At 43.2% G+C, this 72,089-nt stretch overlaps 2 protein-coding genes across 2 annotated transcripts in view; both read left to right on the forward strand.

The window, feature by feature from the left end:
* Positions 1-12,950: 12,950 nt before the first annotated feature.
* Positions 12,951-39,247, forward strand: Ropn1 (rhophilin associated tail protein 1). Its single transcript, XM_036203139.1, has 6 exons — positions 12,951-13,010; positions 24,771-24,898; positions 28,460-28,577; positions 29,872-30,033; positions 36,944-37,119; positions 39,063-39,247. Exons 2-6 carry the CDS (start codon positions 24,783-24,785, stop codon positions 39,127-39,129), a joined length of 639 nt encoding a protein of 212 aa, XP_036059032.1. The 5' UTR covers positions 12,951-13,010; positions 24,771-24,782; the 3' UTR covers positions 39,130-39,247.
* A 12,390-nt stretch (positions 39,248-51,637) lies between these two features.
* Ccdc14 (coiled-coil domain containing 14) overlaps positions 51,638-72,089 on the forward strand; it is a 27,417-nt gene continuing 6,965 nt past the window's right edge. The window contains exons 1-10 of the mRNA XM_036204094.1: positions 51,638-51,698; positions 51,841-51,911; positions 57,613-57,665; positions 58,722-58,794; positions 59,197-59,266; positions 59,357-59,476; positions 66,113-66,346; positions 66,463-66,557; positions 68,201-68,717; positions 69,996-70,137. Of these exons, the coding sequence (XP_036059987.1) occupies positions 51,882-51,911; positions 57,613-57,665; positions 58,722-58,794; positions 59,197-59,266; positions 59,357-59,476; positions 66,113-66,346; positions 66,463-66,557; positions 68,201-68,717; positions 69,996-70,137 (1,334 nt within the window). The 5' untranslated portion in view covers positions 51,638-51,698; positions 51,841-51,881. The remainder of the gene's footprint in view (positions 51,699-51,840; positions 51,912-57,612; positions 57,666-58,721; positions 58,795-59,196; positions 59,267-59,356; positions 59,477-66,112; positions 66,347-66,462; positions 66,558-68,200; positions 68,718-69,995; positions 70,138-72,089) is intronic.

A 72,089-nucleotide genomic window follows, 5' to 3' on the forward strand; every position in this document is an offset into this window, starting at 1 on the left:
CACCTCTTATGAGACAGGACCTCTCTCTGGCTCAGAACTCACCAAATAAATCAGGCTGGCTGGACAGCAAGCCCCAGGGACCTGTCTATCTCCACCTCTCCAGTGGTGGGATTACAAGGGCACTCCATCATCCCTGCCTCTTTTGTACAGGTTCTGGGGTTTGAACTCAAGTTTTTATGCTTGTAAAGCAAGCTCTTAACCGACTGGCCCATCTCCCCAGGCCTGGACCTGAGTTTTTAACTACTTCCCCTGACTAGTCTTTCTTTCAGGCCACATGCTATCACTATTTCACTACTCCATTTTAGCTTCCCCCCTGCTGGGGAAATCCTTGCCCTTTACCCTGGTTTCTCCTCCAACTCCTCTCACCTGCCTAGGGCTTCATCTGACACTGCCCCCCCCCCCCCCCCCACCCCCACCCCAGCTCTTCTCTCTTCACCACTTCCTAGCTCCTCCCTCCCTTCAGCTTCTCTCAGAACAGTGGCTCCTGGATTCTTATCTCCACCAAAACTGGGTGGCTTTTCACTCTCTCTCCTGAAGGAGGGTTGGGGGAGCTGTGAAAGCCCCAAATGCCATCTTTCATCTTATTTCCTATTTTCAGCATATTTCCTATTTATAATTCTGCCTCCTTCGTAGCAGATTGACAGAGCCCTCTGTGTGGCTCCCAGAATAAATGCAATTCAAGAATGAGAGGCAAGTCCAGCTCCAGGGACTCTCTGCAGCCAGGTGTTTGTTAGAATTCTTTCTGCCAGAATTCAGTGAGCATCTCTGTGGTACTCATACCTGTCTTCCAGGGTCTGGGAAACTCCTCCTGTGCAAGGTTGTCTTTCTTCCCAGGAGATTTCCTTTCCTGATCATGTCTGGATCAAGCTTATATTAAAGATGGTTTTTATTCCTCAGGCATGCATTGACTGCTCCATTAACAGATCTTCTTTTGCATATGTATATGTGTGGTATGCATGTATGTTTATTCATGTGTGCATGCATGCATGTGAGTACACAGTTGTGTGCAGGTCATTCACACATGTGTGCATGTACATGGATGTTGTTTGTTTTTGCTCTTTTGGGGGGGGGCGCCACCCAGCTCCCAAATAAATCGTACATGGAGGCTTATTCTTTGTTGAATGAACAGATGAATATCAAATACTGGAGTACTAAATATTAAGTCATGAACTGAGTTAGTGTGCCACTGTTGGGAATTATAGTTAATCCACAAAGGAGACCGCGTGTGCAAAGTCATATTTTTAAATTAAGAACCAAGTTCGCATGACACCAAAAATGTCTAATGTTTTTCTCACCAAATAATTTTACAATCTGAAAGGAAGACACAATGATGCAGAGTACCTTCCACTTTAAGAAACGTGCTTTGCCTCAATGATTCTATTCATTCCACAACCCGTGCAGCCAGTATGAGCATGCCTACTTCCTATGCATAAAACTGGGCCTAGAGCAAGTGAACAACTTCTCTTTATAATATGAGCAATAAGGGGTAAAAATGGACCCAGCTGAACTTTACCCAAAGTCAAAGCTCACTTCAAAAGCCGAAAGAGGGCTCAAAGCCTTTGAACAGTGTCAGAGGCAGTATGGGCCGTTAATATCTGTGGTGTCCTCTCTCCCTTGACTATTTCTTCTCTGTGTGACACAAAGAGGGTGATCAAACAGTTATTTGTTGAATTAAACTACTATATGAACCATCTTTTCACTGGGCATTATGAATATGAATTGTCCCCTATGGGTACATGTGTTACATGTTTGGTCCCAGCACTGTTGTGGAAGGTTCTAGAAACTGTAGACAGTAAGGCTTGGTTGGAGGAAGTTAAAAGGAGCCATGTCTTCAAAATATACAATCTTGCCTTGTCCTCTATTTCTTTTTGCTTCCTGTCCGCCATGAGGTCAATAGCCTCCTCATACACACACACACACACACACACACACACACACACACACACACTGCTGTGATTGATGTGATTGATGTTCAGCCTTACCAGATCCACATTACCATGGCTTACTCTTGGAAACCATGAACTAAAATAAACATTTCCCCCCAGTAAGTTCCTCTGTCTGATATTTTGTCAAGAGGTACAAAGCCTACTATACCTAGTAATATTCTAATATCCAAGGCTCGATGTCAACACTTTAGAAAAAAGTGTCAACCTGGGTTTCTGTAATATGATGCATCTGTCATTATGCCAACAACTATAAAACACAAGTTTTTATATTTTTAATGGCGGAGAAGCTCACAAATGCAAAAGTAGTTAGGACCCACAAAAACCATAATGTGGCCCTGGTCACTTAACCTGTATCAATTTCATAGAGTCATAGTTTCCAAGCCTTTCCATGAAACTGTGGAGATGAATTATGGACCAAAACATCTGTTTCCTCTTTCTGTTGCTGAGTAAACAGCAAGGCATTAGAATCTGAACCAGCTGCAGAAAAGCAGGCCACCCGGGTTCATCTGAGGAAGGCTATCTGATAGGAACACAGGAGCCAATGCCTCTGGTCTTCAAGGAAAGCAGACATGGGACAACACAGAGAGAACTAGGGGAAACACTGTAGTCTCTGGACCAGGCCCCCGAGGAAGACAGCATAATTTGTGTGCAGTTCCTGGTGTTTTGAGATGAACCAGACTCAGGTGGCTGTGGAGGCAGGCACCAGGAGCATCTCTTCTGCGTTTGGGCAAAAGTGAGAAGAGAGCATTTGCAGAAACTGCCTTGCTCGGTAGCATCCTCTCCCTGGTAATGTGAGTTGTCCCTTTGATTGCTCTCTGATGCGTAGCTTTAATTGTATCTTTGCTTTTATGTAGAGAATAGAATCGTGTTCCCAGGAGGATGACTGGGAAAACCCACTGCCAGTGTGGAATACAAATCAAGGCTTGCAGAAATCACTCTGAGTAGGCACAGGAAGAAATGAGCAAAGATGACCGTCTCCAAAGATCTGGAGTTTAGACATGGAGAGGTCACTGTCCCTCTTACCCTAAAGAAGATAAATAGGAGTGAGTGGCATTATTACTAGATAGATGAAGAAATTGCTATGGGGAGAGAGTTTGGATGTTGATCCTCCAAAAAAACATTCTCCCTCCCCACTCTGGAGCTTCTCCAGTTCTGAGACATCTAATACATAAGAACCTGATTCTTTTGTCCACACTAATGGACATTTCTACACAATTAAGACCACACTGTGTAGGCATTTTGTAACCTGCCCTTTTCAGTGAATGTTCCAGCTTAGCAGCCTTGTAGGGAGAGGAGGCATTGCAGTACAATGCAGGCATTTTCCAGCTGAGGAAGCCTCAGACAGGCGCCCTAGCAATTGGCACTCAGGCTCCCGGGAGTGGGAATTGTCCCAACCTATCTGGGCTAGGCTTCACCTGGGAAGCAGAAAGCAGCAGTTGGTTCCAGGAGGAAGGACTAAGGGGTGGGGGAGTGAGGATCTTGTTGAATCTCTTTAACTTTTTGTATTTTCCAAAACTGCACAACAAACCAGGATCACTTTCATCATCAGAAAAACTATTTTAATCATTGCTTTTTGCTGCTGCGTCTGAGTCAGCTGCAAAGACCAAGGCACCCATCTCTCACACTCCCCATGTGAGAGCGGGAGCAGCCACCGTGGAAGGTCATGTGTGTGCTAGCCCAGGACAGGTTACACAGTAAGCAGCGCACACCTGGCATGTTCTCAGAGAAAGAATGTTCATTCTTCTTGTTTGTGAGCATAGCCCCCTATTTCAGGAGTCACTGAGAACAGATTTGAGCCCAAGTCTTCCTGAATCATCTAAAGGGGCTAAGACACCTTTTCTTTCCATTCTGTTCACTTAGCGGCATTCATTAGGCACAGGAGGACCAGTACTTATAGAACGAAATGAATTTAGGGTCCACAAAAGTGTGTTTATACCCAATACTTATTTATTTGTCATGTCTACACAGTAGTAAAAGATGAGTTTTTATATTCGTAGTGGAAGGGAACCTATGAGGGTATAAGTGTCTGGAACCCACAACAATCATCATGTGGCCAGGTCACTTAGCCTATTTGTAGCTTCAGTGATTGCAAGCTCTTCTGTAAAATCATTCAGGTGGATTGCACGCCTTCCATCCCTCCCCTTCTCTCCTCTTTCCTCCCCTCCCCTCCCCTCCCTCATCACTCGGGCACACTGAAAACCTGAGTGAGAATTTTTTTTTTTGCCATGAAAATAACCAGAAGCAGGGCTGCACTCAGACCTCCACAGCACAAGCAGACAGATGGGCCTGTATTTAGCAACAGTCAGAAAGAATTGCCGTTTTAATTACCCCTACAAATAACCATTACCGCATCGGACGGATAGGAAGCAGTAACTCCAGACAGTGGCTTGGCATGTACCCCTTTTCCTAGGAATGATTTCCCCCTGGTTCCATAGGAGACTCTTTATGAAATGTGAGTGTCCCCTTTCAAAATCCCAGTCCCTTCTTTTCAAATTAGAGTTATAAATAAGTAAATACAATTTGCAAACCATTTGATTACATCCCTGTACTTTCCCAAGATTCCCGAAGGAGGCACTTATACCAATTTTACTTCATTAAATATTTAAATAAAAACTCACTGAAGTGAATCATGGGACAATGAGGCATTTATTAAGCACGGCTTGGGCACAGTGTGGCACTAGGTGTTAGATACAGGGACAAGTGGAACATTGGCTCCCTGCAGACCAGCAGCAGGATAATGAGGCAGAGTCCTGGAGGAAGGCGATATCGGTTTCCAGGGAGGGAGACAATCCAGAAACCATCCATTTTAATGAGAATTCCTTATTCAGCAGCGACACATAGACAGAACTTCAACGGAACTAAGCATCTGAACAGCAAAATTCACATCACAGGGTTCACGATTTGCTCGGTTCTGAACCACCAAAGAACCTTCTCTGAGTTCAGGTCCCCTCAAAAAAATTCTGGTACGAAAGAATTAATTTAAATTCACTTTGCTTAGGAAACTCACAGTTTTCATGGGTAAACATTTGCTGAGTGTGGAAAGCTGCCAAGAGAATGTAGAAACACAGAAAATAGACATAAAGAGATCACCACACTGTAGGGCATCCATCCACACTGAAATGGCAAAGGAGTGATCCCAACAGCCAGCTCTGAATTAGGAGCCCAGAGGAGACAGAATTTTCCTGTGGCAGTGGGGATCCAGCAAGGAGCATATGGTACACTCAAGAAAGCTCAGCTGGGCCGGAGAGATGGCTCAATGGTTAAGAGCACTGGCTGCTCTCCCAGAGGTCCTGGGTTCAATTCCCAGCACCCACTTGGCATGGGGCAGCAGTTATAATCACCTATAACTCCAGTTCCAGAAGATCTAATGCCTTTTTCTGGCCTCTGTGGGCACCAGGTACACATATAATACACTGGCATACATCCAGACAAAACATTTAAGTACATAAAAATAATGTAAACATTTTAAAAAATCTTTAAAAGTTTAGCTAAGAAAATATTTACTGAGGACTGGGCAGAGTTTACCAAACTGATCACAGTGGTAAACCCAAGGACAAGCAGTTGTGGGAAATTGTTGCTATCCCTAGACCTGGGAGGGCAAGCGGTAAATAAAACCAGTGAACTACAACCCCTGAGGAAACAGTACTTCTGGGACCCATCAGAATTGCATGTCAAGTCAGATATGGCAGAGCATGCCTTTAATCTCAGCACTTGGGAGGCAGAGGCAGCTGGAAACCTGAATTCAAGGCCAGCCTGGTCTTCAGAATGAGTTCCAGGACAGCCAAGGCTACACAGAGAAACCATGTCTCGAAAACTAAAAAGCAAATGAACAAAGAGAATTGCATGCTGCTTAGAGTGAAGATCCTTCCCTTGTAAACCCAGCACCCCAGAGACTGAGGATGGAGACTCATGAGTGTGAAGCCAGCCCAGTCTGCATGGTAAAAGGCCCTCTGAAAGTCAAAAAATCCACAAGCAAAGGTAAGTGAATGGTGAGGAAGAAGAGGTGCTAGATTGGAGTGGATGCTGGACATTCAAGGTAGGAGACTTGGGTTCAGAGCTAGGGAAAAACACCTACTATTTCCTCCCATAGGCCAAACTCACCAGACTCTGAAGGCCATCAGAGCCCAGAAGCTCCCATCCTATTACATAGGTTAAGAAAGAGATAACTCAAGAGTGGGCTTAAAGAGACAAAGAAGACCAACCCAACACACAGTGTGTCGATGCTGCTGTGTATGGGCTTTAAGAGAATGGAAAGATTTACTGGCATGAAAAGGAAAATGGAAGCTATCTTAGGCAGAGTTTGCTTTCGTGAGTATAGAAAACCGGGCTTTTCTTTTCTTTTTTTATAAAGAGAGAGGTAAGTATGTGCAGAATGCATTTCCTTAAGTAGAATCAGGCTGTAATATCAAGGGGTGTGGAGGAAGGGATGTAGACCATGGTTTCTCCATCTTGACACAGCTGATAAGTCTTTATTCGGAGGGCTAACCTGTGCTCTATAGGGTGGTTATCAGCATCCCTGGCCTCTGCTAACCATTTGCTAACAGCAGCTCTCAGCCAGTTGTGATAACCAGAAATGTGATCACACATCACCCAAAGGGACACAAAACTGCCCTCAGGCAAGAACCACTAGGAAGGGAAAAGGACCATGATCAGAAAACTGTTGCAGGTGACGTGAAATCTGAGTGCAGACAGGAGAAGCTAAAGGCTTGGATCAGCGTGGAGCAGAAGGACCAGCAGGAAAAGGACAGTGGTCCAGACTCATTATGGATAGGGAAGGATGTCAGGTTGACTTTTTAGTATGTCGTGGGTAACAAGGCGAATACATCTCCAGTAGCACACTGGAATTGTCTGGGGCTGGCCTGAGGAAAGACTAGGAATCTTCTGTGGACTTGGGAATCTGGGACACTAGACACAGGACTGAGATTCGAAGAGGGAGGTGGGACCAAGGTAGAGATTTGAATAATCTATACAGGGACAGCTAGAAAAACCTCTCTCCACATAAGAGTTCTTGCAGAAGGAAGGTAGAGAAGACTGAAGGGGGTGTTTCATTTTATTCTTTCTTTTCTTTTCCTGGGGTGGGGGAGGGAGTGTGGTGCATATTTAGAAGATGAATAATGTGAGATAGGAATAGAAAGTCTGGGGGCAGGAAAAGCAGGCAGTTTTCTGAGGGATGCTGGTGGCTGAAGTCCAGCGTCTGCCCCATTTGCTAAGCCATGTGCTGAGGGGCCGTGTCTGCCCTGGGACTACCTTGTCCCTTGTAAGTAAAGGTGCCATATAGGCCAGGGCAGTTCTTCAGAAAGTCAAACCAATTGAAAAAAATCACAAAGAGCCACATCCATATCCTGCATCCCACTGTGGTAGGTAGCAACACACACGCGCGCACGCACGCACGCACGCACGCACGCACGCGCGCACACACAGAGAGAGAGAGAGAGAGAGAGAGAGAGAGAGAGAGAGAGTTCAAGTCCTTAAGCAGATTCTGATTAGGTGGCTATTTTCATTTATGAGGATCACCCTGCTTTTCCTAAATAGTTCTAGAAGGATCTCAAGAAATGGCTGCCCGAAAGAAAGGAAGAAAGAAAGGAAGGAAGGAAGGAAGGAAGAAGAAAGAAAGAAAGAAAGAAAGAAAGAAAGAAAGAAAGAAAGAAAGAAAGAAAGAAAGAAAGAGGGGGAGAAAGAAAGAGGAGAGAGAGAGAGAGAGAGAAGGAGAGAGAGAGAGAGAGAAAGGGCTGCCCAAGGAGATATGAGGAGGGAAAGGCAATCAAGAACCACTCATGGTAGCTGTGTCTGCTGTCTTGAGGGTCCTGGGTCTCTGGAGAAAGATGATGGATCTCTTCTCATCACCCTACTGAGAGGCATGCTGTGACAGGTGGAATTCTAAGGTCCTGCCACAATTCTGTCTGCTATGGTACATGCTCAACTACATTGTCATCCATTTGAGTGTGGTGGCATCCATGAATTTAATGGAGCATCACTCCTATGACTAAGTTTATGTGCCAGAAGGGAATTTGCAAATGTGATGATGGTCCCCAACCAGTTGACTTCGAGTTATCCAAAAGAAGGATCATTCCAGTTGACCCGACTTCATTTTTAAAAAGGCAAGAAGAAATAGAAGATGCCTCTGATAGACTGGAAAACAACAGCAACAACCAGGCTGTGAGAAGAGTGTGTCGACTAAGATCTGAGGGTGGCTTCTGGAAATCAGTGGACTCTCTTGTCAATAGCTGAAAAGAAACTGGTCTAAAACCACAAGAAATGGAATTCTGCCAATAGTCATTGAACAGGAAGAGGCCTCCAGCCTCAAATTCAGATTGCAGTCACCTGAGTCTTGGATGGCAGCCTATAAAGACTCTTAGAGAACAGTTGCCTTTCCCCAGACTCCTGCACCTTTGGAACTGAGCTGATAAATCTGTGTTGTTTTAAACTGCTATGTTTTCAAAAGAACTGGAGTTAACACACACAGGGTGCATCGACTCCAAGGAGACAGATGAATGTACTCCACAGCCAAACCCCGGAAGTGGCCTAGACCTGAGCCAAGGTCTGGACTATGGTACAGCCACCGCCAGCTCCATCTCAGCCTCACTGTGACCCAAGGATCAGGTAGCACCATCTCTCTCGCATCTTCCTATGAAATAGTAACTGCAGGACCAGGAGAAAGTGAGCTGTGGGTGGACTGTGCAGGAGAGGGGACCTTTCTGAGCTCATGGCTAGTGTGGGTGGGTGGTAGTTATGATATAGCTGTGATGGTAGTGGTAAAGAGACCAGAGATCATTTCTAGCACAGGTAAAGTTTTAGTTCCTAAGACCAGTTAGTGATACCAACTGGGCAAACACTGGACTATCATTTTCCAGGACACCCTCTTGGAAGGAAGGAAGATGGAAGAAAATATAGGCAGAAGGGAAATAAGGGGGGAGCCTCATTAAGTCACTGAACATTAATGGGGCTTGTTTTGCATTCAGTCTTACTCTAGGGCCCTAAAATCCAACATGAATGAAATAAAGCTAAAAGGCCCCACATATTCCTGTAGCAGAATACTGAAAGTTAATCAAGTGAATTTTTGAAAATGTGTAACATTTGATGAGAGAGAGTAAAGTAAGGGAGAACTTGAAAGGGATGCTGTATTCCCCTTTAAATGGAGGGGTCAGAGACGCCCCCTTCTCAAGGTAGCTTTTAGATACAAGCTTGAGGAGCTGAGGGGCTAGCTGTGTGGAAATCTGAAGAAGTTGCAGTCCCAGCAGAGGCCACGCAAGTGTATTTCCAAGGCAGGGGTGAGTCTGGCCCTTCTGAGAGCCAGTGTGGCCAGGGTGGCTGGGGGAAAGTGAACAGAAAACACGGTAGGCTTGGGGCATCTGAAGGCCTGTGGATCCCTCTGACTTTTACTCTACGTAGGAGACACTGAAGGGTCTGAGGAGAGGACTGACGTGATCAGTCTTCAATGTCCAAAGGTGGTGCTGGAAACCACAGAAGAGCAAGAACAGAAGCAGGAGATTGGACTAGGAAGCCACTGCCGTAGTACAGATGAGCGTGGCTTACTCAGATGAGGGTACTGGAGGTGTTCAGGCGGTGGGTGACTTTTACAAACAGATGGAAAAGAATTTGCTCAGGTTGGGTATAAGCTATGAGAGAACAGCATTCAGGAATAAAGCCACAACCTCGAGCCTGGACCACTAGAAGAGCTTCACTTGCCATTGCTGGTGTGGGAAAGGCTGAAGGAGCTGGCTTGCAAAGGAATGTGGGGCATGAGGTTTAGACAGGTTAAGCTGGGGACGGGGAGTAGACATTAGTGATACACTCAGAAAGACAGCTGCAAGTTCTGATAAGGAGTTTACAGACTGATGAGAACAATCTGATGGGAGAGAGAAAAATAAAATGATGAGGAGGAAGGTACAGTCAACACTCAGGTCCACAGGAAAGCAGAGGGAGAGGGTGTAACCTATTTGACTGGTTTACTTTCAAAGATTGAATACGTAACACATCCAAAAGTCCGTGTGAATTCTGGAATATTATGAACACCCGTGAACCCACCACCCACTCCAAGGCTAGACCAGCAACCCCATTTCCTGTCCTACACCCCCCTCTCAAAGGAAAACAACATCCCTGAATTGTGTGATCACTGGGCCCTTGCCGGGTCCTCTTCACTGTGTTCTATTTCATGTATTGATTGACTGTGCTGCCTCTCTACCTCACCTCCTACAGACAGACACCAGACTGTTCCAGACACCATTGTGGGATTCCTCTCTTATATTTTCATCTGGCACACTAAAATTCAGGGTTTTTTTAATCATATTCCATCACCAGGTGGCCACTACTTTGTCTGATAAGCCCTTTCTGCATGAAAAGCATTGTTAGCTCCTGTCTGTTATTTATGCTGAAGGAAGAGACCAGCACATCTTCACATATGCATATATACACACCAGACCTCAGTGGCCAGAGCCCGGGGAGACATCAAATAGGCTTCCCCAGCTCCTTTCTTTTTGCTCCTAGAAAATAGACCTGCCGATCTCTCCCCGCCAATCCCTCCCATGCTGTTAGTGGGGGGACCTATACCACACCTGAATGCCCCCTCCACCAAGGCCTTGGGTAGGCAGTAGATAGCCAGTGATTAATTTCTTCCATCCCTAGATCTTGCCTGTGGGTGAGTGGCTCCCCAGATCATCCAGGTGTACAAGCACCTGCAAGATTTTGACAAATAACTGTAGGACAGGTCCTTTGCAAATGGATGGCAGCGGCCCATGAGAAGCCCTCTGCATACATAAACCAAAACCCCACTCGCTCACTGAGGCTTGAAATTGCTTTAAGGAGAGACAACGGCTTTCATCTCACAACTACAGAAACCTTTGAAGGCCCTGGGTGGAGGAACTCATTGATTCTAGCTAATGCACACCACTGCGTACACGGGCTGGAAGACTGGATGGTTGTGACCAGCCCCTTAGAAATGGATGTAAAGTAACAAAGGAGGTAGCAGACCACAGTGGGTCTTTGTTTGCCTCTAAAAGAAAAAAAAAATCATCTTCAAATCAAAAGACCCGGACTTGGGTTTGGGGCGACTGCCAGGGATCTAACCATCCACAAGTGACCCCAAGCTTTGAGTCTGATGTTATTCCCTACAGTAAAGGTACTCGGAGACTTCATTGCCTTTGTGTGTGTAAAAGTGCCCATCACATATGATCATACTCTGCGGGGAGAATACATAGTTCTTCTTGCTCTGTGTCCCCAAGCATTCTGAGCTAGCTCTTATACACCCTAGCTCCAGCCTTTTCTTAGTATGATAGAGTTTAGGAGGGAGGAATCTGGAACTAGCCTGGACCTTCCTCTACTTAAGTTGCTTAATGCCCAAGTTGTCTCAACTGAGAATGTGGAGGTAAAAGTGGCCAAAAGGATGAACTGAGTTAATGCCTGAATTGCATTCACAATATGCCCTGGCATGAACGAAACCTAGGGCCCACTGCTTCCCATCTGCCCAGGGTTCCTAATTTCCGCCCCCATCCTTTGCGTTCTCCACTGCCACCACCACCACCACCACCCCACCCCTGGCCTTTAGCATTCTCCTTCCTGCAAACTCTGAGTGCTGGGGAGTCTATGACGTCACACAGTGTTCCTGCTCCCTGGTGGGCAGGCAGAGGGTTGCCCAGCGAGGCACTCCGCTAACAAAGCCCTGAGTGGTGCTTGCGTCCGTCCGTCCGTGGTGATTCCGCTGCAAGGGTCCCAGTCACTCCCCACACCTCCCTCCTGAGACCAGGAGTCACTTGATGCCGGACAGCCCCTTTGGGAGCCAATCTGAGGTAGCCACCCCTGAGGAGAAGTTGGGGTGGGGAGCCCTGGCCTCGCCATGGCTGCGCGGAACCCACCCGGATTTCCAACCCTTCCTTGCCCACAGAACAGGGAAAGGGCACGCAGAGATCCTTAAGTGGGGGTGTATTGCTTTCTGGCCAAATTGTGTTTTGTTTTGGTTTTTTTTTTTTATCCAGAACTACTATTTTATTCTTTTATAACTGTGTACTGTGACTTGGAAACACAATGGAATCTGGGGAGCCCCGCCCCCCCATGCTTTTCCATTTGTAATACGAGTGTAAGAACACGTTTGGCGAGACAGTTGTGGGGACTAACAGGCATGACTGACACACTATAAACTGGTACCACTTGTTCATTTTTACCAATATCTACTGAACTCTGGGTTCCAGGCATTAGGCTAGACTAGAATTCTATAGTGAGCAAAAAGTGACCAAGCCTGCCCTGAGGTTTGCACTGTATGGAGAAAAATAATGTTAATCGAAGACTCACATAAATCATGTCAACTATGAGCTACAGGTCACTGAAAGGGTGTAATGGAACTGGTATCTCCATACCAGGGAAGAATTAAGCTGAGCTCTAAAGAAAAAAATTAGCCTGTGTAAAGTAGGAAGTGCATTACAAGCATACAGAGTAACTGTATGTCCCAAGCCCACCACTCCCTATTTCAAAGAAGAGCAGGGATGTACAGTGGCTTGATCCTGAGTTGCAAGAACTGTTCATAGAAAACAACTCAGATCCCAGTGTGTGGAGTCTTTCATTCCTGTAACTGGACAACTTAACTTCTATAACTGAACCTTCAGACCACACCAATAAAACCAAATGAAATTCCAGAAACAAGCCCATAGGTGATACTTGATAAACCTATATTCTTTAGCACTTAGCAAGTATGTGTTGGCTCAGTGTTCTCCTCCGGGAGGCGTGAAGGTTTCACTTAATCGGGCATTTATTGGGTTGTAAGAATTGGAGGTGAGCCCTGGAATGTATAATTGAAGGAAGCTTGCCTGAACCAAGAGCTCTAAGAATGGAAAAGAACTCTGCAAAATGTTGGGCTAGCTGATTAGTCAGATGGAATAGACCATTCCCCTACTTTAAGAAATGAATGTGAGTAAGTCGGTCATGATCCTCAAAGGCTGAGAAGTTGAGTCTGGATAACAAAGAACCTAAGATTCCAAAGCTTTGTGACCCAAGAGTGCACGGAACTCCTGAAAGTAAGTGACAGTCGAAGGGAATTTGCTCTGGACTTCTCCTGCTGTGTTGGACGTTTCTACAAAGGTAACACCACCTCCCCCCTTGTCATCCTGGCTTGAACGCTGGGACTTACTCCAGACTCTTCTCTCCTCCCCCTCCTTCCCGACCTCTCACTGAATCCTGTATATCCAGTCTCCCAAATGTCTGTTTCCTGTTCCTCCCTACTTTCTAAAGACTTGAAGCTATCATGCCCAAAGAACTGCCAGGCTCTCCTATCCGGCTTCCCTACCCAAAGCCCCACTCTACTCTCCTTAACTCATTCATGAAGCTACTGGCCAGTGTATTTCAGGGTCCAACAGAGAGAAATAGCACCAAGTAATTTTAACAAAGAAGGCTCATGACAAAAATAAAAAAAAATGTTAACACCAATGGGTTTGATGTGATGGAGGAACGGCTAAAAAGAGATAGGGAAGAATTGAAGTATGCAGGGGTCACAAATATAAGGAGAAGCCTTGAGCTGGACCACTCCAGGAAAAAAACTAATCCAGAGAGGGTTGTGGCCACAGTTCCCTGGAGGTCAGAGAAACTTCGGAGATGCCACCCAGACAGAACTGACTCTCGAGGATGTCAGAGACACAACTTATAAGATGGTGACTCACTGGCAGCACTCCGCTACAGAGCTTCCCAAGAAGGTGCCAGCATGTGTTAGCTTTCCATCACTATAACAAAATGCCTGAGGTAATTAACTTATAAAGAGACAAGACTTACTCTGGATCACAGTTCTGGTGGTTCCAATTCAAGATCAAGCGATCCCATTAATTTTGTCCTCTGGCAATAGCAACACATCATAAAGTAAGGATGGAGAACTGTGGCAGACCAAGCCTCTCATCTCCTGAGCCAGGAAGCAAAGAGAAATGGAAGAATCTAAGATCCCATTATCTGCTGGGGGCAAACTCGCAGTATACTAAGAGTCTACCATTAGACCCCACCTCTCAGAAGTTCAGGCTCCTATCAGGAGCATCCCCTGGGGACCAGATCTTTTAACACACAGACTCAGTTACTTACCAACCCATAGCACAACAGAAATGCCAGCTATGGGTACCACAGACATGCTCTGTAGCAGTAAGACACTCGAGAGATGGCACAGAGCAGGAATAGGATGCTAGAGACCCTGTGGGTCCAGAGCTGGAGATGCTGGAGACACTCAGATTGTTTCTGGAGTTCAGCAAGAGCACACCTGAACCTTTAAGAAAAATGGCTGCCTCCTCCCATGTCCCCCCCCCCCCCCGCCCAGTGCTCTGTATAGGCAAAGCTTACCATGATGACAGCTGGTAGAGGGATAACATTGAAAGGACCTACTCCCGTTTTTGCTGAGGTAGTGAAGGATGGCTCTGGAGGTGCGAGGCCATGATTTGATGGTCGGTGTATCAGCAAAATCTGACTGTGTGACCCCAGCCCATAAATCATCTCAAGACTATTGCCTTTGAGGTACAAAGCCTCAGAAGGGCTTTTATATTCAGACCTTGAGCTGTTAAGAGATCCAGCCTTAGACCTCATCCTTTCATCCACACTAGCACCATGACTGCAGTTACTAAACTTACCGGCTTCTAAAACCTCCAAGCTGTTTAAGTCTTCCTGGCCTCATGAATTCTCTCTTCTCTCTCATCAGTAAACATGTTTACTGAATAATTGCCTTCTTCTCGGGGCTGTTCTGGTAGATGAGAAGAGAGCAATAAACATCCAAGCCTCCCTAGATCTCAGTTCAAATATCAGCACCAGTCTTTGGAAACTATCTTCTAATCTACTCCCACTCCTTTGCTCTATCTAGTACAGGCTCCTTGGCACTTACCATATTCTTATTTTTCATTCCTTTTTGGTATATTACCTCCTAACTGCAGTTTCCTCTCCCTCCTCTCCCCTCAGTCCCTCCCCTGCCACCTCTCCTCTCCCCCAGATGCACCCTCCTCTGCCTCCCTTCAGAAAAGAGCAGGCCTCCAAGGGACATCAGCCAAACATAGCATACAAAGCTATCACAATAATACCAGGCGCACACCATCACACCAAGGCTGGATGAGGCAACCCAGCAGGAGGAAAAGGGTCCCACGAGCAGGCAAAAGAGTCAGAGACAGCCCCACTCCCACTACTGGGAATCCCACAAGAACACCAAGTTACTCAGCCAGAATATATATGCAGAGGACCTAGGTCAGACCTGTACAGGCTCCCTGATCTCTGTGAGCCCCCAGAGAGTCCTGGTCAGTTGATGTTATAAACCTTGTCCCCTGGTGTCCCTGGCCCCTCTGGTTCCTCTGATCCCTCCTTCCCTTCCTCTGCAGGACTCCCTGAGCTCAGCCTAATATTAACTAAATATTAACTAATATTAACTGACTCTGCATCTGCTCCCATAAGTTGCTGGATATCATACTCTGTTTTAATCACTGATCTTCCTTTCTATTCCTTCATGAATTCAGTGTGTATAACCTATTTATTTCTATTTATTTTACCTATTTATTTATTTTACCTATTTATTTTATTCCAGTGTTTAGTCTAATTCCAAGAAAACACATGAAGTTTGATTGGGTTGATGGCTTTCCCAGGATTCAATAATTAAAGCTACGCCCAAGTCTAGAGTCCTGTTCTAGCAGCCAAGAGAGCTCCTTCACTGGAGCACCAGCCACTTGGGGGGTTATGCTACACCTTGCTATGAGAGACAGTAGCTGTGTGTGTGTTATGTTAGAAAAGAGCAGTGCAATGTTATAAATATAGAGAATGGTAATGGAAACAGGAGAGGAACATAGTCCTGATCTTGTATTATAAACTATTGTGCATTCACCCGAGAGCTTTTGTTCCTATACTTCAAGTCTCTGAATCAAAATTGCTACAATTATACCACAAGTAGGGAGAATACATAAAGGGGGAATGGTGTGAAGTGTTTTTATAGTTCACTCATAAAAAAATAAAAAATACTTCCATTGTATAGTTACATAAAAATACTTCCATCATATACTTAGAAAAGGCAAGGCTTGTACCAAATAGGCACACCAGATCCCCAAATCGGGAAATCGCATTAGACAACTTCAGGAAGTGCGTGGCAGTCTATGGACAAGCTATGTACACCTGACATTTGGGTGCCATGGCGTGAACATGGAGGAACTTTCTGAAATATAAGTGTGACTAACGTAGGCTAGATGGAAAGAAATACCTGTCCAACTGTTAAATAATGTGGAACTTATGGCTTCTAGCAGGTGGTACTGCCATGATAAAGATGCAAATTTGGGAACTTGAGAAAAAAAATATCCCAAAAAAGGATAAGGTCAAGTGAGCCTTCCCCTAGCAATATTGCTGCTGACATCCAAACACTGCATTGGCTTGACCATGAATTTGGCCCAGGGTAAAAGATCCAGGCTTCAATAATATAAAATTGGAGAAATAAACAAAGCTAATATAAATAAGATAAATTGTGGAGCATTTAAAAACAATTTTTTATAGGACCTCACTATGTAGCCCTGGCTGGCCTCAAACTCCTGGGCAATCCTCCTCTCTCTGCCTCTCAAATGATGGGATTACAGGCATGTTCCACCACAGCAGGCTTTAATTTGTGGCGATCTTGAAAGTCACATGGGGTATCATTTTGATTAGAAAAGAAATGTAGATCCACTGAAGGTTTTTGAGTGGTGCTTTGGGGGGTTAAGAACATTGATCTGAGGAACTAAGGAAATGCCTTAGTTTCCTAACGTGGAGAATTCTTAATATTAGAGCTTCCCTACCCATTGGTTCCTGTGAGGACTAGTGTGATGGAGAGCATGTGATTGGCTGCCTTATGCCTGCCCTATTCTGAGCATCCCTTCATGTATAGCAACTGTCAGAAAGTGCTTAAAAAGACAACGAAAAAGAAATCTGGGCATAAAATTAAGACCTACTCTGATGGATGAGTTACATTCTACTCTAGGGGGCTAAGAATGAACTTTGCATGATGCAAATGAGATTATTCGGGATACCTTAATTATTTGTGAGAACAGGAAAACATAATATTTATTTCATTTGAGGACTGTCCTGGAGAAAAATCCTTGACGTTTAATCGCCCCCTTCAAGGAGAGATAGCACGGTACAGTGTGGACATGGGTTTCTCTGCACAACACAGCACCATTTACCCCTTCATCCATCCATCCTGAGGACACCGAACTGTATTCTATTGTAAGCCTCTTGGTGGTTATTTGGAATGACGCTTGTTTTTATGCTCCTAATTGGAAAAAGTTAAACACACTGAATTAAAATGAGGACTGAAAGGAAAAGATGACCCTAACATGGTTACGAAGTGTGACAGCCGAGCAATTGAGGGGGTAAGAGGAGTCAGTTAGGGATGCTTTGACGGGGTAAGAGAATGCTGCCATAGGTAACTGATATGTGGAGAATTCACAATTATTTGAGAATTGTCAGCAGAGTCTAAGTTAGTCACAAACTGTCATCTTTCCCTCAGCTAGTATATGGTAAAATCTAGTTCAAGTCTCAAGTGAAGACAAAACATTAAAAAACTGTTTAAACTGGTTTTAGTGTGTGTGTGCACATACAAGTGTGTTGCATGTGTGCATATGAGTGTGTTACCTGTTTGTGTGTGTGTGCCAGTTCTCATAACATGGTGTGCATGTAGAGGTAGGTCAAAAGACAGCTTTGTGAAGTCAGTTTTTTTCCTTCCATCTCTCTATGGGTTCTGAGGATCAAACTTGGGTTGAAGGCTTGTATCAAGCCCTTTACCTAACTGTCTTGTCAGCCCCCATTGAAAATTTGTTCTAAAAGATCTGAAAGATCTCAGAAAGATATCTGGAAGCTTAAGCTGTTTTCCTGCCTTAAGCTGTTTTGCCAACTCAGGCTCTGAACTGAGTGTCCTTACAGGGACTCTTTTCTCCAAGAGAAAGAAAGCAGAATGTGTTTTAAATTTACAAAATGTTTTTGGCTTACAAAATGGTGTGCATTTGTGTGTGTGTGTGTGTGTGCTCCTGAAGATCAGAAGAGGGCATCAGCTTCCCTGGAGCCAGAATTACAGGCAGGTGTGAACTGCCCAATGTGGGTGTTCACAGGAAGTGAACCAGGGTCCATGAGCGGTATGCACTCTTAACCACTGAGCATCTTTCCATCCTCCAGTAGAGTCATTTAGGTTGAAGGAAAATGATCCCAGAAAGTAATACTGGCCATCAGGAAAGAAGAACACCAGGTAATTACATGGGAAAAAATAGCTTAATACTGATGGTCTAAGAAGTGATCGTGTCGTCTTTCAACAGTGATAAAACTGTATGTAGGTCAGGCGGCAGTGGCGCACACCTTTAATCCCAGCACTCGGGAGGCAGAGCCAGGCGGATCTCTGTGAGTTACATACAGGCCAGCCTGGTCTACAGAGAGAGATCCAGGACAGGCTCAAAAGCTACACAAAGAAACCCTGTCTTGAAAAAAAAAAAACTATATGTAGAAATAAATGATAACAATAATACAAGGGGGGGGGGAATATTGAGTTAAATTATCATAAGTACTTTCACCATCCAAGAAGTAAATTAAAGGTAGACTTAATACATTTAGGATGCATATTGTAATCCTTAGGACAACCTGTGGAGGAATAAATAATGTATATCTCAAAATCTAATAAACGAGAAAAATTAAATCACTAAAATATTTTATCAATTCCAAAATCAAAATAGATGATATGAATGTAAAAAAAGCAATATGTTGAAAAGTATAGAAATAATTCAATTGAGAAATCTTCAGTATTTTTTAAGAGTTTACACTTTGAAAAGCTAAGTTTTTGGAATACATGCATCATGAAGAAAATTAACAAAATAAAACTGATAAGCCAAATTGACTTTAAGACAAGTATTAAAACTATATATAATATTACATATAACTATATATTAAAAACTATAATATGATGAGCTCATTTAATAGGAAGATTTTTAAATCTAAACATATATGTGTGTTTACATTTATATATGTAATATATGGGTGTGCTCTATAACAGCTTGAACATTTAGTAAAAATGTGCGTAACTAGAAGAACAAAGGTTATTGTGAAGACACTTTCCCCACATTTTTCTTTTTTTAATTCTTTTTTTTCCGTGAGATGTAATTTTGTGACAGAATCCAAACTTGCAGTCTTCCTGCCTTTCTCTCCCAAGTGTTGGCATCACAGGTGTGTTCCACTCTGCCTAGTTTAGATGGCGATCTTACTTCTTCCTTGGTTATTCATTGAGTGGCAAGCAGAAAAGGAAATATGATGTCAAAGATTTGAACTACCTAAGCAACCCTCCAGATATGTACAGAGCATGACACTCAGCAACTACAGACTCAACTTTTCAAGTGCACATGCAATGTCTACAAGAACAATCTAAAGGAGAAACACGGAGTGGGGGCGGGGGATGGGCCCTTAGAAAATGTTTCTTTAAAGTGATGAAAGAGTCACAGGAGCGCCGGGCGGTGGTGGCGCACGCCTTTAATCCCAGCACTCGGGAGGCAGAGGCAGGCGGATCTCTGTGAGTTCGAGGCCAGCCTGGTCTACAGAGTGAGTTCCAAGAAAGGCACCAAAACTACATGGAGAAACCCTGTCTTGAAAAAAAAAAAAAAAGTCACATGAGCAACATAAGGCACACTTAGAAACTAAACGCAGTATGGGCAAACAAGTTGGCATAACCATTTCCAATGGAACAAAGTGTTTCTTGAGGGAGCTTTGCAATAGAGAATCATGGAAGAAAATATGTCACCAGAAGAACCATTAGATTTAGAAACGAGAAAGACTGCTCACTTATATCTGTGAAATTAGTGGCAAGGCAGTCTTCAGATGAAAGATTTTCCAGAAGCAGCTAAGGAGACACTCTGCAGAGGGAGGGGAGCCTGAGAAGTCCAGCAGGGAAGAAAATTAGATCATTTGAGGCACAATGAGATCAAAAAACAATTTTTAAAAAGGAGTGCAGATTGGGACTGACTTAATGGAAGCTGTGCCATGGAGGTGACAGGGATGGCATTTCCCAGAGACTGCAAAAGGATCAATGTCACAGTCTTGTTCCCTGGGCCTTGTGCAGGATAAGAACTGTCTGAATCCTGGAGGAGGGAACCAGAGACCTGGAGACACACTGAGGGTGGCCAAGGGGTAGGGGTTGAAGTTCCCTCCGACACATTGAAGGTAGGAAGTAACCCGGTCTTCTGTGTAGTGATGACAGTCACAGAGTGGGGAGCAGGCTCGGGATGAACTAAGAAACTGGGTTAGTGTCGCTGGGGAACAGATAGTAGGCAGAGGCGCTTAGTGGATCAGCTACCTGGTAGGTGGGATATAAAGTGGGGGTCATTGCAATGGATGTGTTCATTAAATGAACATGGAGTAAGGCTTCAAGAACCACCTGAGTCAAAGGTGACTACCAGCTGTATGAAGCCTGACTTGACACAAGCCTAAGCACTAGAGTAAGTGTAGAGAGTCAACGTATCCCACTTAATGTGGTAACTAAACTAATACCACAGGGGCCTTTCTATAGAGGCTCACTCGGCTTGCACAATCTTAGAATCACATGACCATCTCAAAATTTCTTTGTTTTTGGTGTTCTTTTTTGGTTTTGTTTGTTTGTTTTTTGAGACAGGGTTTCTCTGTGTAGCCCTGGCTGTCCTGGAACTCACTCTGTAGACCAGGCTGGCCTTGAACTCACAGAGATCCACCTGCCTCTGCCTCCCGAGAGCTGGGATTAAAGGTGTGCATCACCACCGCCCGACTGGTGTTCTTATAAATCTAACAGGTGATCGGAAACATTAAAAGGTCCCATTGCCCTACCAACTTGGCAAACCACTTCAGTCTATGTAAACTAGTTAGAAGTTGCACTGCCTTGCGCCAAGTGCTGCCCTGAGTCTGTCCTGGGTCACTTTGCTTTTTCACATTTGTTCTGCCTTGTACCCACTCTGTTCAGACAGTACCAGGGGCCATTGGTCGATGTGATCACCTGGAAACTATTTCTTGGCAATCAAAAGAAGTGTGTCCACACTGTCAATTTGTCTCCATTTCTTCCCGGCTTCTGATCAATATTTTAGTTCCATCATAAAAATTAGCAGCTAATTGTTCCTTAACAACCAGCATTTTTTACAGTTTGCTTTGTAATGAATGTTTTTTTTTTTTTTAATTCCGGAGCTGAGGACCGAACCCAAGGCCTTGCACTTGCTAGGCAAGTGCTCTACCACTGAGCTAAATCCCCAACCCCTATTTTTTTTAACACTATATAAAAGCTCAGCTTTTTATCAGAAATTGATTTCAACAACTGTTCGTAAATCCCTTTTATCACGCAGTATTCTAAAACACCAAGGCAAGTTTTGGTACTTTGAATGTAATTGGCCCTTATAATCTCATATGAAGTGGCATTATTAGGAAATGTGGCTTTGTTGGAGTGGGTGTGGCCTTGTTGGAGGAAGTGTATCACCGTGGGGGTGGGCTTTGATGTCAGGATACTTCCCAGTGTCTCAGTTGACTTCCTATTCCCTGCAAGATGGACTGTCAGCTACTTCTCCATAACATGTCTGCCTGCAATAATATCTAAGAAATTTATTTCTGTTTTAAATATAATTAAATTTCTCAGTTTTGATTTCTAAAATAGCAAATGCTGATAGACTTAAACCACTAACAAAAGCAGTTGGGAGGGAAACGTAGTGTGTGTGTTGGGGGGGACTAGAGGAGAGAGAACAGGAGTAGATTTGATCAAAGCACATTACACACATGCATGAAATTCTCAATTTAAAAATGTAAAAAATTGCCGGGTGGTGGTGACACACACCTTTAATTCCAGCACTTGGGAGGCAGAGCCAGGCAGATCTTTTTGAGTTCAAGGCCAGCCTGGTCTACAGAGAGAGATCCAGGACAGGCACCAAACTACACAGAGAAACCCTGTCTCAAAAAATAACAACACAACAACAAAAGGAAAAAAAATCACACACACACACAAGGTAATTTTTAAAAACAGATCTCAATCTTTTGGGGACCAGCAAGATGGCTCAGTCAGCAAAGGCACTTGCTGCCAAGCCTGAGGATCTGAGTTCAATCCTTGGGACCCACATGGTAGAAAGAAGAGAATCAGCTTCTGGAAGTTGGCCTCTGACCTCTACAGGTGCACTGTGGCACATGTGTCCCACCCCAATAAATGCATTCATTCACAAGAGACATTTTATTATTAGAATGTTTCTATTAAAGCCTGGCATAATTTATTTGGCACAGTTTTGTTCCTTTGCTGGTCTTCCCAAGCAGTTTTAGGCTTACAAAAATTGAACAGAGAAAAAAGTACAAATTAAAAATAGTCCTCTCTGTATAATCCTAAGTGAATTATATTTCAATTACTGAATGATTTATAAGTCTTTTAAAAAAAATGCTGAGCTAATTAATAAAATTTATAATATTTAAAAATATTCTTTTTTTTTTTTATCCTGGAGCAGAAGACCAACCCAGAACCTCTCACCTGCTAGGCAAGTGCCCTACTGCTGAACTAAAACTCCAAGCCAAAATTATTCTTTACAGCAGGAAATAGTGTATATGAAGTGTTCAAGGAGATTGTGGTTTGGGACTGCAGCAAAAATCAATTTTCAAAGAAGTCAAGTTGAAGCTTTTGAAAATTTGAGCTGTTAAGTAAGGGGAAATTTTAGAAAATATTGAATGTAATAATTAAAATGGTAATATTTTAATATAAGCATTTATTTCAAGAACTATATAATTTAAATAATTTGAAATTTTCTACAATGTTAAAGTAAGATTTTACTGAATTGATTGTATTATTTTCCATTTCTGTTTTTAGAAAGAAACATTTGTAATTTCTGTAAACAAAAGTCATTTTTTTTATTACATTAAATGTCTAATTTGAGTTTAACATCAAAAGCCAAACTAGCCAGGCATGGTGGCTCTGTAATCTTGGCTCTTGGGAAAAGAATCTGGAGTGCATGGCCAACCTAGAACATTTCAGAGAGATCTTGTCTCAAAACCCAAGGTCAATGGTGGAGCCCTGGCCTACCCTGTGCAAGACCACGTTCGATTCCCCCAACACAAAAAGCCTAGAATAAGGACGTGATTTAGTCATAAATGAACAAATGTTAATTATTAGAGACAGATAATGATGGTTTATGGAAGCATATACTTGGTTACCAAGAAATAATGTGAAAATTTAAGAGCAAGTTAAAAAATACTTTGAAACACACATGAGCAAAGATTGACACTGATAATAAATATATCACAGTTGAAGCAAAAATCAGATTTACAGGGATGGTTTTATTGTCATATACGACAGGGAAAGTCCTCTATGCATGCCTGGTGGCAGGTGTTATGCATAAAAGTTTCAACACGCGCACGCACACAAATACTGAAATCTGGAAGTTTACTGACTGTGCCAAACAGCATCCAAATATAATTTCAACTACTGTACGCTTGTAAATGGTTGTCAAGTTTGTATCACGATAAACTGTTTCAACCATCACTCTCTCTCTACACCTGTTAGCCATCTCCACAGTCACCGTCAGGAGCTCTGCTTCAGTGAGGAAGAGAGGAAGAACAGGATTTGATACAAAATGTGTACTGCCAACAACATTTGCTGCTACCCAGGTTTTCTAGGAAAGATGAACCTTGGGGTTGTGTAGGGTTTGAACAGAAGTAAGAAAGGGAGGTCATTCGAAGGGAGGTCTGTAACTTTCCAAGGGAACAGGAGAAACAAAGGGCTCTGGAAACGTGATTCCTTAGAAAGTGGGCACAGAAGCCAGGTGCTGGTGGCGCACGCCTTTAACCTCAGCACTCGGGAGGCAGAGCCAGGCAGATCTCTGTGAGTTCGAGGCCAGCCTGGTCTACAGAGTGAGATCCAGGACTGGAGCAAAGCTACACAGAGAAATTCTGTCTGGAAAACAACAACAACAAAAACAAACAACAACAACAAAGGCAGGTTGGGAGCTGTGACAGTGCATCTGTCGGCATCAGGGGGAGATTATTGTACAGCGATACTGCTAACCCAGGAAATGTTATCAAAAGTTCAAAAAACTTGAAATTTAGTTTCTACTGACCTTTGCACTTGAAAATTGTGAGAATAAACGAACACACAAGTATAGAGAGTGGTCCATCGATTGACTGTTTAATAATGACCTTGACTTGGAAATAACCTACAGCCTAATCATAGAAGAAGACTGGTGGAGACAGTTGTGCTACAATTTTCCTCCAGTGAAGTGTTGAAGGGACACAGAAAGGTGTCCATGATTCAGTGCTGCATAAGCTGCTTTGTGTAACCCCATCTTTTATTTATGCACACACACACACACACACACACACACACACATACTATATATATTTTATTCTATATATAGAGAGAGAGAAATTTTTTTTTGTTTGTTTTGTTTGTTTTTTCGAGACAGGGTTTCTCTGTAGCTTTGGAGCCTGTCCTGGACTAGCTCTGTAGACCAGGCTGGCTTCGAACTCACAGAGATCCACCTGCCTCTGCCTCCCGAGTGCTGGGGTTACAGGCGTGAGCCACCACTGCCCCGCCGAATTTTTTTTTTTTTCCACAAGAAAACATCCAAGATTTGGGGACGACATAATTAGGGAATATTTTTGTTTACTTTCTGCTGACCTCTATGTTTTAAGCATTCGTTTTTGTTTTTGGTTTTTTTCCATGTAAAGGGCCTAACTATTTACAGCACAACGTAAAGATTAGTACTCTGCTTTCTAGACTGCATCTGTCTTGTGGGCTAGCCGCCCCTCCAAAGCAAGTGCTACCTAGGGTCTGGGGGAAACTCTTGTTCCAGACCGCTACCTTACGATTTGTGCTGGCTGAATCCTCAAATAAAATCCCCGTGTTCTGTTTTGTCGTGCGCCTAGGTCAAGAGATCGATGCCTCAGACAGACAAGCAAGTATGCATCCCACCGGAGCTGCCGGAACTGCTCAAGCAGTTTACCAAAGTTGCCATTCGGACCCAGCCTCCGGATCTCATCCAGTGGGCCGCTGAGTAAGTTGTTCCTCTCAGAGGGCAGGGGCGAGGAAAGAGGGTTGGTGGGAAGCTGAAGAGGCTGGCAAGCCCGCAGGCAGACAGTGAGGGCTGTTAAGGAGAAGCTGAGTTTAAAAAAAAAAAAAAAAAAAAAAAATCCACACGTAAATACATCAAGCAGAGCGAGGATGGGATGTCCTTCCCTAAACTCGTAGCAGCATGAGGACAGTAAGCCAAATGTCCTGGGGCAAAGAGGACCAGTTAGCTTACCCTTAGCACAAGCCCACCTAGCTCATCACTGCATCCCACATGCCTGTCCTGGTTGGAAGGGGCTTGGGAATCCGATTTGCAGCTCAACTCACCTTCCCTTGGTTTACACCTCAGCGTGTTCTCCTTCTCACCGCTAGATGGCAGCAGTACACCTAGTGGAGCAGTGGGCGATCCCGCGGGGAGGAGGAGGAGGAGGTGGGCTTTCTCCAAGCTGGTTCCCTCTGATTAATGAAACACCTTCCTTCGTGGCTGTGGAAACTCAAACCTGTGCCAGAATAAAGACATTTTGCATCCTGTCTTGGGGAAGGGGAGGGGGCTCTTATTATCTTTTTTTTTTTTTTTTTTTTTTTTTAAACTTCCCTCTGCATGAAGATGTCCATGGTCACATGGCTTTCTGGAAAAGGAGGCAGAGCTGAGTGAGGAGGTCCAGTCGAGCTCTATGGTGAGCCTCTAGCACACTGGCTCCCTGAAGAGGCCCTAGAGGCTGCTCTCAGTGGGTGAACTTCCACAACAGGGGCTGATCTCACCGTGGCCACTTCGCATAGACAGCCTCTCAACTATGAAATTGCTTCTTACATGTGCCTGCTGGAAACTGGACAGCCTTGGGCTGGGAGCTAACAAGATGCTCCTGGGTCCTTTTCTAGCTTTTTCTCGCTGGATGATTACTTCCTTAGCGGTGCCTCTGTGGGGAGATACCTCAGACTGTGGAGCGGAGGGGCTGGGGAAAGGGAACCTGAGGTGTGAGTGGGTGTATCCAGCAGATGGTGGAGACAAGCTGTGAAGCCCTTTCTGAAGGCACAAGCTCTCCTGCTCGAGGCTGAGCCAGGAGGAAGCTTTTTAGAATAGAAGGAAAGTAAAGCCCTGATTGCTTTTAAGTGGCCTAAAGGGAGTTGCTTTGCCTAGTCATGAATCCTGTGTCGTTTTCTATTTTGAATTATATGTATTACCTCTAAGATGACACGTTAATGTCAAAAGACTAATTTCTTTTGGCAGTCAGACAGACTTTGTTTTATGCCACATGATTGCTTAAAACTCCATTTTATTGTTCTTGTGCTCCTGCATTATCGCAAGAAAAATGACATCTCTTGATATTGTCCCTGACATTTATGGAGGCAAAACTTCCTACCACCGTAGTCTGCTTGCTCCACGTTATATGGTGTGCTATACATTTTTTAGACATCCATGCAAGATTAGTTTGTACTTCAACTGCAATGAAAAAAAAAAAAAAAGCATGACCTAAGAACATTCTCCATCACATTTAGACATCAAAAGCACTCACTGGATCATTTTTCTGTGGCTTACAAACTTGTAGCATCCTAGCAGATGGAACTCTATCAAGTATCTCCAAGTTAAAATTGGTATCTAATTCATCACATGCCGGGATTTTCTTCCCTAAGCCCCAACAAGGTAGAAGCCAATACCCCTGACATCAGCAGGGCATATACCAATTTGTCCTGCAGCAGGCTGGTGTGACAGCCTAAATCTGTACAACCATAACCATGGAATCATTCACTCGCAACTGGAACTCAAAGATTTAAGAGGACTGAGTCCAGGGATGTGGCTTCATTTTCGTGGTCTCTAACCAATGACACTAACAACTCCAATGCCATTTGTAGAGTGCCAAGTGTAACTCCACCCAGGCACGTCTGTATAATGGGATGTTGTAGACCCACTATCCCTGCCATTACAGAGACCACAGCCCCACTCTGGGCATCCCATTTGCTGGTCTGCCTCCAGGGAGTGCTCATGTGTAGGCTTAAAAGTGTCCAAGCTTTTTTCTACAGCCCATTCTGCAGAGGACCGCCAGCCAGGGACTAGAAGTTACTGTTATGGTCCATGTCTCTCTAGCTCTGCTTGCTTTGTGTCTCAGAGGTGGGCAACAGTTAGCTCCACCGTGTATATTGACCCTAAAATGGCCTTTTCTAAAACACTCTCTGTATTTTATACTACGTGGTTAAGGGGAAAGTGGTGGAGGAATAGAGAGAGGCAGAAGTCTGTGATTCAGGGATCGTAAGACTTTGGATGGGAACAGACCCTGGCTGTTGGTTGAATATTAAGGCCACTCCACGCAGTTAAAAGGGAGGTTTATTTTGTGGGGTAACTTACAAGTGAAGGGATAGGTAACAGGGTCTGAGAAAGGTATGGCGCAGTCCGGCAGTGTTCTCTGGAGAACTCTGCTCAGCCTACCTCCAGCGTCCGGGGTCCAGGAACCAAGAGAGCTGGCACATCCAGATCTCAGGTCTTAAGGGCTCCTATCTCGGCCCCGCCTCTTAGGTGTGACAGTTTCCAAAGACTCAATGGGGGTAGTACTTCCAGGTCAAAGCTGGAACAGCTACCCATTACAGGAGACAGACCCTGGCACCATGTTGCTCATATCCACTCCCTGTGGCAGGCAGCTTATTTCCACATGATGCCAACCTTGAAACAGGACTTGACCTAGCTTTCCCATCACCTCTAAACAAAGTCCATCGCACAAAGCGGTGGCACACAGCAGGCCTATTTAACTGAAAGTTTTTGGGGGTCCTACTTCATCTACCCCTTATCAAGTTGTTTCTTCCCTTCCTTGATGTGCCTTGCCAGCCCTTCTCCCCCTCACTGAAGTCCCATGCAGGCAGGCCTCACTACCTCAGGCCAGAAACACTCACCCCTGGAACATTCTATCTGCCTTTATTTTCATATAAGCATCTTCTCCTCACGTACCAAACACACACAGATAGATAGCCTGTAAATGTCCTAGGATCCCTCTGTTTGTCTTTGTGAATAAAACACTAAGAAGGGATGGGGCATGGCCGGGTGGTGGTGGCGCACGCCTGTAATCCCAGCACTTGGGAGGCAGAGGCAGGTGGATCTCTGTGAGTTCGAGGCCAGCCTGGCCTACAGAGTAGTGAGCTCCAGGACAGGCTCCAAAGCTACAGAGAAACCCTGTCTCGAAAAACAAACAACAAAAAACAGAAAGAAGAAGAAGGAGGAGGAGGAGGAGGGGGGGGGATGGGGCAGACAAGATTGGATATGCCTCAGGTAACTGCATGCCAAAGGTTTGTTGGCTGTTCCTCATTATTCTTAGAGAAAAGAAAGCCTTTCTATTCCCTAAACTGTCTTCCCTCCTTAAAGTGGAAATAATGCACTCAGACTTTTCCCGTATGCAAACGAACTAAACATGGTAAAATACTGTTTTGGTTTTTTGTTGTTGTTGTTGTTTTGTTGTTGTTTTATCCACTCACTTCCTTCAAGAGAAGAAAATAAAGTAAATAAAGTATCCAGAGGTCACTGGAGCCTGGGGCCTTCCTCTATTCCCTATCTCTTTTCTTGCAGATATTTCGGGGCCATGTCCCGTGGAGAGATTCCTCCTGCTAGAGAGAGGTCTGAGCAAGTCACTTTGTCCAACTGGGCTGAGCTGACCCCTGAGCTGCTGAAGGTCCTGCATTCTCGGGTATGGAGCATTCAGGAACGATGTGGAGACCAAATGGGCCACCTGTACTTCCGCCAGGCAGCTGGCCATTAGCACTACCCCAAAGTTTACTAAATCCTGGCATGAAAGTGGGTCTTCCTTCCAAGAAACAGCAATCAGTTTGGAAGAAGCCATCTCCTGGGGTTACCACAGATTCCCCCAGATCTGGAAGGATATTCAGGGACTCAGTGGAATGAATGTTGCCTTCTTAGAGTGTGTAACTGCCCAGGCTCCTCAGCATTTCCCTGATGGATCCAGACCAGGAGAGGTCCCCCACAGTCTGGAGAGGAAGTGAATGCTATGTACTTTCACCACTAACCCAGACGCAGACACAGCCCAGCCTGAAGGGCAAACCTCACACATTCTCTTAGGAGTTAGCCTGTGAATGGAAAAGTGGGGGGACTGGCTTGAGAAAAACAGTAGCTTGGCCAGTTCCCAGGATACAGTTGAGCAGCATGATGCCCCACATTAGGGGACAGGAGAGGGGAGACTTGAGTAACTGGGGACTCACTGGAGCTTGGGTTCCAGAGGCTCAGCATTTCACCGGGCTCAGGGGCCCCAGCAAAGTGTTGGGACACTTAATGGGGCATCTGCCCCCTCACCGTGTCATTAGCCATCCCTCCTTGTCCCTCCACCTTTTAACTGCCAAGTTTTCTCTGGAGTGAGCATGGCAGCCCTCAAGTTCCTAGGACCAAACAATGTTACACATCCATTCTAAACCCTATAGGTCAGCCACAGAGAAAGGAGGAACAAACGAGGTTTAGTGAGAGAACTCTGTGTAGTCTGGGAGAGACAATGTGCCACTCCTTTTTTCTGGTTTTGATTTTTTGAGACAGGGTTTCTCTGTGAAGCTCTGGCTGTCCTGGATCTCACTCTGTAGACCAGGGCTGGCCTCGAACTCCGAGATCCACCTGCTTCTGCCTCCCGAGTGCTGGGATTACAGGCGTGTGCCACCATTGCCTGGTGACAATGTCATTCTTGATTTCCCCTCATTAGAGGTCTCAGGCAAGCCTCTGGTGTCCCATCTGCATTACAGGGACAACCTAGGGACCCTAAAGGCTTCATTTAAAAAAAAAACCAGAATGTACTATAAATGGATCTCTGCCAACATCTGGAGTTTAAAAATATTAATGCTATATCACAGCTTCGAAAAGACGACTATCAAATGGGATCCTCTGGCCTCTCCAGCTCCCCATTCCCCTCCAGATTCTGGGAGGACTCTGAACATCGTGCTTGCCAGCCTCATATGTGATTTTTTGTGTCCTCTGTCCTGCAGGTTGGTGGCAGACTGATCATCCACGCCGACGAACTGGCCCAGATGTGGAAGGTGCTGAATCTCCCAACAGACCTGTTCAACAGTGTGATGAATGTGGGCCGCTTCACGGAGGAGATCGAATGGCTGAAGTTTCTAGCCCTTGCTTGTAGCTCCCTTGGAGTCGTAAGTTAGCTTTGTGTGTATGTGTGTCTCGTCGGGCAGAGGCTCAGAATGACTCAGTAGGAGCATATTGGTCTTGTAGCGGTGAGGCGCTAGGTTCAGTTCTCAGTACACAAAAAAATAAACTTTGAAATGTCTCATAACTTGTCTCTGGGCCTGGAAGAACAATCCATCTGCCCCTCCCAGCTCTCCAGAGCACCTTCTTCTGCTCTCTGAATTAGGTCATTTCCAGGCTCAATGATCAGAAGCAAGAAGCTGGGGAAGGAGGGGGCAGCTAGCACCAGGCTCTGCAGAGAGCTGGCCAAGTCTGGCTTTGGGTTACATATGACTTTCAACCATTGCCCTCAGATTAATTTTCAGCCTGTTCTGCCCACTTCATTCATGACTTCTAAGCCATATGATAAGTCTTGTTTACTTGTGGGGTCTAGATACCTAGAAGCCATTCTGGTAGAGCCCTTAAAGGGGTGTTCAGCCTTATAGAAAGCTGTTGGTAAACACAGCGGACATAAGAATCAGAAAACGAGAAAGCAAGAGTATTTTAAACATTTTTTTAAAGGAACGGGAAAAAAGAGAAGGATTTGATTTCTAGAATCGTAATCACAGAGAGGAAGTTCAGGCCTTTTCCCAAATTAGTTTGAAAATTGGAAAAGCCATTTTCCTGTTTTGAAAGAAGAAATGCTGAAACCAGCTTTTATGTGCATTTAAAAATGAGGTATCATCTAGGTGGATTCACTCTTGTTAGTCACTGATAATGAACGAAAATGAATCAGAAATGGTTTTTGGAAAGTGAGTCATTACTGATTTCTAAAGCCCGGAGATACATGTGGAAGTCAATAAGGAAAGCGTTGCCTCCTCATAGGCCAAGGAGGAGAAAGTAACTTGAATCTCAGCACAGCCAAGCACGATCTTGGTCTTTCTTTTCAACTGTGCTCCGAACACGCACTTGGCATTTTTGCTCCTGTGTAAATTTAGCAGAAATATTGTAATCCAGCTTTTCCCGTGGGTTTCCCCTGCACCCGTCATCATAATCATTTCTCCAGAGAGAAGGAAAGAGCGGACTATTTGTGGTTGGTTTTTTTTTTTTCTCATTGTCTTCCATAGAAACATTATATAATGAATAAATGGCTGTTCTCCAAGGAGGGGAGGGCAAACATAACAGGGCAAATGAGCTGTCAGGCTGGACTAAGCTCACATTTGTCAGGGGAAGCCTCAAGGAGTGGAAGAAATCATAAAAGAAAACCGTTTTCAAATGAACACATTTTATCAGTCTCATAAGGCTGCACGTTAGCAGGATGCTCTGGGACTCTCTTTCTCTGTTAATTCTGACCTCCGTCTACCTCACCCTCAAAGGATAGAGTAGGGAACTAAGCAGATTTGATCCCATCTCAGCGCTTAGATCGTTGGAGCAAATGAAACCACCCACAGGTAACCCTCGCCTTTCTCCTGGCTCTTCTCCAAGGCAACAACAGAGCGTTTTAGGAAAGGACTTGATCTGGAGTTAAGGGGTGTGGCCTCTTCAGGCGCTCTGGTCTTCACTTACAACGCAGCTGTCTGGTCACTCTGGCTTTTGCATCTCTTGGTTTGATCAAAGCATCCTAATGGGCCCCCCTGGCCCATCATCTCAGGTCTCTGTGATGCTGCTCACCCCCCCCACCCCACACCCCGTGTTTGCTGTACATTGTCCTCATCTGCTCCCTGACTTTGGTCTAAGCCTCTTGCCACTGTGTGAGATGTCTGAGTCATCATCATCGTGTCCCCGTATCTCACAGTAGCCTGGGGGAGACTTTGGAAAGTCACATTCCAATCCCCTTTCTGTTTTGCACACCACGTACCTGGCAAGCTTTCTCTGATGTGCCTGCCTCCCAAACTGGGAGGCAGCCAGGAGGTGAGCTGTATCTTTCTCCATCTCTCCCAAAACAAGGAAGTTGGATCAAGTGTTCTCTAAGGTACTTTCACCTCTAACAAGCTGTCATTCTGTCCCACTTATCTGCCCCAACCAAAACAGCCACATGCCCTTCATCGTTCCCATCAAAGAACACGCAGAGGTAAAGTCAGCCTGGAAGTATAGTCTGTATACCAAAGGTGCCTGTGGATCCAAGAACAATACCTACATCTGTAATGAGATCCTCAATGGATATGTGTGTGTGTGTGTGTGTGTGTAAATTAAGGAGTTCTAGGGGGAAAACAGACTCACTGATACAGGATAAGGTAAATCCAGTTGCAGAGTCCTTGGAAAACTGGGAACTGATTACACATTGCTTCATGCTACGTGATCCTGTCTTCACCACCCAAGAGATCTCAACAGTCTTTCTCCTCCCTGTTAAGGGGTCAAGTAGGCAGATAAGATGCACCGCCTATCAGATCAGATAGCCTAAGGTCATGGTTATAGCCGATGTCCACTACATACATCCACTTGTATTATGTTGGAGCTCAATTGTGGGCCTGGTCAATGCTGTAACCAGGCAGTTATCTGAACTCATATGTTGAGATCTTAAGTCCCAAGGAGATGGCATTATGAGTGGAGCCTTAGGCACTAGAGTGCTGTCCTCAGGAACAGGGACCCTAGAGTCTTATAAATGGGGATTGGAGGAGGCTGTTTGCCCCTTCCACCATGTAAAGACTACAGCAAGAAATCACCACCTACAAAGAATAGGTCACCGTCAGCCCTTGACCATGAACTGCTTTGCCTTCAGAACTATGAGCAACAGATTTCTGATTTGTATTAAATCTCTGAGTCCAAAGTACTTTATTATAGAAGCCTGAGCCAACTGAGAGAGTAAGGTGTCACCCTTTAGTGGAGGGCTTGCGTTCCATCTAGGCATATGTCCTTGGAGACCAGTCTACTAGGAATTTTTCCTTCCTTTGCAAGCAAGCTACCATCTTTCCCACCTGGGAGAGCAGGTTTTGCTCCCGTTTTGAGAGTCAAATGGCTGGAACTATTATTCCAGTAGAAAACAGGGAGAGTGACTCCAGCCTTGAGCACCTGACATGCATGGTTCCACATGCTACGGCTAGCAGACCTGTGTCTCTTCCTGTCCAGCATTCCTCCCTCCAGGCTGCCATATTGCCCCCTGATGTTCCACCATGGCTGCACATAAAAAGGAAGAGGTCACGTATGGACTAGGTGTGTTCACGTCTGACTTTCAAACAAAGTCTTATATGATGCTGGAGGCTGCCAGTATGAAGTATCACCACACACACACACACACACACACACACACACACACACACACACATCTGATGAGAACGAGAAGATCTGTTTACATTAAAATTAAATTTTCAGGGCCTGGAGAGACGGCTCAGAGGTTAAGAGCACTGGCTGCTCTTCTAGAGGTCCTGAGTTCAATTCCCAACAACCACATGGTGGCTCACAACCATCTGTAATGAGATCTGGTGCCCTCTTCTGGTGTGCAGATATACATACAAACAAATACATAATAAATAAATCTTTTTAAAAATTAAATTTTCAAAAAGAAATTATTTAGCCATGATATTGTTTTACTTACTTAAAATATTTTATAGTCTTAGGAAGAGAGCTGGAGAGATGGCTCAGTGGTTAAGAGCACTCTGTACTTGTCCCGAGGACCTGAGTTCAGTTCCCAGCAGCCACTTGAGGCCTCTCATATCCACCTGTAACTCCAACTCCAAGTGAACCAACACCCTAGTCTAGACTTTGAGGCACTTGTACTCATGTGTACATGCTCGCACACAAATACATAACTAAAAATAAAATACTTTGTAAGGATGAGGACATTTGAATTAAAGGCCTGTGTAAATAATAAACAGTTGAGGTGGGGAGCATTTGGTTGCTTGCAAGGGCTGTAATGACAACTTACCACAGGCTGGGTGGTTTACACAACAAAAGTACTGTCTTCCATGCTGGAGGTCAGACACTTCAAGGTCATGGTGTGAGCAGGTTGTTTCCTCTGAAGCCTCCTTTGCTGGTATATGAGGAACTTCTTCGTCCTGTGTCACTCTGAGTCCATACGTCTCTCATCTCACTCTTGTCAGACCCAACACACCAGTCACACTGAACTAAGGTCCATCCTACTCCTCTCTCTCTCTCTCTCTCTCTCTCTCTCTCTCTCTCTGTAGCTTTGCGCCTTTCCTGGATCTCTCTCTGTAGACCAGGCTGGCCTCGAACTCACAGAGATCCACCTGGCTCTGCCTCCCGAGTGCTGGGGCTAAAGGTGTGCGCCACCACCGCCTAGCCTAATTATCTCATTGCAATTTAATTAATTCACTTTTTAACACTTATGGTGGGTGGCATTTTGGTTTGGTTTTATGCTTTTTGACAGGAGGTCTTTATATAGCTCTGGATGGTCTTGAACTGTCCATCCTCCTGCCTCCGCTTCCTGAGTGATGCAAATACAGGTGTGCATCATTTCATTCAGTTCTCATTAACCCTTTAAATTCTCAGATTCTGGGACTTAGGACTTCAACATAAGAAGTTGAGGGGAAGACCGTTCTGCCTATAGTAGCACCCCAAAAAGAGGACAGCATGATGAAGTAGGGGTACAGAGTTATTTTAGAGAAGTAGGAAATACTGTGGGCAGAATTATGCAGCTCAGGACACACACTCATGCTTGCAAATATGCTCCAATCACTCTCCTCTTGACCTCATCTCACACTTAGGCCTTCCCCACCCACGACAGCCTCACACACACACACACACACACACACACACACACACACACACACACATCTTGTCATCTGACCCAACCCCAGGTTAATGCAAATGCCCAGAATGAGGCTTCCTAGATGAGTGTTTTCCTGGGGCTCCAGCAGACCGATCTATTACAAAACTACCAACCTCAATAGTTTTTTGACATCTAGGCCTTATAATTTTTAAACTATTATATGTTGAAGATCCTATTTTATAAAATGTTAATTAAATGGAAATAAAATGTAAATATTAACTTAAAATGAATAGTAGTTACTTAGGGCAAAAGACCTTTAAAATCAGTGCCATTCAGTAAAACTGTCCCTAGGAAGATGAGTCAAATTTATTCACTTCCTCTTAAGCCTCATAGTAAAAGAGGCACCATCTAGACAATCATTGCATTCCAGAAGCAGATGGGAGCTTGACAGCCATGAAAGTTGCCAGTGCAGAGGACTTCTTTGGCCAGTCACATAAGGACATACAGCAGCTGCTCGCTCACCCCAGTGCACTTAGCTCACCACTCAGGACTAATTCTTGACTGAGGCCTGGAGGGTGTATCTTTACATCGGCAGCTTTAGCAAGCCAGCAAAATGTGTGTGTGTGTGTGTGTGTGTGTGTGTGTGTGTGTGTGTGTGTGTGTAAGCAAAAACAGGTCACTTTTCTGATACTGTGATAATATCTGACCAAAGACAATTTGAGAAGGAAAAGGCTTATTTCACCTTAGGCTTCCACGTCCACATTGAGGAAAGTAAAGGCAGGAACCATGGAAGAATGCTGCTTACTGGATTACTACTCACTAGCTTATGTCAATAGCTTTTCTTATACAGTCCAGGACCTCCTACCTAAGGATGGTGCCACCCACAGTGGGCTGTGCCCTCCTACATCAATTAGTCATAAAGACAGACAGGACCACAAGCCAATCTGATCAAAGCAATTTTTCTATTGAGGCTCCCTCTTCCAGGTACTTCTAGGTTGTGCCAAGTTGACAATAAGAACTAACCAGGACAGTGAGATATATGTAAATATATATTATTATTAATTAGATGATGTTACTTAAGTGGATCTCAATGAAGAATGGGTTTTTATCTTGTAGGACTCTAATCTCCCTAGAAACAGTACACTCCTCTTTACTTTTCTCCCCTATTATGGCTTTGCCCCAGGTATCGTTTGTGTGTGTGTGTGTATGTGTGTATCTAGTATTTTATATGTATTTATATAGGTAGGTAGATAGATAGACAGACAGATAGGTAGATTGATAGATAGATAAATATCTCTAAGCTTTAGAAGATAATGTTGGAAGGCAATAAGAAATATTTCTAATTTTCTTTTTTTTTTTATTTACTTACTATGTGTGGATGTGTACATGTGCACAGGGTCAGAGACCAGCCTGCAGGAGTTGGTTCTCTTCTAGGAAAAACTGGGAATAATACATTGATGTTAAAAAGGCTCTACTAAACTTGCTTAGGAAACGCTAAGTTACACAAAACAGAATTTAGCCAAAGGAGCACTCTGGTTCTCTTATCAGGAAAAGCATGAATCGCCATGCAGGCAGGCAGGATGCTCTTGGTCAACAGCTGCCTGGGAAGAGCAGCCTGGGCTGGCTTGAGATAACTCTAATAATATTTCACACTGTAAATCTCCCCATTTGTCCAAACAACCAAACCTTGGAACAGATTTAATTACTCAAAATGTAACTTGGGACCGTGAAACCGCTTAAAATGAAGGGGGTTTCTATTCAAGCCTGGCTTCCTTCTGTCATTAGCCAGAACTTCTCCTGTGCTAGGATGAAAGGTTTCTCCTTTATTAATCTTTATGTACTCGGTGTGATTTCCCACTGGGAAGGCATGCTAATTCTAGAACACTTTCAGCATGTGAGTCCTGAGAATCACACTCAGGTCACCAGGCTGATGATGCCCAGCACCTTCTCTCACTGAGCTATCTTACTGGCCCTAGATAGTGCTAATTTTATAGGATGAAAAGTCAGTTCTCCTTTGAAGAGGTTATTCTAATTAAACTTAACAAATATCTTAATTTATCAGTTTATACATTGAATTTCCTCCAAGAAAGAAAGGTAGTCAGTATGCTTAGAATGAATTGGTTGACACATGTCAAGCTTTCTGAGTCTTAGATTCAGCCTCACTCCATCTTACATGAGCAATTATTTCGTTTTCTTTCTTGAGTCTAAACTGACCTTGGGGATCCAGCCTGGAAGAGTGATTTTTCTCCTCCTTCTGTCTTATGGTTTTCTAGACCATTGCCAAAACTCTGAAGATAGTGTGTGAAGTCTTATCCTGTGACCATGATGGAGGACCACCCCGGATTCCTTTCAGCACCTTCCAGTTTCTCTACACATACATCGCTGAAGTGGATGGGGAGATCTCTTCATCCCATGTCAGCAGGATGCTCAACTATATTGAACAAGAAGTGTGAGTAAACCATCAGCAAGGGGGACAAAAGTGTACCGGCGTGTGGCATGGGTCTAGGGGTAAGGCTACTCATAGTCCCCATCATATAGAAGCTTCATCTACAATTTTTAATTTTATTATGACATAAAAAAAATTGTATTCAGTAGAAACTAAATTTCAATTTTTTTTGAACTTTGATATAATTTCCTGGGCTAACAAAGTATCGCTGTATAGTAATCTCCCCTGATACTGAGAGATGCACCATGTCACAGCTCCCAACCTGCCTTTGTTGTTGTTGTTGTTGTTTGTTTTTGTTTTTCCAGACAGAGTTTCTCTGTGTAGCTTTGGTGCCTGTCCTGGGTCTCACTCTGTAGACCAGGCTGGCCTTGAACTTACAGAGATCTGCCTGGCTCTGCCTTCTGAGTGCTGGGATTAAAGGCATGTGCCACCACTACCTGGCCCAACCTGCCTTTTTATATTGCTAGGGGAAGCAATACTTTATAGTTTACTGTGTGCCTGAGCTAGGATGGCCCAGATAGGTTGGGTGTATTAAGCACATTCTTGACATGATATTTTCTTGAAAAAGAAAAGCTTCTTTACATCTAAAGACCTGCTATTTTTTAATGATAGGGAGGTTGTGGTATTGTGAGTGTGTGAGCACACATGCCCTTGGAGACCAAAGATGTCAGCTATCATGAAGCTGGAGCTACAGATGGTTATGAGCCAACTAACATGGGTGCTAGAAAGTGAACTCAGGTCCTCTGCAAGAGCAGTGTGCACTCTTCACGCCTGAACCATCTCCCCAGCCCTGCAACGTGATATTTTCCACTTACAACAGGGAGTCAAAGACTTGCTCCCCATTATAAGTCAAGGAACATCTGCACACTTTTCTGTTCTGAGGAACATGAAATACTGATTTGAGAAAAGGAGGCAACCGAACAGGAGAGTGGCCCATGGAGGGCTTCTGAGGTTAGTTAGAAGCACCCACCTGGAGCATGTTAGAAATGCAGAATCCAAAGATCACCATGAATTTATAGGATGAGGAATTCTGGGATGAGGTCCAGGAACTTGGGTCTTCATCAACCTGCCAGGTGCCTCTGGGTTAGCTTAAATTGACGAACAGAGGAGAAAGAAGAGGTGGAGGCAGAGGGAGACGGAGCAGTCAGCTGAAGAGAAAGAGGAGAGGAAGAGGGGACAGGAAGGGGAGGAAGGCAGAAGATTAAGCAATCGAGAGTAAAGAAAGAAAGCAAGATGGCTCTGGAGCAAAGATGCTTGCTGGCCAAACCTGAGGACCTGAGTTTGATCTTGGAGCCCATGTGTCTTGATGACTTTCCTATTGCTGTGAAGAGATACCATGACCAAGGCAACTTACAGAAGACAGAGTTTATTGGGGTCTTGCTTACAATCCCAGAGGGATAGAGCCATGAGCATTATGGCGGGAGAGCATGGCCACAGGCAGTTGCTGAGAGCCTACGTTTGATCCACAAGCATGAAGCAGAGAAAGATCTAGACTCTGGGAATAGCATGAGCTTTTTGAAGCTGCAAAGCCCACCCTCAGTGATGCACTTCCTCAAACAAGGCCACGCCTTCTAAACCTTCCTAAACAATTCTACCAACTGAGGACCACTCAAATATATGAGCCTGGGGGATGCCATTCTCATTCAAACCTCCAGACCATGTAATGGTAGATAGAAGCAACTCTTTAAAGTTGTCCTCTGACCTCCACACATACATGGTGCACATACAATAACATTTTTTTAATTAAAAAAGAAAATAGGGGTTGGGGATTTAGCTCAGTGGTAGAGCGCTTGAAAAAAAAAAAAAAGAAAAGAAAAGAATAAGAGACCTGGGGGCAGCATCAGTAAAATTAATTTGGGGTGATGTATACATATGTAAATATATAATATACTTTTTCAATTGATTGCTAAAACTAATTCCAGATATCTGTTTTTTTTTCCAAACAGAATTGGTCCTGATGGCTTAATCAAGGTGAATGACTTCACTCAAAACCCTAGGGTTCGGCTGGAATAAGGGCACACTTCTGGCAGTTTTAAAGGAAGATACAGAGGTGTCATTCAGACTAGCTGAACACCATCCTAAGTCAATTTTCTTTTACAGCTGGCACAACTAATAAACAATTAGCCAGGAATGTGTGGAATTCAGATGTAAAGTTTTTGGGGCAAGACACTTGCATATGGTGTGAAAGTGGCTGACAAAGCTCAGCTACAAAACACATCTCAAGTCAAAGCCAGATTGGATTTTAAAAGGCAGGAGGCCAGCTGATGTGATTATGACTCTTTGTGATTGCTGGTTGTCATGTAGGTGAGGGTCACGGTCATCAACCTTTGCTCATCCACTGCTCCATTCCCTGGTTCTATGCTCATCAGGCATCCATTCATTTAGTTACTTGTCAATTTTTGTTGATGGATAAGGTTGCCAGGGAAAAGTCGAAGCACCTAGTTGAATTTGAATTTCGGATGAATAACAAGAATTGGCATGACTGATTAGTTGATTTTGTTAGACTGGGCAATCCTAGGTGGAAACGGAGGAGGCTCCTAGGTATTTGTAGTTAATCATATCTGTATCTGAGTTCTTCCCTTAGGAAGCTCTAGTCTAACGCTAAGATAGACTGTAAGTCACTTTAAGGAACCCTGAGAAGTACTAATAGACTGTTCCAGAAATTAGTCTTTCAAGAGATCCATTGCAACAGGTTCTTGTGAAATACATTAATGTATGTGATATGTCCCTCCAAGGAACATCTCCTGTATGAGTGCAAATCCTCTGGCACATTCTTAAGGGATTTTCTTTATTGAAGGAAATAGGAAATGGATAGGCTGTGGTTACTGGTGTGTGTGTGTGTGTGTGTGTGTGTGTGTGTGTGTGTGTGTGTGTGTATGTGTGTGTGTAGGCCCAAGGATGTCCAATAGTGTCTTCCCTGATCGCTCTCCAACTCCTCATTTGTGGTTTGTTTCTTGTTTGATTTTGCTTTTGTAGACAGCATCTCACGTCTTATGACTGGCCTGGAACTCACTATGTAGACTAGACTAGCTTGAATTCACACAGAACCCTCCTCCTCTGCTTCCTGAGTGCTGGGATTAAAGGTGGGCACCACCTCACCTGGCTTATATTTTGAGACAGGGTCTCTCACTGGAACGCAGGACTTACTGATTGACTAGACTTGGGATGGCCAGTGAGTTCCAAGCATCTGCTTGGGTTGTGGTCCCAGGCTTCCAATCAACCCAAGCAGACACAAGATTTAATGCAGGGCAGCACAAAACAAGCCAGGAAGGGGAGGGGCTGATTAATCAGAGCCACAGAACAGACTGGGGAGCTGAATTGCAACCCAAATGTCAGTTGCAGCAAGTATTTAAGCACAAAAATCACAAACATTTGTTGCCATGTTACAGTTACAGTTTTCAACAATCAGGATTTAGAGATTTAAGGGGTTTTGCTTGAATGTTTAATCATTGTCAACCGACACACAATGCAAGCTTTTCAGCCCAACCAATCAGATTCATTTGTTCCTTGTGTTGTTAGGAACAGCCATGAAGTTTCTAGAGAACTAAAGATGCATAGCGACTATTTCTATGGTTAAGAAGGAGGCGGGTCAGCAATTGGAAGGTTCCCAGCTCCCCTAGGGCTTGGGAACCTGAACTTTGTTTCACCCTGCAGGCAAAATGGGAGTCTGAAGTCTAAACAGCAGCACTTAGCACAAGGTGCTTTTGCCTGTTTCCAGCACTTGTTTTTGCCCAAACCCCACCCCCTCTTCACCCACTCCACCCCCCAACGCCATAGCCGCAACCTTGGCCAGCTTTTTAAAAACTAGAATATTTCTATGAATTAGAGAATTTCATTCAGTGTGTTTTGATCATATTCACCCCCTGTTCCTTTCAGATTCACCTCCAATCTCCCTACCCCTCCCATTTTGTGACCTTCATCTGCTTGCTTGCTTGCTTGCTTGCTTGCTTGCTTGCTTGCTTGAATAAACCAGAGTACAGGGGTTGGGAATTTAGCTCAGTGGTAGAGTGCTTGCCTAGCAAGCGCCAGGCCCGGGGTTCGATCCTCAGCTCCAAAAAATAAAAAATAAAATAAAAATAAAAAACAAACAAACAAACCAGAGCACAAATCGTGCTGGTGCTGAGATTCTGAGGATCCGAACTCAGAGTCTCATGCTCACATAGCAGGCCCTTCACCCACCATTCCTAAGCCTTTGGATTGTTTTTCTCAAGGTCAAGTGAGCCACGGGGTGTGGATTAGGATAAGAAGTTACTGATGGCGCTGTAGTCATCAGTTGACCAAAGCAATTGACAACACTATTGTTGCATTGTTCTTCTTAAAAAAAAAAAAAAAATCTTTGGTGTGTGTGTGTGTGTGTGTGTGTGTGTGTGTGTGTGTGCGCGTGTGTCCTCCTCACCTGCAAATGTGGGGAGTTAGGGGACAACCTGGGTGTCAGTTCCGCCTTCCATCTGGTTTTGTTGCAGTCTAGGAATCTGGATCCAGTTTGCTTTCTCTACGGGGAAAATCTTAAGTGCAATGAGTAGCAGCAGAGAAATCTTAAACAGCACAGACAGCAGCACATAGAATCCACAGTTGAAGAAAGGCTTCTATTAAGGGTGAAGAAACATACATAGGCCAGGCACAGAGAAAGACTCTCTGCTAAGCAGAGCGGTGACTAGGGAAACAGAAGCCCAGCTTCTCCCTATGGGCTGTTCTGTTTGTTGGTTTGTTTGTTGTTGAAGTCTTTGAAGGGTCTTCTGCCCTAACCTAGAGTTGGTCCATTGGAAGAAGAATAGGATGGTTGATTGGCCGACAACTGTTGTGTAGACATGTCCTGACCCCACCTTGAACTTGATGCATCAGTCCACCAGCAGGGGCCTCCTGGCAGGAGAAAAAGCCCACTCGGCCTTTGTTTGAAGTTGCCAGGCTTTTGTCCCAGTTGCACGGGTGAGGAAGAAGCCATCCATTTTGCAACTTCACTGCCTTTATGAGTCATGGTCCCCCTCTTTGCTTGCCAATCAGGGGGTCTATCTAACCCTTAGCCCCCCCAGTTTGAAATGGGGGTCTCTTATTTGCTTCTTCTATATGCCAGGCTACCTGGCCCACAAGATTTTCCTGGCATCTCCCCATCTCCTGCCCCTATCTCTCTATAGAAACACTGGGATTACAAATTGTGCAGCTGCATCTAGGTGTATGTGGATTCTGGATTTCCATACTTCACGCTTGTGTGGCAGATGGTTTACCCACTGAGCCTTCTCCCTAACCCCACATTGTTGCTCAATTTCTGAGATGTCATTAGGTGTCTATCATTTCCTTCTATTCCTACACTATTGATTTTGCTGAGTCAACATTACTCACTGGGAATCACGTCCTCCAGCAAATCATCCAATCAGTCATCCTCAGCATTCACCCCAGGCTGGAAAACAGCTTTGGCCTCTAGTGCTGTGCCATGTGTATTAGTCACTTTGCTGATGCTATAACAAAACACCATGACCAAAAGCAACTTAAGGAAGCTGGCCCCAACTGATGTCCCTCTAGCAAGGTTGCACACCCCTCCCATAACACGTCCCTAAACAGCACCACTAACTGGGGACCAACCGGTCAAATATCTGAACCTATGGGGGACATTTCTTGTTCAAACTCTCATACCATGTCAATGATTGGTATGGGTTGAATGTGAAATGCTGACCACAGGCTCATATAACTGCGGAGTCAGTTACCAGTTGACAGGCTTCGGGGAAGTGATTGGATTCTGGGATCTCTTACCTAATCATTTAAATAATCCCTTGATGGATCCATTACATCACATCATTGGGAGAGTATTAAGAAGTAGGAGATGGGACAAAGACGGAAGAAGTAGGCCACGGAGGATGTGCTTGGTGGACTTCCTGGCTTCTATGATGGAGCTGCTCTGCTCTGTCACGCCCTCTCCACCATGACAGACAGAAACTGAGAGCCAAGACACCTCTTTCTTCCTAAAGTTGCTTTTCTCGAGTATTTGGTCACAGTGATATAAAAATTTGAATACAATAACCATAACTAGTATCTATTCATTTATCATGTGCAAAAGACTACAGGAAACATGTTTAAGCACAGTCTCAACTTTTTCTTCGAATCAAACTGTCTGAGCCATTGTCCCATTTGATACATGAAGAAACTGTCTTCGAACAAGTAGGTTTTTCAATGTCACTGAGAAGTGGTTTGAATCCAGGTCTGAGTGACTCCTAGCCTGTGTTGCTTTGCTTACATGCTCAGGGCCTGACTACATATAGGACCCCCTAAAAAGGACTCCACTGAGATACTCCTGAATTTAAGGGTAGAGTAATTCATAAGGAGACAATCCCAGGAAGTACGAGGAGACAGAGGAAGAAAACTGTGGACAGAAAGCCAGGAATAAAGGGTACATTATCTAGCCTATTGGCCTTGGAGCCCAGTCCTGCCAAGGACCTCTGGGAGACCGTGTAGAACATATGCGGTTATCCCAGTCTGGAGGGTGAAGAAGCTCTTGGCCCACCAATGTTGAGGGTGGCATCCCACCAAACCTCTATTTGTAATTGTCTCAAGCCTTTACCTTTCCCATGTTCTTTGTCCAGGCTTGCTCTTTTGGCAGCAGGAAACACATCTCAGGCAGGAAGTCACAGGTATGCACAATAAACAGCCACCAGGATCCACACTAGGCTTGACATAGACTTTAATGAAGTTTTAATATTTAATCACTATTTTTCTTTCTCCATGGGTCTGATGCAAGTTCTTGGAGGCTGTAGAGCAAGGTGGGGCTGACAAGGAGATGTATTAAAATTCACACGTGACCCAAAAGCCCGGCAGTATCCCACCCCCGTGCCCAAACTGCTTAGATTGAGATCATTCCAAGGAGACTCTTGATCCTTGCTGCCAATACCCCTGTCAGACCCATACCTCGGGCCTCCCCCTCACACTCAGCAATTTCTGAATCCTAGCATGACCCTGGCTGAGCTGTCCAATGGAGTTCCTCAGAGCAGATGGTGTGTGTTTCTCCCTTAAAAAGAAAAAAAAAGTCAGGAAGCAATAAACTCCAGATTTTATAAAGAAAAAAGAAGTGGGTTCTTTTTCCCCTAAATTAAGCTATTTTGATTAAAGTGAAAGCTGCAGATACATTTAAAGCTTCGGTGGAAAATGCAAAAACATGGTTTAATTCCGTTTCACTGTATTTCGTGCCCTGCCACCTCCTTGACGCTGTTCCATCAGGGAATTCTCCCCCTACTATCCCCCGATTGATAGCAACTTCCAGGGTCACCTTGCCAAGCAAGAGGAGCTGGACTCTTGACTCTGGACAGCTGGGTTTGAATTAGATTAGAAGAATCTTAACTTGAAATTCTTGGAGTGGTTCCTGTATACCTCTGGTGATATTCCATGCAAATATGTTGCAGAAATGTACACATTAGCATTTTTTTTTTTCCTGAGGGAAAAAAACTTTCAAAGATTTTACTGAGTCTCAAAGTTGTAAAGGTCAAAAACCTTTTGGTTGGGAATGGTTCCAAGAAGCACCAAATGCCTTGGGGAAAGGCAATAGAATAGTTCTCAAACTTCTCCAAGCCCAGCTGAGCTCACTATGCACCCAGCATGTGACATTACCCACAGCCTCTTGCTTTTGGTTTTTACATCTGGCTTTAAAGCTGTGTTTTAGATTCAGACCTTCATATACATGCAACATTGGTTTTCTCTTGGAACATGGTCCAACATGAACAGACTTATGCCCTTCAGGGATGAGTCATCTGGAAAGTCATTGGTCCAATGTGCTGAGTTATAAAAAGACTGAATAAAGAAAGTGGAGCCATGAGCTCAAATTAGCAGAGGAACTAAAACTTTCATGCCAGGCTCACAGGACTAGCACTGGGTGGCCTTGAATCTTGGGCACTCAAGTAGCTGGCAACCCTGGTTTGCCACAGCAGTCCCAAAAATAATTGGCTGATGTATTTACTTGAATAAATTTTAAATTCCTACCACATGCAAGGCATCGTGCTAAGACAACAGATTTGCACTGAAGAGGCAAAGTCTTTGCATTCACAGACACTAAATTCTACTTGAGAATGCAAACATAAAGCTAGCCATAAGATCTGAGTGATGAGAACCTGATGCTATTCCAATCCTCGCCTGGGGCAACAACCTTGTATTCAGGAGCAGGCTAGAGATGGAAGGAGAGCTTTCCTCGAGCTAACCTGAGAGCAAACACAGAACCTTCCAGATGAAAGAGATGTGTCTCGGCCCACACCTCCTTCGCCAAGTTCCAGATTCAAATATCTACCAGTCACTGACTCAGTCCTCTGTGGAATGACTCAAGGCTCTCCATAACTCAACAGGCCCCCTGAGACATCCCATTTGGCATTTTCCCACAACAAAATGTCTGGGGGGAAAATGAATCCATAAGCTTCCCCCCTCCTTGTTGATTGTCTCTGCTTTTAAAACATGTAAAACATGAGCAAGAAAAATGTCTACCCCTTGCTTTCCCAAAACTATCCCCAAGTCCTGTCCGTTTTACCTCCCATGCACTTCCTTTTCATCCTTCCTCACCAGTTAGACCTCCTCCACATCCTTCTCAATGTCCTCATATTGAACATGGACTTCCTATCAGTCTGCTCCAAATAGGAGCAGAGGATATATTGCCCAATGTTGTTGGTTGTCTTTTTTTTTTCTTTTTTGGGGGGCCTGCTACCCAGCTCGCAAGTAAATCACACATGGAAGCTTATTTTTACTTATAAATGACCAGTCTTAGTTTGGCTTGTTTCTTGCCTGCTTTCTTTACCTTAAATTATCCCATCTACCTCTGCCTCTGGGCTTTTTCCATTCTCTTACTTCTATAAATCTTACTCTTACTGCATGGCTTGCTGTGTAGCTGAGTGGCTGGCCCCTGGAGTCCTGCTCCTTCTCTGGCTACTTCTTTTTTCTCACAGATTTCTCTACATATTCTCTCTGCCTGCCAGCCCTGCCTATCCTTTTTCCTGCCTTGCTATTGGCCAGTCAGCTCTTTATTAGACCATCGGGTGTTTTACACAGGCATGGTAACACAGCTTCACAGAGTTAAACAAATGCAACATAAACAAAAGTAACACACCTTAAAATAATAGTCCCCGCCGAGCAGTGGTGGCACACACCTTTAATCCCAGCACTTGGGAGACAGAGCCAGGTGGATCTCTGTGAGTTCCAGGAAAGGCGCAAAGCTACACAGAGAAACCCTGTCTTGGAAAAAAAAAAAAAAAGTCCCCAACAGCCCAGGTTTTAAATAAAAGAAGCTTTACAGAGACATGGACAAGGGAACCGTAAAGGAACATTGAGGAACTCAGGGGTTGGCAAACCATTATCACCCTTAAGACTAAAGAGACAGCCAGGCAGCCATCTTTAATCCCAGCACTTGGGATGCAGAGCCAGACAGATCTCTGTGAGTTGGAGGCCAGCCTGGGCTACAGAGCGAGATCCAGGACAGGAATCAAAACTACACAGAGAAACCCTGTCTTGAAAAACAAAAAACAAAAACACTCAAGAGACAAAGGGAAAGCATATTTACTGAAGGCTGGAGAGACCTGGAGTCCATGAGCTCAGAAGGATCCATGTTTGTAAAGATCGAGTGTACTAGCCAGATGGTAATGAGTGGAGAAACATCCCAATCTCACTCATTCTCTCCTGTCTTGAGTTGGTTATTCTTGTGGACTAAACAAGACCTGAAGCTGGAGGACAAGTCTGAGTGATGTCATTCTTACAGGTCAGTCCCTGAGACAAGAAGGTCAGAAACCAGAGGTGGGGGAGGACTCACATCCATGTTTGCCTCCCAACCCCCCAAAATGCATACACCATAAAGATTGAGGCAGGAAATTGTTTAAGCTTTGAAGGACATGGAATCTCTTATACTACTCAGTTCACCTACTGTAGCAGGAAAGCAGCTGTGGATGCTCAGAGAGCCGTTCTAGACTGCTCCAGCATTGGATGATGCCCACCAGCCTTGAGGGGGGGCCTTTCCTGCCCTCTCCACTCAGACACACACACACTGAGCTCCTGGGAACTCCCTCCCTGATACCCAAAGTGAGGCTTTGCAAGTTTCTAGTTATTCATTTCACCTAAAATGATGTCATTATCCCACAAACAACCACAGACTCACTCATCCACTGCCCCAAATCTGCATACCTCTCTCGCATAGCCTTTCCTCTCCCCATTGGAATTACCGTTTGGGATTTCAGAATCTCAACATTCAGTATTTTGGTCTTCAGGATTGTGTCTGTCAACCTCACCCCTCAAAACAAACAAACAAATAAAGCAGAAACCCAGCAACTGACAGGATTCGGCTGGGTGCTGGAGACTGGAGACTCCTGTGTTATGTTGTGACCGCCATCTTGGTGAACTTCATCCAGTTCATAGTACACTGCAGAAACCTTTAAACATCATCTTTGCCTTTGGAATAGTAGCCTGAATCCTTAGCCTATGAGGACTTCACAGTCTGACCCTCACACACATCTTCATCCTCCATGTCTATATTCAGGGTCTAGTCCCACTCAACATTATGCTATCTGTATGAATTGAATACCCCTCTATTTTGACATGCCAGCAAGATGTGCCCACTGGTGCAATAATGTCATGACTGTAATGTGGATAACCAACCACTTTCTAATTGGATTTGAGGTCTGCTGCACAGGAGGGAATGAAAACTTGGTATTATAAACCTGGTGAAAAGCCCATGGCTGGGAAGCTCACAGACCATAGGGAGGAGTCTACTGTTGCTGTTTTGCTAAAGGGGTATGTTGTCAAATCCTTTTGAATGTTTACATTTATTCACATAGATCTGTGATGCTCTCAAGCTTGATCAGAGAAGCTTCTTTTTGCAGTGGGCAGTGGTTAATGGTAAGACTCACAACTGGTCAAAGTGTTCAGAATAAATGACTATGAATGCTCATAGATGGGCACTGTGATGGGCACAGTGTACCCTAAATGGGACATTCTAGATCAGCCCCTCTCCACTCCCCCCCATGCCCAGAAAATACTATGGAAGAGAAGGTATAAAGAATGTATTTTGGATATGACAGGAACTCAAAACAGATAAACAAGGCCAAACCAGTCAAAATTCCACTGTGGATTAAGGATGAGCTCATGAAGGCCCCACCTCTAGTTAGTTGACAAGCAGTTGATGGCTTCTTGGGGAGGGAGACTCTTTTTTTCTTTGGGGGTGTGGCCACTGGGAGGTTTCCTGTGCTCTGATAGATGGCTCTACTTCTGAATGCATGGAGACAGCACTAATGAACTCAATGGGACATCTATAGATCTATATCTATATCAATACATGACGTGAAGTTGGGATGTGTTTGGAAGGAGTCCTGGGAAAGTTGGAAGGGGAAGAGGCAGATAGATATGATCAAAATACATTGTATACACCTATGAAATTCTTAAGGAAGAAAAAATTTAAAATCAAAGCATGAAACCTGAAAGAAAAAAAATATTCCTCTCCCCTCTCCAAATTCACTTTAACATCTCATCTTACTGCTTTGTTTATAATATCAAATAACAATCCCAAAATAGAAAAAGCAAAAAGAAAGAATAATGGAACCCCACACAGACATTTTGTAATTGTGGATGAATAGGGAAATGCTAATGTGCTACTAAGAGAAAATGTTAATACATATCCAATGATGAATATTCAAGTAGAAACGTCTGGAAGGAAATGCACCAAAGAGTGGTATGGATTACAGGCGACTTTTCTTTTCTTTCTTTTTTTTCCTTTTTTTAAATATATATTTAAAAAGTAAGTATGAACAAATTTAAAAAGTCAAATTAAGAAAAACATCTGTGGGGCTGGAGAGGTGCCATAGTGATGCAGAGCACTTCCTGCTCTTTCTGAAGACCTGAGTTCAGTTACCAGCACCATCAGGAAAGTGCTCAACCACCTGTAACTCCAGCTCCAGGGGATCTTGAGGGGGTCCCTGCAGATGTCTTATGGGGAAGCAAACCAGGCCAAGAGATGAGAATGAAAACCCAATGCAGATTGACTTTGTCAACCCGGGTCAGATTTCAGGGAGACTAATGCTAGGCAGTTCATTGTCAGCATATTTAAAACACAGAACAATTTGGAGAAAGGTTTCCAGGCAACAATCAGTCCAATTCTAGGTACACAATAAAGCTAAAGCTGTGACTACATAGAAACTTCTTTACAAAGCACATGGGACATGAGCATGGGTTCTGTAGCTAAAGGCCTAGAATCTGGTGTGGTCTCTAACCGACAGCATAGAGGTCAGCAGGCCATGAAGTACATGTGACATCTCCCCTAAGGATAGGTAACAGTCTAGGGAGGGAAGAGTCTGGGATAATCATTCTGGGAAATTTGGGTGAGGTCTGCGTCTATACCAAAGAATAACCAGGATGTTAACAAAGTATGCTTTCAGCTTTCTAGATGGAATGCAGATGTTTGATTTTTATCTCCTCCATTGAGAAGACCCCTGCATGATTTACATTCCTGGTTCTCCTAGTTCTCTGTGAGAACAAGAACCTCTATGTCCCCCAACAGGATCCAGTGCCTTCTCTTGGCCTCTGCAGGCATTATATTAATGTGCACAGATACATACATATATAAATAATTAAAAAGAAAAAGAAAGCGAAACATCTGTAATTTCAGATGAACACTAAACAGAGAGAGATGAAGAAAAAAGGAGTTTGGGGTTATTTAGGTATGTCCAGCTTTTGAAATTGAGGCATAAGGTTGCCACCTATAACGTTCACGTTGGAGAAGCCCAATGAGTTACAAAAAAAAAAAAAAAAAGAAAGAAAGAAAGACAGGGTTTCTCTGGTGCCTGTCCTGCATCTTGCTTTGTAGACCAGGCTGGCCTCGAACTCACAGAGATCCGCCTGGCTCTGCCTCTCAAGTGCTGGGATTAAAGGTGCGCATCACTGCCACCTGGCTCCTCATGTTTTAAGTAAGTTTAAAGTTTGTTCTGGGTGGCATTCATAGGTGTCCTAGGGAACATGCCACCTAGTGGCCGACACAACAAATACTTATTTCCTCAAATCCCTCTAGTAGGAGTGTATAATATATAAGTAAAAAGATTTTACTTATAGATTATGAATATGTATATATAATTTTATTTATATATAGTTTTGTATATTTCTTTTCATTTATATTAATTTTTATGTGTATAGGTGTCTTCCTTGTGTGTATGTCTGTGTACTATATGCTATGTGGTGCCTGGTGACCTCAGAGGCCAGAAAGGAGCACTTGGTTCCCTGGAACTGAAGTTAGAGGCAGTTGTAAGCTGCCACGTTGGTGCAGGAATTGAACCCAAACCCAGGACGTGAACCCAAACCCAAAGCAAAGCTCATCTTAACTGATAAGCTATCTCTCCAGCTACATTTTATTCATTTTTTTAAAAGATGTATCTCATACATATAAAATAAAAATAAAGGAAAAATAGAAGTATTTAAGTAGGGTGTAGTAGCGCATAACTTTAGTTCCAGCACTAGGCAGGCAGAGACAGAGGCAGGAGGATTTTTGTGAGTTCTAGGCAAGAATGGTCTACATAATAAGTTTCAGTCCAGGCAGCGTTATGTAGTAAGAGATGGTGTCTCAAACACACACATGCACACACATTTACATATATACATATATAATCACACATATGTGTGTGTACATACATTCTTTTTAAAAAATGTATGTGTGTGTGTTGAGTACCTCATGTATGTATGTGCACCACTTGAATGCCTGGTGCCTGACAAGGCCAGAAGAAGGCCCTAGATCTTTTGAAGATCTCTTCTCTGCAAGAGCAGGAAATCATCTCTATAGTCCCCAGGGGTGGTGGTGGCACACGCCTTTAACCCCAGCACTCGGGAGGCAGAGCCAGGTGGATCTCTGTGAGTTCGAGGCCAGCCTGGTCTACAGAGAGAGATCCAGGACAGGCACCTAAACTACACAGAGAAACCCTGTCTCGAGAAAAACAAAACAAAACAACCCCCAAAAATCAAAACAAACAAAAAACCCACCATTCTCCATTTAGCACAGCTGTCAGTGGTAAAAATACTGCCATTCTCAATCAACAGCAATTTTCTCCATAGAAGAGTAGACCACCAAGCCGTGCACAGAAGAAACCCCAAATCCCAACTACTGAACACTGTATAGAGAGACCACAGTGAGTAACTCTGAAACGGCCATCAGAATCACAAGCTAAGGGTACCGAGATCTGATTTTTTTATTGAGTATCAAGAACAAATACATTTAAACCAGCACACAACGCTTCAAGTCACTTCTGAAATCCAGCGGTAGTCCTCTAGGCCAGGCCCTTCCTCAGGAGCTGGCTGGTTCCCACTTCAACCCGTTGAAACAAGTCCTGCAGGGGCAGTGAGCTCCTTTGGGCACCGGGCAGAGCGTGGGTTCCTCGCCCCGCCCCTCCCGCAGGCCCCTCCCCTCCCGCAGGCCCCTCCCCTCCCACCTGGCCCCGCCCCTCCCGCAGGCCCCTCCCCTCCCGCAGGCCCCTCCCCTCCCACCTGGCCCCGCCCCTCCCGCCAGGCCCCGCCCCGCGTGCAGTCCGCCGTCTTCCCGGACTACCCGCAGAGTGTGCCGAGCTGGAGAACGCGGAGTCAGTGGCGCTCGCCCAGGTCGCCAGGTCCGGACCCGAAGGAAAGACCTTAGCGCCAAAGAGGCCATGAGGCGCGGCGTCCGGCGGGCGCCTTCCCGGAAGCGGAAGCTTGGGGGGCGGGACAAGGGCGGTCTGGGCGTCTCGGCGGTTAATTCTTTTTTCCTTACAGCTTCGCTTCCCTACGTCCGCTCGGTTCTGAAGCTGAGAGAGATGGTCAGGTCCGGATCTCGACCGGGCCAGGTGAGGGCTGCGGATCCCATGAGTCCACGGTGGGATGGCGAGGGACTGAGGGGACCAGGAAGGTGCTAGAAAAATAAAAATAAAAACGAAGACTGCGGCGGCACCCCTGAGTGGTGAGGACGACGCTAGGTGAATGCTTTGTTTCAGGCGACTCGGTCTAAACAGCGCTGGGTTTGGTGTCCGGCCCTGGGTTCGAACCCCAGCTCTTATCACCGGTGCAGTGACTTCGTTTAGCTTTACTTAATCCTTGTCCCCAGACCCAGCTTCCCTGCGCTTCCAGGAGTGCTTCTATTAGCTGATGTCTCTGCTGTTGGTGAAGTCTCCCAATAAGTGCCTGTACCAGCCCTACCGTTCTCAAATGCAGGGACTCTTGATGTACTCTAGTGACTGCCCAAAGTACGACAGGGAACCCTGTTTCAAGGAGAATATTCTTTGGCTTGGAACAGAGCTATTTTGGATCCTCTTCAGCCCCTGCTGCCAACCCAATTAAGTCCAACACAGCTAAACTAGTTCGGGCCCTGCAGTAGTGCCCAGGGTCCCCTGACCTGTCATGCTTCCATGCCTTTTCACATGATGAACCTGATAATTCCACTTTCCATCTAGCCCTCAGCTCAAGAACCGTCTCTGGAATCTTTGTCTAATGCCCCCACGTCTTCATTAGTTGGGTGTGCTTCAGGCCACCTTCCATGTCTTGTAATCACATCACTTCATGTTGGCCATGGTGCTAATCCACCACTGCTAGAATATTCCAACGCAGTCTTGGAGATTTAGAAAACACTTGGCATATATGGTAGATTGGGGTTTGGTTTAATGGTTTTCCATCAACTAATGTGAATTGTGCGCTCTTTCATAACCTGTCTTAAGACTTCTTTTTTTGAATGGATGCATATTGCCAATATGTATATGAATATATGTTCTAATCGTCAAAGAAATGGAAATTAAAACCATGAGATATTAGTGAGAGTGTTGAAAAGTGAATACCCTTGTCTGCAGTCCTGGTAGGAACATAAATAGTATAGCTGCTATGAAAAACTGGATGAAGTTTCCTCAGAAAATAAGCCAAGCATGGCCATCCACAACTGTAGTCCTAGTACATGGGGACCTGAGCAGGTGGATCATGACTTTGAGGCCAGCTTGAGTAACAGTGAAATCTTGTTTCATAAAATCAGACTGTTTAAGATAGAGCAGATATGACCCGTCCAGCTCCATTACTAGGTGCTTATTCAAAAGAATTGAAATCCAGATTTTGAAGATCTATTTATATTTTCTTTCACTGTGGAATTATTCACAATAGCCAAGACATAGAAACAACCTAAATAATATCTACAAGTGACCAGGTAAAGAAATGAACGGTTATATACATCTAGTGGAATATTCTTCAGCCTTGAGGAAATTCTGCCATATGCAGCAGCATGTGTGAAGTTTGAGACAGACTAAGCAGACATAAGCTAATCCTAAACGTACAGATACTGCATGCTCTTACTTATATGTAGGACCTGAAGTAGTGCAGTTCAGAAGCAGGGTAGAATGTGACTACAGAGGCTGGGCTGGGGAGAACGTGGGGTAGCCATTCCATAGGTATCGAGTTTTAAATGTATCGTATGAAATCTAGAAATCTGTGTACGATTATGCCTGTAGCTAATGAAGGCGCACTAGCCTACTGGAGCATGTGGCTCTGGCAGGCCTTGCCCTTCTCCCCTATTCCCTCTGCCTTGCTGAAAACTGTTCCATTACATTCCTGAAGCTAGCCACCAAGGTCTGTTCCCTTATTTGGCCCCTTCCTCCTCCTGAGGCTGACTACCAAGGTCCAGCCATCAAAGTACTGAATGAAGTCTAGCAATCAAAAGCCCCCTTTGCCTGCTCTAGTTAACATGCCCAGTTAAAATTACACACTTCAGCCAGGCGGTGGTGGTGCACATGTCTTTAATTCCAGCACTCGGGAGGCAGAGGCAGGAGGATCTCTGTGAGTTCGAGGCCAGCCTGGTCTCCAAAGCGAAATCCAGGAAAGGCGCAAAGCTACACAGAGAAACCCTGTCTCAAAAAAACAAAAAAATTACACACCTCCTGCTGATGGGGAGTTTCCCCTTACACCTTTATAAACCGCCATTTTCCTGTGTTCCATGTCTGTCTCCTCTCTGTCCAGAGGCAGAGCTTTGTTCTCTTGGGACAAATACCCCGGCCCCCTCCCTCTTGTTCTCCTCCCCTTCTCTGTCTCCTGTCTTTGTCTCTCATTCCCTGCCCTCTGTCCCTCTGGGGCAAATAAATCTTTGCTGAGAACTCCGTCTTCAGTGTCCTGAGCTGATACTTTCCCTTTCAGTTAATACTTTATTTTGTGAAGGTAGATTAAGTATTAAATATTTTTATGACTGTCTTTATAAAAAAATAAACAGCTCAAAAAATTCTGGGGTTTGGTTAAAAATAATAAAGTGTCCAATTTGGTGTATCCTCCTCTGATTGACTCTGGAACAATTTGACCAATTATTTTGAAAAAATGTTTTATAAACTTTATTATTAAAAGCACTTGCTAATGGAAAATAATACAAATGAGAATTATCTAGACTCATGTCTATACAGCTCAGTGAACTTCTGTGTAGTTTGAATAACCATTCTGAAGCTGTGAAGCTTCACAATGGATTTTGTACATTAGCTATTAATTTTTTAAGATTTATTTATTTTATGTATATATTTATTTTATGTATACAAGTGCTCTATCGGCATGTACACCTACACATCAGAAGAGGGCATCTGATTTCATGACAGATGGTTGTGAGCCACACCATGTGGTTGCTGGGAATTGAACTCAGGACCTCTGGAAGAGCAGCCAATGTTCTTAACCTCTGAGCCATTTCTCCAGCCCCCTTAAATGCATTTTTATGTACTTTTTCCATCACCAACAAATGAAAAACTCATGGCAAAGAACTAGAAAAATACTTTTACAGCCTCTTTCATAACTGTGTCCACTATCTGCATCCAGTCCTTCTTCATCCCTAATGTTTATTCTTTCTTGTTTTCTTTTGTCACTTTTTATATTGTATCCACTTGTATATTTATTTACACATGAGCATCAGTAATAACGGTAATGTGTGGTCTGTTGACTAGAATAAGAATCAATGTTTTCACACTAACCAATAAATAAGGAAGAAGGAAAGCTCCTGCCCTCGTTCTAATTTGTTTAAATTAGCTAATAAATGTAGAGTGAATTGTATAGCAAAATAAGTAAGTCAACTTTTGATAAACCATTGACTTAAACAGGAACCATAAATGGATGTTCAGGCTACTAAGTGAAAGTTTGAAGATATCCACATTGTGTCAGGGTATCTTACAGGCCCTTAATTAGTGAAATTAGTAACCCTAATGATGAAAATCCTGGCAGACACCACCTTAAATTCATTTCTATCGCCAGTAACAACAGGACAGATTGATGTCATTTGCCTACTTGTATTGAAAATGACACATCTCTTGTGGTATTCCTGCCAGAAATGCATAACCTGAGTCTGATCCTGAGGAAACAGTCAATCTAAATGTTCCGGGAGCAATTATGCAAAATAACTAGCCTTTACTTTTTAAGTATGTCAAAGCTATGGAAGATAATGACAGCCCAAGGAATTCGGATTTAAGGAGATTCAAGAACCATAGCAATTAGTGCAATATGCAATCCTGGACTGGATATGGACTACTCTTGTTTTTTTTTTCTATAAAGGACAATATTAGGATAAGTGTAATATGAATCAGGTCTATTTAGATTATAATCCCAAAGTTTTCAACTTTTATGGCTATATTAGGGAATTTTGTTCTTAAGAACACCTAGGAATATTATGATTGCAACTTATTTTGAAGTGGGCAGACAAAAAATAATAGTCTCTGTTTTAGGAAATGTTTGTGTCAGGCAAAACACTTTTTTGTTTTTGTATGATATTGTAGATTCATGACCCTCCATCAGATCCCAAGATATCTCAAACAGTATAACTGATCCAGTTTTGTAAAAGTGTATCCTCAATAACATTATTAGAAGGAGTAAAAACATGCATAACATGTGTGTGTGTGAGTGAGTGTGTGTTTGTCCAAATAGAGAACAGTAAGTAACTCGGGAAATTTGGTAGTTACTCTTTAAGTATGAAATATGCAAATGTTCGAAGACTTGAATGAATGCTAACACTGAGTGGATCTAAGAGTGGAATTGGGGGAGGATTATGGGCTTTGATGTCTTAAGGTTTTATTTTGAGTGGAGATTTTATCAGATACAAAAGTTATTAAGATATGAGGGGTATATGATAGACAGTTCCCCTATTGCGCTGCTCTGGAAGTCTCTCTTATCTGCTCCTCCACATACCCGATTTTCCTGCCTGAAGACAACTTTCTTGCACAGCTTCCAAGATGCTGAGTGCATGTAAAAGCAAATAAACATTTTTTCTATAGAAAAGCTATCCCACCTATATTAGTTTTAAAATGCAGACTTAAAATTGTTATTTCAGTTTTAAAAGAATGAGGAAACGAGATGTAGGTAAAAGTAGGATTTGTTTTTCTTTATTTTTTTTCTTTCTTTCTAATTTTTGTTTTGTTTTGTTTTTTGAGACAAGGTTTCTCTTGTATGGCCTTGGTTATCCTGTGTAGAACAGGCTGACCTTGAACTCAGAGATCTGCCGCCTCTGCCTGCTGGGATTAAAGGTGTGCTGCACCACCACCACCACCACCACCACCACCACCACCACCACCACCACCACCACCTAGCAAGGCAGTTTTTAATGTGCTAGTTTAGTCAAGCCGTCTAAGAGATAGAAGATATAACCAGAGTTCTGAAGAAAGTTTTTACTTCTTAGTGTGTGTGGATGGGTGTGATCACTGCTACATGCGTGTGTGGAGGTCAGGCATTGATTGTCTTCCTCTGATACTCTCTACTTTTTCTGAGACAGGATCTCTGTCTGAACCTGGAGCTCTCCACTGTCTGGGCTAGACTGGCTGGCCAGTGTTCCCCCCAGGATCCAGGGGTCTCCACCTCTACTCCATTGCTAGGGTTAAAGTCAGGGGCCTTCAAGTCTGGCTTTTCTGTAGATGCTGGGATCTGGACTCAGTTCCTCATGCTTCAGCTGCAGTTAGTTTCCCTTCTGAGCTGTCTCCCTGGCTTTGTGTATTCAGTCCTCCACTGAATGCCGACCCGAGCCCTTTGCCCTGTGTCTAGGATTACATGTATCAGAGATTTTAGAACATGCTCAGGGATTAAGAATGGTCCTAATATAATGGTAATAGGTCCTTTTGACTTAAAAATAACATGAGCTTTCTTTCCAGAGGTAAGAAGTGGACTAAAGGAACAAATGCGTGTGCTGCTTTTCTTACATTGCATGTAGAACAAATTTATTGCATAAAAGCTAAATTATAATTGTGGATTTTTAAGATACTTCCCATTTATAAAGAGTCAGTGACCTACATAGAATGGAATAGTCCGCCTCATAAAAGAAAGGAAATCTGGGTTTATGCTATAGTACAGATGAAGGTTAAAGATACACTGCTAGTCACAGAAGGACAGAGAGTCCGTTTAGAAGTGGTTTCCAAAGTCACAATTGTGGAAAGTAGAAAAGGCATTGCCAAGAGTAAAAATTATGTTTCAGTTTGGCTGTGAGGAAAAAAAAAAATCAGAAATGTCAGCATGGCAACCTAATAGAACAGTAATTATGTATCTACTGTAATATAATATATTATGTCATAGGTGATATCTTCAAGAAGGTACCCGGGATCTAAGTTAACACATGGAAAGAAAGGGTGAGTACTTCTCAAATTTTCTAAATTCAGGAACTCTTGGGTAAATTTTCAGGTCTCGGGGCTTGACTATATTTTGCCTACCCTAGGAAAATGAGTGGGCTCTGCCTCCACAAGTAATTGGGTATTGTGCAAATTATAAATCATTAGTAATTAAGTCCAACTCACTAATAATACTCAGTGTCTCACTGAGGAAAGAAAAGTATCTCCCCTTGGAGATGCTTAATGAAGAGTGAGTCCAGATTTGAATTCTCTCCATCATCCTCTGTTTTATGAGTCTGAACCTGTACCTGCCTGAAGGCTTCCTTGTGAACCTGACCCTGTATCTGTATGTGTCTGTGTAAAAATACAGAGGACTTTGCTCTGAATTCCTGAACAGCACAAAAAGCATCCCACGGGGAAGGAATGGTATACTTTATGGAAATCTTTACCAGAGGTTTACAAGGGATTATGTCACTGACTAGCTCAGACAACATTGTTTATCAGCCAATATCCATCAGTTACTTCGAACCTTCAAGTGGTTGATTTTCGGGAGTTGCTTTCAACCTCTATTTTTACCCTTGTCAGCAAAAGAGACACAGGTGTTCCTCTGGGTCAGGGGCACTGGAAGAGGACATAACTTAAGGTTGCAGCTGTGCATTAGCTTAGGTTGTCAAAGTTGATTACATGGGAACTCCAAGGCTGTTAGGTTGGGTGTTGCGTTGTTCTCTTAACGGCAGGCTAGACATATAGGCCAAGCACACAGTAGGACAGCAGTCTTAGTCTTATGTGACCTGAGGTAGATTATTCCCTTTGGCTGTGAGATCCAGCAAAAGTTCCAGTCTCTTAGAATGTAAGAGATGTTCTCAGAATACTGCATCACCACCTAGGCCATACCAACCTTGGGAAGTGATTTTAGTTCTGGTAGTCTTCATAATCTCCACAGAGTCCTATTCACTTCACCTGGGGTTAGATGAGCTTTATTCTCCAATTTTTACTGGAAAGGAAATGATTATTTACATATTTTGAGAAAAAGATACTTGAAATTTTTTTTTAAAGGGTATCAACTTTGTTTTCTAGGACCCACCCAAGAAAAATAGCACATTCTAATGCAGATTCTGCCGGTCCTGTTTATTCTGATTCGGAAAGTCAGGTAATGATACAGTAAATCAAGTGAATGGATACAATATATCATTTTAATTAGTCCTCAGGTAAAAGCTAAGAAGTGGGACTATAGTCCAAAGGTTTGCACCAGGACATAGGTAGGCTGTTGCTTTAAGACATGTTTTCTACCAATAATAAATTGCTTATAAAGAAATGTATTTGATCTGGGCAGTGGTGGTACATGCCTTTAATCTCCGCATGTGGGAAGCGGAAACAGACAGATCTCTGAGTTCTGAGTTCAAGGCCAACCCAGTCTACAGAGTGAGTTCCAGGACAGCCAGGGCTACACAGAGAAACCCTGTCTTGAAAGACCAGAAAAAAAAAGGGGGAGGGGGATGCATTTGAAGTGGCACAGTGTATTTTATGTCTAAACATGACTTTTTCCTTGCAGACGGAGACTGTGCAGGGACTTGATGGCTGTGCCTCTTTGCTACGGGACATTTTGAAGAATGAAGATCCAGGTTCTACTTTTTAAAGTTTGTTGCTGATCACCTTTTATCAATGAACTAGTTCTTTTTAATGTTTACAGAAGTTTGATCTTTTATTAACAGGTGCAGAAATAGTATATTCGGAAAATAGATGCAATGCCAGACCTTTAGAAGGCAAAAACTTAAGAGCTAAAAAGAAAGGACCTGTAAAGCATACTTCTTCAGTGGTCCGAAAAGAAATATGTAAGCATTTCCCCATTTCCCCATATTTACTTAAAGTTGCTTTTGTGTGTGTGTGTGTGTGTGTGTGTGTGTGTGTGTGTGTGTGTGTGTCCATCCGTGTCCCGTGCATAGCAGGGGTCAATACCAGGCATCTTCCTCAGTTACGCCCCACTATTTGTTGGACAAGGTCTCTTTTCTGAACCTGAAGCTTACCAGTTCTGCAGGGTGGTTGGCCAACAAGCTAGGGATCTGTCTGTCTTTGCCTTTCCAGCACTGAAGAGTGCAGGTGTGTACCACTGTGCTGAACTTTTCACATGAGTGCTGGGGATTTGATCTCGGGCCCTCATTCCTAGGCAGCAAGCACTTTACTGACTGGGATTTATTGACTGGTGTGGTATTGTGTTCCCAAAAATATTGTGCAGGTAATAAACTTATCTGGGGTCAGAGAACAGACAGCCACTAGATACAGAGCCACAAATGGTGGCTAGAAAATGGGAAGAGTAAGCCATAGCAGAAGTTGGGCAGTGGTGGTGCACGCCTTTAATCTCAGCACTAGGGAGGCAGAGCTAGCCAGATCTCTGTGAGTTCAGGGCCACATTGGAAAAAGCCAGGCATGGTGACACACGCCTTTAATCCCAGGGAGTGAGGCAGAAAGAGAAAGATGTATAAAGTGTGAAGACCAGGGCTAATTAAGCATTTGGCTGGTTTAGTATTCAGGCTTTGGAGCAGCACAGTTCAGCTGAGATTCATGTGGAGGAGGACTCAGAAGCTTCCAGTCTGAGGAAACAGGATCACCTGAGGAACTAGCAAGGTGAGATAGCTGTGGCTTGTTCTGCTTCTCTGATCTTCCAGCATTCACCCCAATAACTGGCCTCGGGTTTGATTTCATTAATAAGAACTTTTAAGATTCCTGTTACAGACTGGGATTTTGATCAATTATCAGGATGTTGCAGTTGTCTTTGATTTTTATTTTATTTGGTTTAGGTGTATGCTGTGCTGCTTTTTCTGTAGTTAGCTTCTCATTACCACATAGGCACTTTGCTAGCTAGCACTTTCTTTAAAAAGCAGGGTACGAGGTTCTTTTCTGGGTTTGCAGTATAAAAGTTTCAGACTGAATGACATGAGGAAGTCTATAGAGTCAGCTTTGATTATCCTGCCATTGTTTGGTTAGTTGGTTGGTTGGATTTTTGAGATAGCATCTCACTGTGTAGCCTTGGCTGGCCAGGAACTCATTATGTAGAACAGGCTGGCCTAAACTCATAGAGATCCGCCTGCCTCTTCCTCCCCAGTACTGAGATTAAAGGTGTGCGCCACACTGCTGGGCATATCCCTTGTTTTCTTTCTTTCTTTTTTGTTTTTTTGGTTTTTCAAGACAGGGTTTCTCTGTAGCTTTTGGAGCCTGTCCTGGACTAGCTCTGTAGACCAGGCTGGCCTCAAACTCACAGAGATCTGCCTGCCTCTGCCTCCCGAGAGCTGGCATTACAGGTGTGCGCCACCACTGCCCGGCATCCCTTGTTTTCATAGCTAATCACAAACTGGTTACGTTTTGGATGTATACTTACATATACTAATTATTTTAAAATTAACTTGTGTGTATATAGTTTAAGTTAGTTAAAGAATAAACTTGTTGAAAAAAAAGAATAAACTTGTTGAACTGTGCAGTTAGGATATATGGCCAAAATGCCCGCCAGTGATTGACACTGAATGTATGCAAAGACATGGTAGTTGATACTTTCATGGTTAACCTTGCTGAAAATTAAGTGTAGTGATTCAGGAAATATTTTAAAAACAAGTAAGGTTTGAGAATATTGTCTTTTAAAGATCTATAGCACAAGGCAGTCCAAAATAGAGTTGAAACAGTCTGCACTATGAAGATGGGCCAAAAATGTCAGTCAGTACATAAGTGCACATGTACATTTAACACAAGGGATGAAGTTTAAAAAAAATCTAATACAGTCTCCCTAGATGTTAAGTGATCAAGATGTAAGCAAAAAAGCCTAGAAAATGGAGGTGGAAAGACTGGACACTGTCATTCCTTATGATCATTAGTTAAGAGAGTGAAGGCCAGAAAAACAGCTTCCTTCAATCTTTCCATTTCCGAGACCTATCACCTTGTATTATGTTTGCCTACACTGATCAAAAGGGTGGGCACTAGCCTACATGTGCCTACTGACCCCTTGAAATTGACTAGTGCAACCAATGGGCTGAGTGTGTGTGTGTGTGTGTGTGTGTGTGTGTGTGTGTGTGTGTGTGTGTGTGGCTGTGTACCCATGTGCATACACATGGTATCTCTTTCCTTATTCACTTCCTACCTTTACTTTTGAGGCATTTTCTCTCATTGAAACTGAAGCTTGTGGATTTGACTAAGCTGGCTATCAGTGAACTTCATGGATCCCTCTGTCCCTACCTCCCTAGGGTTTGGGCTAAGGACCATGCTGTCAGCCCTTGCCAGGTTCTGGGGATCCAGACTCAGGTTCTTGTGATTGAACAGCAGGCACTGAGCTATCTTTCCAACCCTTAGGCTGAAATTTTAATAAATTTGAGAACTGATAAAGATCCAATCATACAACTAAGAATTTTGGAATTATTTGCATGTATAAAGCTACTCTTTCAACTATAAATTATATTCAATCTGAATAGAGATGAAATATTTCTGTTTAGCATTGGTTTAAGGTGTACTTTGTGTAAAATATATGCTGGGTTTTGAAGATTTAATACAAAAAGTGTTTTTATTCTGGGCATTATACACTGAAATGTTAGTATTCTTGCTACATTTACTTATTTATTTTTGCGGTGTTGGGGATCAAACCCAGGGCCTTTTACATGCTAAGCAAGAACTATACTATTTAGCTGCAGCCCCAACTCTGGCTACATTTAAGTAAAACATGAAAAGTAAATCATACTTTTAACTTTTTAGTGTGACTACTTAAAATTTTAAATTACATATATTGCTTACATTATGTTTCTGTTGGACAGTATCAATCTTAACTAGGTCAGTACCATATAGCCAGTTGTGTTTTTAGAAATAATATTTAGTTTTATTTTGTAACTAAAGTTTTGTTAGAAACTACTGTTTATATATTTTCCATGGCTGCTTTTGTGCTTCAGTGGTGGCATTGAGTAGTTGTGACAGAGACCACTTAGCTCAGTAAGCCTTTAGTGTTGACTCTGGCCTTTTAAGAAAGCAGCTTGTTTGGAGTTTGTTCATTTGTGTTTGATGGTGACATCTGCTGGCAGAGACAGAGCATTATGTGTAGCTATGCTGAAGAAGAAGAGACTGCAGAAAGCAGGTGAAAGAGAGCTAATAACTGGAGAACTTGGGCCTGTGGACATGAAATCAGAATTCCTCAGGGTAGGCAGTTCTTAAGGAACCAAAGAATGTCTAAAAAGAGAGGCTTAGGACTCAAAAGGAGAGGACAAGGCTGTGTGCTCTGTGGTTGTGGACTATGATCTCGTATGGTCCATCTTAGACTTCAAAGTTAAAATACTTTTGAGGACATTTTTCTATTTTATTCATTATAAAATTGTATTTTCAATAAAAATTGATACTTTATAGGAAATTATTAGCTAGTTTTTTTATAACCCATCTGGTAGAGAAGATTCATTATTGCTCTGGATTTTAATCATTTCAGAGGGATCATGTTTGGAAGTATATTTTAAAATAGCAAGATTTATTAATATGAAATATTTACTTATCTGGCCAGTTTGAAACTGTTTGGTGATATAACATGTTGAGTTTTTAACTTTGTACCACATATTCTTCTAAGAGAGTGCCAAATGTTATTTAGAGCTCAAGAATCTTGAGGTTGGTGATTTTATTTGCATTTTACTCTTTGTATTTAATAACAGTGAGATTACATTAAAGCAGAAAAAGACAAGTACAGTATTATTGGTTCACTTTCACTGAGAGGGCTCCTTCAGATAAGGAGTTCCCAGACAAAGAGTCAGGATTGATAGTGTGTGACCAGTGTTGGGCTAATTGAAAGAATGGCGGGAAGATTAGGAGTAAGTAGGGAACCTCCATGGGAGGTGGTGATTGGCAACAGTAAGCAAACTCACTCTTCCACCTCAAAATTACAGAATATACCAACCTTTCTTGGAAGCGTCCATCTAGTGAGGAAACATTAGGGAGGTGGAGGAGACTAATGATTATCCTCCTCCTCACATGAAAGAGAAATGGGTTCTCAGCTCCTGTGTGCATGTGCGCAGGACAGAGGCTGATGTCAGATGTCATCACTTACTCATTTATTTGGTAGCACTGGGCTTCACACACGCAGCACAGATATTCTACACTACTTCCATCTTACTTATTAAGACAGTCTTTTCACTGAACCTAGAGCTTGTTCTTCTGGCTAGGCTGACCAGCTGATTGGTGAGCTGAGGGATCCTCTTGTCTCTTACTCCCTGCTCTGGGATTACAGATGCCTGTGGCTATGCCTGGCTTTTTAAGTGACGGCACTTCACCCGCTGAGCTATCTCCCCAGCCCTCAGGTTCTGTCTTAGGATTCTGTCAGGTTTCTAGAGTGTAGTCCTAAGAGTTCACATTCACCTTCAAGTAGGGTTTCCCAAAAGTGAAGCCTTGGGTTCTCCATACCCCCAGTAATGCCTGCCAGAATTTAAAGATTCATTTTCCTGGTCATGTCTAAACATCACATTTCTCACATACTTAAACAGAATGTTATGATGATTTAATTATTGAAAGGACTCTCCAAATCCATTAGTCCATTGTTCTGCTCCCCTCATTAGATTTCTCTAGTCTTCTTGGGTCCTGTCCCATCAGACCCCATTTGGTGTGGGCGCTTTCCCATAGCCACTTCAGCGGGACAGTGTCTGTGAGCCTTGTGCTCCTGAGAGTTGGGTTAGAGCAAACAGCATGTTCTTTTCATCTTCATAGAAATTACCTTTGTCTCCTGTGGGTCTTACATAACATGTTCCTCCATGTTCAGGCATTGCCTGTGACTGTCTTTGCTAGCAATGCATATATTCTTCACAAGAAAACTGGTTTGGAAGACTCACTGCTGTGATAGTCTCCTGCATAGCAGGCAACAGACAGAGTTTGGGCTTCTTCCCGGGAAAGATGGGGAGAGGGCCTGTAAAAGCTGCGCCTGCCTTCTGTGGTGCTTGGGTCTAGTAGGTGACTGTCCATGCAGATGCACTGTGGGATGTCTGAATTCATTTTTGTAAGACTCTGTCTTCTCACCCATGCTTCCTGCAGAAGAAATATTGTGTCAGGCCTCAACTGCTCCTAGACAGCCCTAAACCCATTCTACTCTGAAGAAGCTGTATTCTTTTAATCATTTTTTAGACCATTCTTTTAATAAAAAGGGGGAGGTAAAGGAAGATTAGGCAAATCCTTAAGGTTATTCAGCTACTAAGTGAACATTCTAGTATATGTCCTTTAGTAGTCATAAAGGCTCATGTGTGGAAGTGGAGTAGTGTCATAGCTTGTATGTGTCCTTTGGAGGTGCTGCCCCAAGCTATTTTTCAGTCTGTTTTGTAACCTGCTAACTTAGGATCTACCATACCTTCTCATTTTTATTAATGCTACTTGCAACCATTTGGGGAGGAGGGACTTGTTAGACAGGGAAATAGAATCTAGATTTTTTTCTTTCTTTCTTTTGAGCTGAGGACCGAACCGAGGGCCTTGCGCTTGCTAGGCAAGCGCTCTACCACTGAGCTAAATCCCCAACCCTAGATTTGTTTAATACTAGAACAGTGCCATATCAATAACTTTTCATTCTTTAGCTTATTAATGCCAGACTTCTACTTTGCACATACACTAGTGAGAGTTTTAATAATGAAGTAAAGGAAACAGCCCTGCCTAGAGAAGCTGGAGCTTTGTCAGAGGGTGACGATAAAAAAAAAATAAGTAACATAGGCCAATATGTGTATGGTATATATGATTTAAATAAGCTCTATTCTCTGGGATATTGTGAACAGTCATTCTGGGATGTGTTCTCCGAGATGGTAAGCAGTCACTAGACTCATGATTGGTTTAGAAAATGCCTCCTGGAAGAGGAACACTTACGTGAGCCTTGGTGAGGGGATTGCCTTGGAGGGGCTAGCTCATTGCTACAGGAAGGTGAGCAAGGCTTCCTAGGTTCTACGCATTTGAGTTGCTGGTAATAGAAAGAGAGTTGGAAAAGTAGGGGCTGGTCAGAGTGTGGGGAACATTAAATACTAAATAAAGATTGTCTCTTCATGCTTTTTCATTGTCCACTGTTCTTACTGGTTGACCTTTTTTTTTCCACTATGAAAACATAAATGGTTACAAAGTGTTCTGCCTTTCCTATTCTGTTTTCCACTGGGAAGAACTGGACAAGGAGCCAAGTGAAAGAGGCTTTTATTGAACTTCAGTGATAATACTGTACCCATAATAGGTGTAACTAAAGGGGATTTTCCAAGTAGCATTTAATGGAGAGCTTAAGAAATAGGTACAGATGAATTTTGACTGGGGAAACTTCATTAATTACTTTCAAAAGAATTTGGGATGACTTTCTTCAGGAAGTTACAGTAAAGTCCTTTTGTAAAGCATATCATCAGTTGAACTACATCGTTTGTTTTTGTTTTTTCTTTCTTTTTCCTCGTCCCTAAGATGTTAGGGTAAAAGTTGTTGAAGGCTCATATTTAAGAACTTACTTCCTTTTTCCACATTAGTATCTTCAGAAAACAAGAAATGGCTATCTACTGAAGCTTCTACTGGAAGTGAAAGAGACCCATCAGATACGGCACAGCATTGGTCATTACAAGACCATTATAGAATGTACTCACCGATAATATACCAAGCCCTCTGTGAGCATGTGCAGACTCAAATGTCACTGATGAATACCTTGGCTTCAAAAAATGGCCCCAATGGAATGTCTACTGCATGTCATACAGTGTCTGGTTCAGGTTGGTATAGATATTTGAATATTGAGTGTAAGCTATGATTAAGTTACTTTGTTATTATATAAGCACTGTAAGATGTGAATGATACATACACCTTTTTTTTTTTTTCCATCTTGTAGAATCTCAGGCAACACCACTTTCTGGTTACGGCTGTTGTACTTCCGCGTCAGCCTGGTCACCTCAGCAGCCGTCCTGCCCTCTAATGGTTCACTCTGTGGGTATAGCTTGTACACTAAACAAGTAATAGCTTGCTTATAGAAATTGTCATCTGAACAATGGAATATTGAGTTTACTGATCAAATGTACAAGGATGTAAAACCAATTTTATAAATTTTTGGATTGGAAAAGTTTTGCCTATTAAGAACAGTAGGTATTAGTGAGAAGCAGTCATGAGAAAAAAGAAATCAGGTGTTCCCACCACCGAGTACAGCCCTGACGAAGTCTGTTTTCACTCATTTAACTCTGTATATTTTATTTTCTGTTAGTTAAGTGATTTCTCTTTTTAAAACAAGAACTATACTTTCATACAGTTAAATGCTACTTTTTTCATTTGATACATTAGTATGATTATCTTCTCTTCCTTTTTTATTGTCTGTTTCTTTCTTTCTAAGACAGGGTTTCTCTGAGTAACTGCCCTGGCTATCCTGGAACTTGCTTTGTAGACCAGGCTGACCTTGAACTCACAGAGATGGGCCTGCTTCTGCCTCCTAAGTGTTGGGATTAAGGGTGTGCACCATCATGCCTGGTTGACTATGTTTTCTTAACATATGCCTTTTATATAGTTAAAGCTGTGTTTTGTGGATATTTTTCTCATAAGATAAATGTCTTTGAGCTACATAGTATAGTAAAATCACTAGTGTCTGATTTGATATTGAACTAACAGCTAGTTTTATTACTATAACATGTTCACATGCATTTTATATACACACACCGTGCATATTTATTGCTGTGGTACTAAAAATTGAACCCAGCACCTTACACATGCTAGACTACCACACCACCACTGAACTACATCCCTAGCTGAATATATGTTTTTTAAAGTTCTCTATATGTTTTTAAATAAAATAATCATTTTATTTTTATTTTTTGTGGAGATTTTGCCTGCATGTATGTCTGTGCACCACTGGCATGATGGCATTGGATCCCTCAGAAGTGGAGTTAAAAAGGGTTGTGAGTGCCAGGCAGTGGTGGCGCACACCTGTAATCCCAGCACTTAGGAAGCAGAGGCAGGAGGATCTCTGTGAGTTCCAGGCCAGCCTGGTCTACAGAGTGAGATCCAGGACAGGCACCAAAGCTACACAGAGAAACCCTGTCTCAACAAACCAAAAGGTTGTGAGCAGCCATGTGGATTCTGGGAACTGAACCCAGGTTCTCTGCAAGAGTAGCAAGTACTCTTAACAGACGAGCTGTCTCTCCAGCCTCTTAGCTTGCTTCTTAGAATGTTTCTCAAAGTGAAAATAGTTGTTTCAGTTCAAATGTAGACTAATTTTTTGATGCCTTTGAAGCATGTATGGTATTTGTAAACCATCTGTTTTCATCATGACCTCGTGGTGCCCCGTTGCAGAGTGAGCTACTTAAGCTCTGAAAAACTAGTCTTTGTTGTGCAGGGCGGAAGTCCATCTTGCTTGTAAGCTGAAATATCACAAATTTTTGTTTTTTTTTTTAAGCTGAGGATCGAACCCAGGGCCTTGTGCTTGCTAGGCGAGCACTCTGCCACTGAGCTAAATCCCCAACCCCACAAAATTGGTTTTTAACGGTAGAAAATTATTTTCTAATATTATTGATCTATATTTTTATACTCTACAATTGACTTTTCATTCTTTTGAAGGCTTTTTTTTTTTCTTTCTTCTTGCTTAGGAAGTTCAGACTGATGGTGATAACCATCTTGGATCACAAGATCAAACAGCCTCTGCGAACTGCCCTGATGTTCCTAGGAATTCACTTAGTGTTCATCTTGGAACTCCGTGTGGCCTTCCCCACACTGACAGAGCAGCTGCTCCAGCGCCTCAGCAGCTGAATCTCGCTAATTGGATTCTGCCACAACAAAGAGCGCCTAAGGAAGCAGACCTACTAAAGTGTTTCCAAACACATATGTCTCTGTTTCCAGCTCATGGAAGAGACGCTGTCTCGGACAGTCAGGCACACCAAAGCCCCACTCAGTTACAGCCAGCTTTCTTGGCCACTAATGAAGAAAAATGCGCCAGAGAACAAATTGGAGAGGCCACAAACGAAGGAAAGTATTTAGGCATACATGTGCAAGATGCAAAAATAGCCAAGAATGTGCAGCAGGCAGAAAATGTGAGCCACACTGCTGAAAAAGTCAGAATTGCCAAGTGCTTGCTGGGAGAGCTCAAGGCCCTGGTCGCAGAGCAAGGTAGATGAGCATTTCAAACTTTTCTGTAACACGGTCTAATGCTTAATAGCACGGTGTGCTTTCTAGCTGTCACTCAAAGGACAGTGATTGATAAGGAGTGTCCGGTTTCTTTCATACAACTTCATCTTGACCCAGTAAGGAAAAGAGTTCTGTCTGTTGTCTTACTTTTTAGGGCTTTTGTTTGTTTCTTGAGACAGTGTCTTATGTAGTCTAAGATGGCTTCCAGCTTGCTCTGTGGCAAGGATGATTCTGGATCCCTATTCTTTCTCTACTGCCTGTGTGTTGGGGTCACAGGCTGCTGGTGTTCCAGGCCTTGAACGCTTCTTTCCTGTGGTCTTAACATGTGTTGAAGAATATCAAGCCTTACAAGTGTGTATTCATTCTATTTGATGCAAACAAACTGAAAAGATCCAGTATAGAAAGAACATTATAGTAGTCAGATGACTGTTTTTCTGTTTAACAAAGATGCAAATTTCCTTCCATTATTTAATAACTGTTAAATTGTTCAACAATTTCACTACTACTACTTCGTGTACTACCCATACTACTTACTGGCCTTTTAGTTTATGTGTGCACTTTTCATCAGAGTGTTCAAATGTTTGTGGAATGGTATACATTGTTATAAGTTGAGTATACTCGCAATATTATATTGAGAAGACACTTTGAAAGGAAGGAGGAAGGGAGCCCCCCAAAAAAGGGTAGATCTGATACTCACTTTCTCCTTCCATCTGTTGGGCAATGTAAACAGCCACTCTCCACAGCACCAAAAGATAGAGGTATGCTGGGCCACATTAGCTGTACTTATAAAGTTAAATAATGAAGTCATGTCCTAGAACACCCACATTCAATATTTGGCCAATTAAGTCACCTAAAATGAGCGATATTTTTCAATGCAGGATCAATTACTGATGTTTATAGAGTAGCCAATTATAGGAAACTTGTACAGCATTATGGAGTCCACCATAGATCTTTGATAAGTATCAACTAGGAGATTTGTAAATCTGTTTTCCCACTTCACTTAACTGAAAAAAATCGCTAAATATGATAATACTGTGATTTAAGATTCATCTTTCCTTACTCGGTGTAATTTCTGTAGAATTGTTCTGAGTAAGAAAATACAGAAAGTAGGATAAAGGGAAATAGAGTTTGTATACTGGTCATGAGTAATGATGTTGAGATCTATAATGAGTATATATTTATGTATAAAGATTTTTAGTAATACATGCTAATAATCTTGTTACTTTAAAATGCTGATTTTTACTAAATCGCCTTTGATAGAGGACTCGGAAGTTCAGCGATTGGTAACAGAAGTAGAGGCATGCATATCAGGACTCTCAGCAGTGAGTGGTCACACAAATATAGAGGTTGAAATAGCTCTGGCCCTGCAGCCACTGAGAAGTGAGAACGCTCAGTTGCGAAGGTAAGACTTGCTCTTTGACTATTTCTGTCTGTAGGTGAAGGTGTTCCACAGCCAGAGCACAGATGCCAAGTGAAGTGGCTAGGACTTCAGAAGGAAAACAGATCACAACCTTCTGATATGTATGCCCTTCCTTCCTCATCTTCCAAAGGTTTCTACATTCTTCAACTTTCCATTACTTCTGCCCACTAGGATACATTTTCTCCGACCTATTTTATCCCTGATGTCACTTGTTAGCTTTATACATGGGATATGTTGCTACATCATGCAGTTTCTGTGTTAACCTAAGTTGTTTTAATAATGAACATCTGAGTCACAGAAAAAGTGCATTGTCCTTTCTCCAAGACCATCATGGGTCTCTGAAGGCTCCTTTTCATCCTGTTTGGGATTCCTTTTATTTTACAAAGCCACTGTCTCAGTATGGTTTTTTTTAGGGACTGATGGGGACAGGGAGTGTGAATATAATAATTTTAAATGTCTTGGACCAGAAGTAATCATCTCACCATTCTTAACATGTTGTAGTCTAACACCTAAAACCAATCAAATGCTCCCTCCTGGTACAAATGCTGGAGCATGTGATCAGGGAAGAAAACCTGCTAGAGGTGAGCTGAGTGCTGATAGCCCTGCCACACTTAGACACAGGACAAAACTTCCTAGATTCTTTTTTCTTTTTAGCCATATTAACTTACTGGAATTATATTCTAATTTAAGAAAGATCAAAACCAGTGAGGCAGTCTTGAAATATAGAGGAAATCATCCATATATTATCAGTATTGTTTTAACTGTGAATGTTTCTGTGGTGACCACTAAAGCTTACAGTCCGGGACCTGTTGATAGACTTCACACTGGAGTTCATCTTCAGACGCTTCTGTAGCTCAGCGTTGGGGATGCACCTGGACAGTGTTGCTGTGAGGATAGATGGGACTTGCAGGGACCGACACACACTTTTCAAGAAACTTGAAAGCTGTAAAGAAGGATTCCTAGTTGGAGAGTAGTTTAAATTCATGGGTCTGTAGCCTACAGAGATGACAGCTAGTGTGATTTACATGCTTAGGATCATTAAGAGATCATTTGTGCATAGAGTTGCTGCATTTAAGTGCTAATAATGCTGTCACACTGTCATCAGTCCTGTCTGAGGGGTCCCTGTAACAGTATTAATCTTTCAAAATTAAAATCAAGAATAAGTACTGTGGAATGGATAGCAGTTACTCCTAGCATGTATTGAAGGTTTGTCATGTGCTGGGCTATTGTTCTTCATATGCACTGTCACTGAGTCCTCCCAGCAGCTGTATAAATTATTACACCATTTCCATCTGGAGATGAGGACACCAAGGCTCGGAAAGGTTATGTGATTTGCTCAAAGTTGTGTATTTAGGAATTGAGGGAGTCAAGACTTAACTCCGAGGTGATTTGGTTTTAGAGTCCCAGATCTTAGCTGTGGGCTTCTACAGTAACTCTGTGAGGAAGTAGAGACTGACTTAATTAAGAGTCACTCTTTAGGTTTATTTTGCACAGCAAAAGAATAATACTAATAAATACCTATTATTTAAAAGAGTGATAATCACATAATTGGTTTCTTAAGCACACCAGAACCTCGTCTGAGAATATTTCCATTTTAGCATTGTCACCATGGAAATGTCATTGGCTCTCACTGCCGTCCTCAGAACATTAGAATGCTGTAGCAGTTCATTATGAACCACTCATAAAAGGGAGGCCTACTCCTCAACTTGTCACCAGTTGGTTTTAGTTTTTCTAAGTTATCTGATATCTATTTCTTTGGAATTGACTGCAGAGCCTTTTAGCTGTCTGTCCTTAGGGAGAAAAGACTGTATAACATTCTCTTGCCACTGTTAGTTACTTGACCTTTTAAAGGATAAAATTCCTGAAAAAATGAAGAATTTTTTAGAGTTCCTTAGAATAGACTGAGGCTTCCAGTAGCAATGTGGGAATTTTAT

Source organism: Onychomys torridus, chromosome 12 (assembly GCF_903995425.1).
Source record: "Onychomys torridus chromosome 12, mOncTor1.1, whole genome shotgun sequence".
Lineage (NCBI taxonomy): Eukaryota > Metazoa > Chordata > Mammalia > Rodentia > Cricetidae > Onychomys > Onychomys torridus.

Coding starts and splice junctions, on each gene's coding strand:
- Ropn1 (XM_036203139.1), top strand. CDS start 24,783: ATGCCTCAGACAGACAAGCAAGTATGCATCCCACCGGAGCTGCCGGAA. Junction 24,899..28,459: donor CTCATCCAGTGGGCCGCTGA/GTAAGTTGTTCC, acceptor CTTTTCTTGCAG/ATATTTCGGGGCCATGTCCC. Junction 28,578..29,871: donor TGAAGGTCCTGCATTCTCGG/GTATGGAGCATT, acceptor TCTGTCCTGCAG/GTTGGTGGCAGACTGATCAT.